Raw genomic sequence first — 72,089 nt, 5'->3', positions numbered from 1 at the left:
GGATACAGAGTAATCAAAAGGTACATGTAGGAACTTATAATTAACCGAGATTTGTCTTTTCCCCTCTCTAGGACTCGAGTAGCATCTTTTCAAATATGGACTCCATTCAGTATCTGGCATAGAGGAGATTACCTTAGTGATGCAACTCTTTGCCTGTAGATACGGGAAAACCATGTTTGGGTATCCTTTCTGTAGCTCATGGATCCGTTTAACCGACTTAGTTTGCGCATTTATGAGTTTGTCTATGTTGGTGATGCCTTGCGTTTGCCAGCGGGTAAAGACGGAGTGTGAAGACCCATTTTGAAAAGAGGGATTCAATACCAATGTTAGATGTGTTGAAAATGAAGAGTGCATTTTACACTTACACCAGGGCCGGCGCTTCCATTAAGGCAAGGGGGCAATTGCCCCCGGGCCCCTGAGTGCTTAGGGGCCCCCCCGCGCCGGCCCACAACTAACTATATTAATTTGTGGGGGCAGCGGCGGACAGTCACACAGAGATGAGCGCTTCCATTGTGCTCATCTCCATAGTCATCTGTATCGCCGTCCTCAGGACAGTGATACAGATGGCTGTGCGGCAGGGGAGGGAGAGGTGTCTCCCTTCCTCTGATAGGCTGCCGGCCTAGTGCCTGCAGCCTATCAGAGGCCGGTGCAGGCGGCGCAATGACGTCTCGCGCTGCCTGAGCTGTACAGCGCGGGACAAAGTCCGGAAGTGGCCTGCATCACATCGCTGCCATGGAGGTAAGTATAAGTGTTATTTTTTTTTTTTACATTTTGTACAATACTGGTGGCTACTGGCACATGTTGATGGGGGGGGGGCTCAGGCTACTGGCACATGTTGATGGGGGGGCTCTGGCTACTGGCACATGATATAGGGGGGGCTCTGGCTACTGGCACATGATATAGGGGGGGGCTCTGGCTACTGGCACATGATATGGGGGGGCTGTGGCTACTGGCACATGATCTAGGGGGGCTGGTGCTACTGGCACATGATATATGGTGGGCTATGGCTACTGGCACATGATATATGGTGGGCTATGGCTACTGGCACATGATAATAGGGGGGCTCTGGCTACTGGCACATGATTGGGGGGCATCTATGGGGGCACTTCTTACTGGCACATTATTGGTGAGCACTATAGGGGCATCTACTGAGGCCACAAAGAACGGTTATTTTATATGGGGGCTCTGTATAGGGGCATTTTATACTGGGACTCATTATGGTGGGTACTATGGGGAAGGGGGAGAGGAGTACTATGGGGTCATCTACGGGGGGCACTAAGAAGGGGTATTTTATACTTGCAAATGATGGTGGACACTGGGAGCATCTACTGGGGCACTATGTATGGGGCATTTTATACTGGCACATTATGGGGGCACTATGGGGACATTAGCTCAACTGGGGGCATTACAAGGGGGTATTTTTTGCACTGTCACATTATAAGGAGAATTATTTCTACTGGGGGGCATTATGGTGGGCTTTATTACACGATATGACCCCCTAGTAGCAGCACCAGCCTCTCCCTGCTCTGCTATCCCTCTGCCCCTTCTCCAAATCCTTATTATGAAATCTTTCTCATTAGGATAAAACACAACATCAGCTCCACCGAGCCCCCGGCCAAGTGTGGAAGTGGCGTCCGAGATGTGTGCTGTCCATGTTCTCAGGTATCAGTTGTCTTTAATGTGTGTATTCCCACCTCAGTGGTTTTCCACGGTCCGTGGTGACACCACGAAAGCACGCCCTATTTTTGACCATGATTGAGGATCCCTCGTGCACATTATAGTCGGTGAAAACCATGGACACAACACCGACGGCATCTGTGGCATCAGTGTCCGTGGAGTACAGAAAACGGACAAATGAACCAAACATCACGGACATCTTCATGGATGTCATCAAGGATGTGGACTTCTGAATGAGGCCTCGTTCTCATACTGCACAGGAGCCACATCTCTTCCTGAGACCATCATCCTGGGACCCAATTCTTATCTTTATAATAAAGCCTCATTCAAATGTCAGTGTTTTCCCATCAGTGACTGTGATCCAAATCCAGGCGTGGAGCCTCCACAGACATAAGGTATAAGGGAAAGAGCCAATCCTGTTCTGTGTTTAGAACCGCACCTGGTTTTGACTCAAAATCACTGATGGAAATCACGGACGTGTGATTGAGGCTTAAGCTTGAGACATGAGAGGTTTCTCGTTGCTCAGAGCCTTGGACCTGGAGACAACCATCACGTATTGTTTTGTGTCAGGATGAAGCTTGACGACGGTCTGAATACTCCTGTCCCAAGCAGAAAGAATGTTGGATTGTAGCTTGCTTCGGCCTTTTTCAGGGATTTTTTTCATAGGAGGGGGATTCTGGGAGTTGTAGTTACAGAACCGCTGGAGTGCCGGAGGTTGCTGGTCCCTGGTATAGGTGATAGCAGTAAACTTTATAATATACTTTATAAAGAAAAGTGCCTCTTTCTACACTTAGATTGAATATATATTAGGAGTTAGGAATAGTAAAATAAAACTTTAGATACGCCTTATGTATGTCATGATTGGGAGGCACATGTCATCGGGAGGTATACCTACGCCGCGGTGGCACAGGAAAAGCGTAGACAAATCCATGCTTTGCATTTCCATCCTTCTCCCATGGAATGCAATGGTATAAAACCTATAGGTCAAGGACAGAAGAGCGTGCTAGGCTACTGTATTATGTATAGAAACATAAAGAAGGACAACCTTGGTCGGAGGAATGCACCTTTGCTCTGTATTTGGCCAATGGTTAGATCAAGCGATATTATGCACTGAAATGTATACGTCCTGATGGACCACAAGGAACGGATGTGAAGAGCCTCCAGGTCTCGGCCAGATACTCCAACAGGTTTATGAAGGCAATCTCCTCCTGCTTTCATCTTCATGACATGTGTGAGGTCCGGGATGAACTGTCCGTGTGGCGGCCACCGTTCGTGCTGACCATGAGTCTACTACACTCACGTGATGCGGTCATGCAGCAGCTGAAGAGGAAGTGACCCATCATATGTATTTAGCCTTCTACACGCTATGAAATGACTGCCAGAAAGCCTGATACGTTCACACCTGCGCGTTTACTTTCCGGTATTGGGATCCGTCATAGGAGCTCATTAGCGGAGGAAAACGCTTCAGTTTTGTCCCCATTCATTGTCAGTGGGGACAAAACTGAACTGAAGGGAACGGCGTGCACCAGAATTAATTCCGTTCCGTTGCGTTCCCGTGACGCACACAAAATCACTGCAAGCAGCTGCGTCATGGGATAGTGATCAAGACGGATATGGCATGAAACACAATGTAAGTCAATGAACACAAAAGAAAACGGCTACATTAGAGATAATACAACCGAATCCGTACATAACCGATGCAGGCGGTTGTATTATCCTAACGGAACCGTTTTTGCTGATCCCTGACGGATCCAACAAAAAAATCTGAGGTTAAAGTATCCTAACCTGACGACAAATACACTTCTGGCTGATCCTGTGGTGGATGCAGGAGCTGCAGGGTACGGGGACCACACAGCAATACAGCATTTAGCTGCTGTAGAACTACAACTACCAGCATCCCGTGCAACCCAGGCACTGAGGGTACAGCTCATAGCCTGTCAGACGTCATCGGGCTCTATGGAAGCTGAAGTAGTGTTAGGTGACTGATAGGAGAGAGTCTATAATAGACGTGAGCACATAACGCAATATAGATCTAACCTCTCCTGTGGTCATTGTCATGAGCCAAGTGTCTGAAGGCTGGGTGCAGCGATGTAGCAGGTGGTAGGCAGGGTGCAGTGATGTAGCAGGGGGCAGGCGTGGTGCAGTGATGTAGCAGGGGGCAGGTTTGGTGCAGCGATGTAGCAGGGGGTAGGCGTGGTGCAGCGATGTAGCAGGGGGCAGGCGTGGTGCAGCGATGTAGCAGGGGGCAGGCGTGGTGCAGTGATGTAGCAGGGGGCAGGCGTGGTGCAGTGATGTAGCAGGGGGCAGGCGTGGTGCAGTGATGTAGCAGGGGGTAGGCGTGGTGCAGTGATGTAGCAGGGGGCAGGCGTGGTGCAGTGATGTAGAAGGGGGCAGGCGTGGTGCAGTGATGTAGCTGGGTGCAGTGGTGTAGCGGGTGGTATGTTGGGTGCAGTGATGTAGCAGGTGGTAGGCTGGGTGCAGTGATGTAGCTGGGTGGAGTGGTATAGAGGGTGGTAGGCTGGGTGCAGTGATGTAGCGGGTGGCAAACTGGGTGCCGCAATGTAGCTGGGTGCATTTGTGTAGCGGGTGGCAAGCTGGGTGCCGTAATGTAGGTGGGTGCAGTGGTGTAGCGGGTGGTAGGTTGGGTGCAGTGATGTAGCAGGTGGTAGGCTATGTGCAGTGATGTAGCTGGGTGCAGTGATGTAACTGGGTGCAGTGATGTAGCAGGTGGCAAGCTGGGTGCAGTGATGTAGCTGGGTGCAGTGGTGTAGCGGGTGGTAGGTTGGGTGCAGTGATGTAGCTGGGTGCAGTGGTGTAGCAGGTGGTAGGTTGGGTGCAGTGATGTAGCTGGGTGCAGTGATGTAGAGGGTGGTAGGCTGGGTGCAGTGATGTAGCAGGGGGCAGGCGTGATGCAGCAGGGGGCAGGCGTGGTGCAGTGATGTAGCATGGGGCAGGCGTGGTGCAGTGATGTAGCAGGGGGCAAGCGTGGTGCAGTGATGTAGCAGGGGGCAGGCGTGCTGCAGTGATGTAGCATGAGGCAGGCGTGGTGCAGTGATGTAGCAGGGGGCAGGCGTGGTGCAGTGATGTAGCAGGGGGCAGGCGAGGTGCAGTGATGTAGCAGGGGGCAGGCGTGGTGCAGTGATGTAGCAGGGGGCAGGTGTGGTGCAGTGATGTAGCAGGTGGTAGGCTGGGTGCAGTGATGTAGCTGGGTGCAGTGATGTAAAGTGTGGTAGGCGTGGTGCAGTGATGTAGCATGGGGCAGGCGTGGTGCAGTGATGTAGCAGGGGCAAGCGTGGTGCCGTGATGTAGCAGGGGGCAGGCGTGCTGCAGTGATGTAGCATGAGGCAGGCGTGGTGCAGTGATGTAGCAGGGGGCAGGCGTGGTGCAGTGATGTAGCAGGGGGCAGGCGTGGTGCAGTGATGTAGCAGGGGGTAGGCGTGGTGCAGCGATGTAGCAGGGGGCAGGCGTGGTGCAGCGATGTAGCAGGGGGCAGGCGTGGTGCAGCGATGTAGCAGGGGGCAGGCGTGGTGCAGCGATGTAGCAGGGGGCAGGCGTGGTGCAGCGATGTAGCAGGGGGCAGGCGTGGTACAGCGATGTAGCAGGGGGCAGGCGTGGTGCAGCGATGTAGCAGGGGGAAGGCGTGGTGCAGCGATGTAGCTGGGGGCAGGCGTGGTGCAGCGATGTAGCAGGGGGCAGGCGTGGTGCAGCGATGTAGCAGGGGGCAGGCGTGGTGCAGCGATGTAGCAGGGGGCAGGCGTGGTGCAGCGATGTAGCAGGGGGCAGGCGTGGTGCAGCGATGTAGCAGGGGGCAGGCGTGGTGCAGCGATGTAGCAGGGGGCAGGCGTGGTGCAGCGATGTAGCAGGGGGCAGGCGTGGTGCAGCGATGTAGCAGGGGGCAGGCGTTGTGCAGCGATGTAGCAGGGGGCAGGCGTTGTGCAGCGATGTAGCAGGGGGCAGGCGTGGTGCAGCGATGTAGCAGGGGGCAGGCGTGGTGCAGCGATGTAGCAGGGGGCAGGCGTGGTGCAGCGATGTAGCAGGGGGCAGGCGTGGTGCAGCGATGTAGCAGGGGGCAAGCGTGGTGCAGCGATGTAGCAGGGGGCAGGCGTGGTGCAGCGATGTAGCAGGGGGCAGGCGTGGTGCAGTGATGTAGCAGGGGGCAGGCGTGGTGCAGCGATGTAGCAGGGGGTAGGCGTGGTGCAGCGATGTAGCAGGGGGAAGGCGTGGTGCAGCGATGTAGCAGGGGGCAGGCGTGGTGCAGCGATGTAGCAGGGGGCAGGCGTGGTGCAGCGATGTAGCAGGGGGCAGGCGTGGTGCAGCGATGTAGCAGGGGGCAGGCGTGGTGCAGCGATGTAGCAGGGGCAGGCGTGGTGCAGTGATGTAGCAGGGGGCAGGCGGGGTGCAGTGATGTAGCAGGGGGCAGGCGTGGTGCAGCGATGTAGCATGGGGCAGGCGTGGTGCAGCGATGTAGCAGACGTGGTGCAGCGATGTAGCAGGGGGCAGGCGTGGTGCAGCGATGTAGCAGGGGGCAGGCGTGGTGCAGCGATGTAGCAGGGGGCAGGCATGGTGCAGCGATGTAGCAGGGGGCAGGCGTGGTGCAGCGATGTAGCAGGGGGCAGGCGTGGTGCAGCGATGTAGCAGGGGGCAGGCGTGGTGCAGTGATGTAGCAGGGGGCAGGCGTGGTGCAGTGATGTAGCATGGGGCAGGCGTGGTGCAGCGATGTAGCAGGGGGCAGGCAGGGTGCAGTGATGTAGCAGGGGGCAGGCGTGGTGCAGTGATGTAGCAGGGGGCAGGCGTGGTGCAGTGATGTAGCAGGGGGCAGGCGTGGTGCAGTGATGTAGCAGGGGGCAGGCGTGGTGCAGTGATGTAGCGGGGGCAGGCATGGTGCAGTGATGTAGCAGGGGGCAGGCGTGGTGCAGTGACTGAGGTCATTAGGACCTGCATTTTGTTTTATAAATTGGAAGTGTCTGCTGATTGGCTGCTGTCCTTCAAGTCAGTTTAGTAGATGAACGTTGACCTCTGATTGGCTGCGTGGAGGTATATGTCATGCATGAGCTGTATCTGGTGACGTATGTTGCAGTTATCTGGGGTTGCATGCTCTCCCGGTTGCACAGCTGCTGCTTCCCCCCAGGTCTGAATACGCCCCAATATAAGCGACTGAACCTCATTTCTGCGTTTACGATACATTCAGAAATCACAAGTTCTGATGTGATTAGAAATTGTAAAAAAGCAGCAAAAAACTGTAAAAGTCAAGTGTGAATATACTCTTATCCATTCTACTCATACGTGTCCTGAGCACGGCACATGCGGGTGTCTGACACTATAGAGTGGTGGTGGGACTACAACTCCCAGCACACTCCGGTAACGGTGGAGGAGACCAGGTGGTGGCCATTGCTTTGATCTCATTGCTTGTTTTGTGCTCTGGTTCTCCTTGTATTGATGTACATGACAGGCGGTCAGGGATGGCGCAGGGGTGCGACCTTCCTCACATGGCCCTGTAGTTAGTCTGTGGAGCTCTGGTCTCTGCCCCCGTCCCTGGATCAGTGTGGCCTTAAGAGCTCACGCACGCGGCCATCGTTTTTTTCCACATCTGGACTTCTTCATTTCAATGGGGCCACAGAAGATGCGGACAGCACACAGTGTTCCTTTTCGCGGCCCTGCAAAAAAGATAGAACGTGTCCTGTTCTTGTCCGTTTAGTGGAGAAGAATAGGCATTACTAAAGGGGGCCGGATGTGCCGATCTGCAAAATGCGGAATGCACACCACACCGCCAGTATCAGTGTTTTGCCCCTGGGGACTGGATTTTCTCCTTCTTGGACCCATTGCCGCTGCTTCTGACAGCCCAGATCCTGAACCAGTGTGTCCTCTACGCTTCCATTCAGACCAGCTGCTCCCAGTGCCTTCATTACCGCTCTGAACTGGAACTGCAATACTGTGGTCCCAGCTAGAAGCGCCCCAGGTCGCCCGACTCCCAGCCGCACACACTTCTGCCTCCACTCCGCACAGTGGTCCAGCTCTTTCCTAGCGTGGCCCAATATCCTACCTCCGCTGGATCTGCTTTGGAGCGTGATATGAAGCATGAAACCTTCTTTCCGGAAACCTGTAGGTCCTAGAACGTTAGCCCTGACATTCTGATGAAGCCTCTGGCTTGTAACTGCAACAGTAAGCGTACATCCACAAGGTATTTTGAGGTCCGCAAAAAAGGGATCTGCAAAATACGTATACTGTCCGCGTTGCATCTGCATTTTTTGCAAACCCATTGACTTCAATGAGTCTGAGGTCCACGTCTGTAGCCAAGTGCAGGACAAGTTCTAACTTTTGCGGATAAATGTCTTCTCTATGTCTGTTCTGCAAAAGATAGAACATGTCCTGTTCTTGGCCGCACATGCAGACCATGGGCCCGTAGAAGTCAACGGTGACATCACAAGGACTCTATCCAAATGTGCACTATTTTTATGGTTGAACGGAACGGAAAAACGGAAATACGAAAACGGAATGCATATGATGTACATTCCGTTTTTTTGAGAAACCATTGAAATGAATGGTTCCGTATACGGAATGCAAAAAATGTTCGTATGAACGAGTCCTAAGGCCTCATTTACACGAGCGTGACGGATTAGATCCGGATGCGTTCAGTGAAACTCTCACCATTTTGCAAGCAAGTTCAGTCAGTTTTGTCTACGATTGCGTTCAGTTGTTTCCGCGCGGGTGCAATGCGTTTTGATGTGTTTTTCACGCGCGTGATAAAAAATGAAGGTTAAGGCCTAGTTCACACTTCAGTGTTTGGTCAGTGATTTCCATCAGTGATTTGTGAGCCAAAACCAGAAGTGGAGCCTCCATAGACATTAGGTAGAAGGGAAAGATCTGCTCCTGTTCTATGTTTAGAGCTGCACCTGGTTTTGGCTCACAAATCACTGATGGAAATCACTGACCAAACACTGAAGTGTGAACGAGGCCTAACAAACAACATCTCTTAGCAACCATCAGTGAAAAACGCATCGCCTCCGCACTTGCAATGCGTTTTTCCCTGAAGCCCCATTCACTACTATGGGACCAGGGTCATGTGATATTTTGCAAAAAATGCCCACACTTGCCCGCACTCATGATGAGTCTGACTTCTTCTAAACCTCCTGCTGTGCGGCTCAGCGGCGCGCCGCCTACCCCATATTCCGGCGCTACTGCTGCCTCCTCCTTCTTTTTCTAACCAAAGAGGAGGAGCAGCAGTGCGCAGGGAGAGGTAACGTGGAGGCGGCATTGGCGGCGTGTTAGGTGTAGACTGTATATAGTGTAGGAAGGAACAAGGGGCCATCATTGACGGCCGGTACGTGTCACCGAAGTTCCTGGCCCCGGTGAGGTAAGAGCCGTTTTTTCCCCCCTGAAGTGTCAGTATTGCAGATTGCGTCTGACACTTCAGCTGGTCAGTATGGCTATCAAGCTGATCCGGGACGGCTCTTACTGGGAGCAGCCAAAGTGCTGGGTGGGTGGCTCCTCCCCACGTTCCAGGCCGGGTCTTGGCAGGCTTATAAGCAGCCAGCACTGCCAGGTGGTGTGGATTACCTCCCTCTGACAGTGGAGAGCTCTGCGCTGAGGGCTGAAGGCCGTGTGTCTGGCGAGCAGCCACCGTACAGCCTGAAAGTGGACTTTCTGAGGCTGAGCATTTGGCCCCGTGTGAACTGACTCCCAGGATACCAGGTGAACAAGCCCCAAGCCTGAAAAGGGACTGTTGTTATGGCCTCATGCACACGACCGTTGTTGTGGTCCGCATCCGAGCTGCATTTTTTGCGGCTCGGCTGCGGACCCATTCACTTTAATGGGGCCGCAAAAGATGTAGACAGCACTCCGTGTGCTGTCCGCATCGTTTGCTCTGTTCCGTGGCCCCACAAAAAAAATATAGCATGTCCTATTTTTGTCCGTTTTGCGGACAAGAATGGGTATTTCTACAATGGGCCGCCCGTTCCGTTCTGCAAATTGCGGAAGGCACCCTGGCGGCTTCGGGTTTTTTTCGGATCGCAAAAAACTGAACTGTTGTGTGCATGAGGCCTTATGAGTGTGAATAAACACTGAAGATTGATTTAAAACCTGGTCCGTTGCTTCCATACTGCGTCCGCTAACCTGCCTACCAGAGCGAATCCCCACAATAGGTGTAGGCTGTATATCTATCTCACAGGGGTTAAATTGTCCGGCATGGCGTAACCTCCATACATTTACTGTACAGTATACATTATAATCCCTGCACCATGCTGTACAATATACAGTATAATCCCTGCACTGCTGTACAATATACAGTATAATCCCTGCACCATGCCGTACAGTATAATCCCTGCACCATGCTGTACAGTATACATTATAATCCCTGCACCATGCTGTTCAATATAACACTTAAACTGTGGGGTTTTGTTGTATATTGTACAGCATGGTGCAGGGATTATACTGTATATTGCACAGCATGGTGCAGGGATTATACTGTATATTGTACAGCATGGTGTAGGGATTATACTGTATATTACACGGCATGGTGCAGGGATTATAATGTATACTGTACAGCAGTGCAGGGGTTATACTGTATATTACACGGCATGGTGCAGGGATTATACTGTATGTTGTACAGCATGATGCAGGGATTATACTGTATGTTGTACAGCATGGTGCAGGGATTATACTGTATATTACACGGCATGGTGCAGGGATTATACTGTATATTACACGGCATTGTGCAGGGGTTACACTAGATGCTCTTTAATGTGACAATTATGTTAGGTTTTCCCATCGCCCACCTTTGATGGCGCTGTGCCCAGCTCTGAGCCGACCCCACTCAGCAGCTGCCAAGGCTTAGAGGGAACACTGCAGGGGAGTGATGTTATTTACATGGGACTGATGTTAGGGCTTAAGGGAGGGGTGTTATTTACATGGGACTGTATATTCGAGGGGCTGGAGGGAGTGATATTTACATGGGACTGTATGTTGGAGGGGCTGAGGGAAGTGATGTTATTTACATAGGACTGTATACTGGAGGGGCTGAAGGGAGGGGAGTGATGTTATTTAGTAGGTATTGACCAATTATCGGTTTTACCGATATTATCGGCCGATATTCAGGATTTTCAAAGTTATCGGTATCTGCATCTATTTTGCCGATAACGAATTGCGCTGCTGTCGGCGCTCTCCGTGTTCCCTCAGCAGCACAGGGGAGAAGGAAGCGGTGTCTTCCCCTGTGCTGCTGCCACCAATGAGAGGAGAAGAGGGGAGGGTCTGTGGCCACGGCGCCACCAATGACCTTAATGCACTCATTCATAAAAAATTTGACAGGAGACGGGAGCTGACCTCAGAATCATATAGCCGCAACCGACCTCTATGACAAGTAGCTGCCATCCGCGGCAGTTAACCCCTGCCGCACCTGAGGGGTTAACTTCCGCGGATCGCAGCTACCGCTCATAGAGGTCGGGTGCGGCTATATAATTCTGCAGCCAGAACCCGCCTCCTGTATATGAATTCATGGGTGAGTTATCTTCATTGGTGGCGCAGTGTGCCCCCCCACCCAAGCCCCCCAGTATTAATCATTGGTGGCAGTGGCCACAGGGTCGCCTCTCCCCTCCTCCTCATTGGTGGCAGTGGCAGCTTCTGATCAGAGCCCCAGCAGTGTAATCCTGGGGCTCTGACACTACTGAAGCCCTGGCTGCCATAGTGAGCTCCCTGCTGCTGTATGTAGTATGCACAGGGCAGCAGAACACAACACAAGTATAAATGAAAAAAGATTTACAAAAAAAATAAAGCTACATGGTAACAATAAACCTGTTCAGCAGATTTGTGTAGGAATTTTTTGTTTTTAAAAAAAATGAAAATGCACAGAATATCGGTATAAATTATTTGCCTGAAAATTCGCAGATTATTGGTATCGGCTCTAAAAAATCAATATCAGTCGATCCCTATTATTTAGGCCAAGTGACAGCATTTTAAGTAGCGTCCATCACACGATCAGGTCCTGCTGCATCCAGTGAGAAGCGAGTGTGGATGAGGTGTGGGTTTTTAGTTTTTTGGCAGTCAAAAGAAAATGCTGTAGGCCACTATGAGGGACATTATTAATGCTGGGGGCCACTATGGGGGACATTATTAATGCTGGGGGCCACTATGGGGGACATTATTAAAGCTGAGGGCCACTATGAGGGACATTATTAAAGCTGAGGGCCACTATGAGGGACATTATTAATGCTGGGGGCCACTATGGGCGACATTATTAATGCTGGGGGCCACTGTGAGAGACTGGGTGTGATGTTTTACATAGGACTATGTGTTGGATGATGCTAAAAGGAGGGAATGATGTTTCTTACATGGGACTGTATGTTGGAGGGGGCAGGAGAGATAATGTGATCTTACTTACATGGGCCTGTCTGTTGGAATGCTTGGGGCATTATAAATTTCTGAGGGCACTGCAGGGGGGGGGACATTATCGGGGTCCTGATTGCTACAGGGGGCTCTATAGGAGGCTTGTACATCGGCCTTTTTACTACTGAGGGGTCTGTAGGGAGCTTTATTACCACTGGAGGAACAATAGGGGACCTTATTTCTACTGGGGGCTCTGTGAGGGCAGTATTAATACAGGAGGGCTCTTCTACTAATGGGGGCATTCTTGGGGAGCATTATTACTGTAGGGGACTGTATTACTAATGAGGGCATTCTAGAAGGGTATTACTATTGGTGGGACTATGAGGAGCACTATTACTATGGTGGGCACTAGTATTTCTTCAGGATATTATTTTGGGGTATTGGGGGGGCACAGCAAGCAGCAGGATAACAGTGTTGGGACTGGAGGATGGAGGATGATAATAAAAATGTGAGGAACCTAAGATGTCTGTGTGTCACACTCTGCAGAGACGAGGCATGGCTGTGAGAAGTTGTCTGGACCAAATGGTGAAGATGATGAGAAGATCAGAGGAGGCATCACCTGGAGGCCCTGGATGTGAGAGGTATATGCTGCTGTATTCTCCTGTATGTTTGATGGTGTCTATACAGCAAGTAAAATGTGTTTAGTGCTAGTGGGGGCTTCGACTGGGGCCATATGCATTGGGGCTTGGGCCCCTGATCTTTTGAGACCCTGGCAACGCCCCTGGTAGGAGACTTATACAATCTAGAAGCTAACATATTACTACTTTCATTCATTGCAGAATGGCGTCTGCTGATCTGAGGGCAGAGCTGGACTGCTCCATCTGCCTGAGCCTCTATACAGATCCTGTATCCCTGAGATGTGGACACAACTTCTGCCGCTCGTGTATTCTGAGTGCGCTGGATGCGCAGGAGGCAGCTGGAGTGTATTCCTGTCCTGACTGCAGAGCAGAATATCCGGAGCGTCCGGCCCTGGAGAAGAACAGGAAGCTGGGGAACATAGTGGAGCGTTTCTTATCTGCCCGGCCTGATATGGAGGAGACCAGGATCTTCTGTACTTACTGTACAAGGTCTCCTGTACCAGCTGTGAAGTCATGTCTGCAGTGTGAGAACTCTCTATGTGACGACCACCTGACAGCCCACAACAAGACAATGGATCATATATTAACAAAACCCACCAGGTCCTTTGGCAACAAAAAATGTTCCCTCCACAAGAAGGTTCTGGAGTTGTACTGCCCGCAGGACGCAGCTTGTGTGTGTGCGTTTTGCTGTCTGGTTGGTGAGCACAGGGGACACCAGGTTGAACTTCTAGATGAGGCGTCTGAGAAGAAGAAGAAACTGGAGAAATATCTGGATGAAGGAAACCTACAAAAAGCAGAAATCCAGGCAAGAGTCCAGAATCTGCAGGATCGTCAGAGGAATATCCAGGAGAAGGCCTCTGATAAGAGGAATAATATCAAGAAGTTATTTATGGACATTAAGAAACAAATGAAAATGGCAGAAAAGAAAGCGCTGAGCGAGATCTCCAGGCAGGAGGAGAAGATTGTGTCCCAGATATCTGATCTGGTCATGAAGCTGGAAATAGAGGAGGACGAGCTGTCCAGGAAGATGCGTCACGTGGAGGAGATGTGTCATGTCACCGACCCAATAAGACTCCTACAAGAAAGTGACATTACAGTATGTGGTCGTGGAGATGAGGACACAGGGGGAGATGGTGGAGAGGGCAGGTCTGAGGATGATCTGGATGAGGTTCTGATCTCACTGACCTTACACCGATCTATGGGGGATATTGTCACCAATGTCACATCAGAGCTCGGGCTCCATGTTCCAGACATATTGCTGGATGAGGACACTGCTAATGAATATGTGAAGATATCAGAAGATCTGAAAACGGCAACAGGAACGGAAGAAGAAGAACATGGCAGACCAAAATCGCCAGGAAGGTTCCTGGATTATCTCCAGGTGTTAAGCAGATGTGGCCTCTCCTCAGGAAGACATTACTGGGAGGTAGAGTGGAACCAAATGGGAAGATGTGACATCGGACTGTCCTATCCCAGTATAGATAAGGATGGAGATCTGTCTGGGGCTGGTGAGAATGATAAATCTTGGTGTCTGACCCTGGAAGATACAGAATACTCAGTGTTACATGATTCAGTCAAAGAAACGCTACATTCAAAGCTAACATGTCCAACACTTGGCGTCTTCTTAGACTATGAGGCCGGGCGTCTGTCCTTCTTTGAGCCGCGTTACCCCATCAGACACTTACACACCTTCACCGCCTCCTTCACTGAACCCCTTCATGTTCTCCTCTGTAACGGCACCGTTTCAGCGGACAAGGGGTTAAAATCCGTTCAGGCGATATGCCCCTTTCCGAGAGACAGGCACAGCTACTGCAGAACACCAACCTCCCGAACTGGATACAAAATAGCAATCCAAACTGGAACCTCCCAAATAGCTGTCAGTCAGACGAACAGGAAAAGCGTATCCGTCAGCTTACACTCCTGGCAATCAGTCTCCAACAGCATACAGGGAATCCCCCCAATAACGAGACAAGGCTCCGTCTTGAGGGTCAAGCAGTGATCTGACGTGCTGGCACACCCAGCCTGGTTTTTATTACAGTTTTTCAAATACAGAACAGATACAACATATCCCCACAATGCATCATGGTTTCCTCCCCTCTGTCCCGGAGACGACCAAAGACAATCCAATTATCTCTCAGGACAAAGGGGAGATCACCAATACACATGTGGAGACAACAGGACAGGAATCACCACCCAAACACACAATGGCACACCCCCACAGCAAACACAGACATTTAACATATCCCCAGATAGCTCAAGTCTGAGTGCATATCATTAGGTGAATGGCACTCAGAATACACGAATACAATAATATTAGCTATCTGGGTGCCCTCACATAACATACAATTTAACCGAACGCATAATAACATAAAATACAATTCTACAGACAGATTTAAGCTGTGCGGCCGGTCTGTTTTCTCCTTTAAAGTTACTATGGGCCATAATCCTGAGGCAAGAGGCTTTTAAACAGCCCTCTCCAAAACCCAGTGGCGAGGTTGGTTTCGCCACACATCTCCCCCCCCCAGGGAAGACTAACCAGATACCTGACCTCACGCCGGTCGGTACCTGAGTTAGTCTGGCAGCCCACCCACAACCCAATACTGGACCTGCTGAATTTCGTAGCCTGTCTCTGTCCAGTAAGTCCACCAAGGTTATGTTGGAAGCTGGTACTCCCGGTCTCTGTGTTGCTCCCTGGCTTGGAGTGGAGGTTGCTTTGTGGGCAGGGATCAGCGGTACTCTGCCCTGGTGCCAGCGTTACCACGGAAGAAGCCTGGTTGGAGTCTGGTTGTTGGAGGGAGAAACCGACTGTCTCCCCTTTGGCTAAACAGCCCTGTTGCTTGGGGACAGGAACAACTGTCCCTACCACCTGTGCTGTAAGTGCAGAGACCACGGTCCCATCTGCACAGTTGTGGGGCTTACTGTCTCCCCCTGGTGCGTTAAGCTGCCGCTGGGGAGAGGGGGTAACGAGCTCCTCTCCCATACATACTTCCAGCCGCTGGGGAATGGAGACTCGGCTCCCAATTTCCAAAAAATCATGCTGCTGCAGGGGGGCAGGAACAACTACCTCTGCCCCCTGTAACTCAGCCTGCCGCTGGGGAGGGAGGACGTTGCTCTCCTCTCCCTGCACTTCACACTGCCTTCCCGGCATATCACTCTGCTGCTGGGGGGCAGGAACAACTACCTCTGCCCCCTGTAACTCAGCCTGCCGCTGGGGAGGGAGGCCGCTGCTCTCCCCTCCCTGCACTTCACACTGCCGCTGGGGAATGGAGACTAGGCTCCCAATTCCCAAAAAATCATGCTGCTGCTGGGGGGCAGGAACAACTACCTCTACCCCCTGTAACTCAGCCTGCCGCTGGGGAGGGAGGCCGCTGCTCTCCCCTCCCTGCACTTCACACTGCCGCTGGGGAATGAAGACTGGGCTCCCAATTCCCTGCAGGACCGGCGGAGAGACCTCGGTCCCATCTCCACCGGCCACCTGGGGTCCTTCCCAGTAACACTCTACAATATCTGCCCAGCTGAATGGGTCTGGATCTGGGTCTGTCACCTTACCGTCCTGCTGAGCCTTCTCAATGGAGTGGAAGAGATCTCGGTAGTCCTGCTCCAGTTCCCACTCCAGGGTTGCTAGGTGAGCCAGGTCTTGCTCTACCTCATGGGGGTCATCCCACTCATGCCTAGCCTCCCTCTCATAGAAAATGTCCTGAAGTCTGGACTGTGCAGGGCTCCCGAAGTCAGGCTCTGCAAAGGACTCCCATAACAAGCCAGGACCATCAAACTCCTCTCCCTCTGGCTTGTCATGCTCAGCTGTCCAGGGTATAAACTGTGCCACATACCACCAAAGCGCCTGGTAGGCATCCTCCAGCCATAGCTCCTGCCATACCCGGTGCTCTAGTTCTATCACCCATTCCTCCAGGGGCTGCTCTCCCAGGAAGGACATCCGCAGGGCCACTTGCTTCTGCAACCGCTGCTCTTCACTGGGGAGACTCTCACCTCGCTGGTATTGTACATTATCCAGGGCCTGGTACCAGATGCCTTTCCTTAATGCATCCCGGCCATCCAGGTCCTCCTCCTCGTATAACACTGCTGGTTCCATCCTGGTGCTTTTAGGGTCACTGTACTGAGACATGCGTTGCCCGTAAATTGTATAATCCACAGAAATGGTGTCTCCTGTAGCTGTCCTTCTGGCTGTAGGAACGATCCCGCTGCTTGCCACCAATGTAACGGCACCGCTTCCGCAGACAAGGGGTTAAAATCCGTTTAGGCGATATGCCCCTTTCCGAGAGACAGGCACAGCTACTGCAGAACACCAACCTCCCGAACTGGATACAAAATAGCAATCCAAACTGGAACCTCCCAAATAGCTGTCAGTCAGACGAACAGGAAAAGCGTATCCGTCAGCTTACACTCCTGGCAATCAGTCTCCAACAGCATACAGGGAATCCCCCCAATAACGAGACAAGGCTCCGTCTTGAGGGTCAAGCAGTGATCTGACGTGCTGGCACACCCAGCCTGGTTTTTATTACAGTTTTTCAAATACAGAACAGATACAACATATCCCCACAATGCATCATGGTTTCCTCCCCTCTGTCCCGGAGACGACCAAAGACAATCCAATTATCTCTCAGGACAAAGGGGAGATCACCAATACACATGTGGAGACAACAGGACAGGAATCACCACCCAAACACACAATGGCACACCCCCACAGCAAACACAGACATTTAACATATCCCCAGATAGCTCAAGTCTGAGTGCATATCATTAGGTGAATGGCACTCAGAATACACGAATACAATAATATTAGCTATCTGGGTGCCCTCACATAACATACAATTTAACCGAACGCATAATAACATAAAATACAATTCTACAGACAGATTTAAGCTGTGCGGCCGGTCTGTTTTCTCCTTTAAAGTTACTATGGGCCATAATCCTGAGGCAAGAGGCTTTTAAACAGCCCTCTCCAAAACCCAGTGGCGAGGTTGGTTTCGCCACACATCTCCCCCCCCCAGGGAAGACTAACCAGATACCTGACCTCACGCCGGTCGGTACCTGAGTTAGTCTGGCAGCCCACCCACAACCCAATACTGGACCTGCTGAATTTCGTAGCCTGTCTCTGTCCAGTAAGTCCACCAAGGTTATGTTGGAAGCTGGTACTCCCGGTCTCTGTGTTGCTCCCTGGCTTGGAGTGGAGGTTGCTTTGTGGGCAGGGATCAGCGGTACTCTGCCCTGGTGCCAGCGTTACCACGGAAGAAGCCTGGTTGGAGTCTGGTTGTTGGAGGGAGAAACCAACTGTCTCCCCTTTGGCTAAACAGCCCTGTTGCTTGGGGACAGGAACAACTGTCCCTACCACCTGTGCTGTAAGTGCAGAGACCACGGTCCCATCTGCACAGTTGTGGGGCTTACTGTCTCCCCCTGGTGCGTTAAGCTGCCGCTGGGGAGAGGGGGTAACGAGCTCCTCTCCCATACATACTTCCAGCCGCTGGGGAATGGAGACTCGGCTCCCAATTTCCAAAAAATCATGCTGCTGCAGGGGGGCAGGAACAACTACCTCTGCCCCCTGTAACTCAGCCTGCCGCTGGGGAGGGAGGACGTTGCTCTCCTCTCCCTGCACTTCACACTGCCTTCCCGGCATATCACTCTGCTGCTGGGGGGCAGGAACAACTACCTCTGCCCCCTGTAACTCAGCCTGCCGCTGGGGAGGGAGGCCGCTGCTCTCCCCTCCCTGCACTTCACACTGCCGCTGGGGAATGGAGACTAGGCTCCCAATTCCCAAAAAATCATGCTGCTGCTGGGGGGCAGGAACAACTACCTCTACCCCCTGTAACTCAGCCTGCCGCTGGGGAGGGAGGCCGCTGCTCTCCCCTCCCTGCACTTCACACTGCCGCTGGGGAATGAAGACTGGGCTCCCAATTCCCTGCAGGACCGGCGGAGAGACCTCGGTCCCATCTCCACCGGCCACCTGGGGTCCTTCCCAGTAACACTCTACAATATCTGCCCAGCTGAATGGGTCTGGATCTGGGTCTGTCACCTTACCGTCCTGCTGAGCCTTCTCAATGGAGTGGAAGAGATCTCGGTAGTCCTGCTCCAGTTCCCACTCCAGGGTTGCTAGGTGAGCCAGGTCTTGCTCTACCTCATGGGGGTCATCCCACTCATGCCTAGCCTCCCTCTCATAGAAAATGTCCTGAAGTCTGGACTGTGCAGGGCTCCCGAAGTCAGGCTCTGCAAAGGACTCCCATAACAAGCCAGGACCATCAAACTCCTCTCCCTCTGGCTTGTCATGCTCAGCTGTCCAGGGTATAAACTGTGCCACATACCACCAAAGCGCCTGGTAGGCATCCTCCAGCCATAGCTCCTGCCATACCCGGTGCTCTAGTTCTATCACCCATTCCTCCAGGGGCTGCTCTCCCAGGAAGGACATCCGCAGGGCCACTTGCTTCTGCAACCGCTGCTCTTCACTGGGGAGACTCTCACCTCGCTGGTATTGTACATTATCCAGGGCCTGGTACCAGATGCCTTTCCTTAATGCATCCCGGCCATCCAGGTCCTCCTCCTCGTATAACACTGCTGGTTCCATCCTGGTGCTTTTAGGGTCACTGTACTGAGACATGCGTTGCCCGTAAATTGTATAATCCACAGAAATGGTGTCTCCTGTAGCTGTCCTTCTGGCTGTAGGAACGATCCCGCTGCTTGCCACCAATGTAACGGCACCGCTTCCGCAGACAAGGGGTTAAAATCCGTTTAGGCGATATGCCCCTTTCCGAGAGACAGGCACAGCTACTGCAGAACACCAACCTCCCGAACTGGATACAAAATAGCAATCCAAACTGGAACCTCCCAAATAGCTGTCAGTCAGACGAACAGGAAAAGCGTATCCGTCAGCTTACACTCCTGGCAATCAGTCTCCAACAGCATACAGGGAATCCCCCCAATAACGAGACAAGGCTCCGTCTTGAGGGTCAAGCAGTGATCTGACGTGCTGGCACACCCAGCCTGATTTTTATTACAGTTTTTCAAATACAGAACAGATACAACATATCCCCACAATGCATCATGGTTTCCTCCCCTCTGTCCCGGAGACGACCGAAGACAATCCAATTATCTCTCAGGACAAAGGGGAGATCACCAATACACATGTGGAGACAACAGGACAGGAATCACCACCCAAACACACAATGGCACACCCCCACAGCAAACACAGACATTTAACATATCCCCAGATAGCTCAAGTCTGAGTGCATATCATTAGGTGAATGGCACTCAGAATACACGAATACAATAATATTAGCTATCTGGGTGCCCTCACATAACATACAATTTAACCGAACGCATAATAACATAAAATACAATTCTACAGACAGATTTAAGCTGTGCGGCCGGTCTGTTTTCTCCTTTAAAGTTACTATGGGCCATAATCCTGAGGCAAGAGGCTTTTAAACAGCCCTCTCCAAAACCCAGTGGCGAGGTTGGTTTCGCCACATCCTCTATGTAGAGGAGGAAGCCTCTGTTACGATATTAAGCTGAGGTCAATAAAGTCTATGTTACTATTTTGGAATATCTATGGCAGCTTTAGGTGACCAAGTCGGGAAATGTTACATGGTTGTGGGCCATCAGGCTCCTGTAGTCGGCTCTTCTTCATTATCTCAAGTTAATCTGTTTCCAGGGTTGTAGAGTGACGCTTACCTCTGACTGTGTAGGATGATGGGAATTGTAGTATATTCGTTGTGGATATTCAAGTCCCTTTTGATGACAAAATAATAAATATTTGTCATTATTGTGTCACCTCATGTTCCTGGTTTATGTCTCAGGTTATTTTGGACTTGGGCCTGTGTATACGAGGAGCTCAGGAGAAGCCTTCACTTGGCGACTGACAATACAGCAAGTTGTTAATGTACAAAAGACGAGCATTTATATAGAACCGTAATCGGGTTGTATACCATTATTTTGATCACTTTGCTTGTATTTACATCTTTCTCTCATCTTTCCTTATATCGACTAACAAATCCTGTTTACACAAGGCGAACATGTCGGCAATTGATAATTTGAGAGCAGTTTCTCGGTACCGTGCAGTTGATGTTTTCAGTAGCCAATATTTGTGAATTGTTCCTTGATATTATGATGATAATTACCCAGGTAGAAGACCCTCAGCACAATATCAGTTAGCTGCTTCTAAAGGGCTCATATGCTACGACCAGCGGGGTTACTCTCATTGTGTTAGCTTCTCCTGTAGTTTGTTTGGGGCAGTTGCTAGGCAGTGGTGTCGCAGCGGATCCATTACTGTGGGTCAGCTGACCAGTCTAACGCAGGACTTTGTGTTAGGGAAGGAGCTTCTGATTGGATAGCATTTCTTTAAATATTTCTGGCCTCTTCTGTGAACTTGCCGGTGGTAGCTTATAGAGTAACAAAACCTTTTTACAACTTTCTTTTGAACTGGTCAAAAATTATTTTAGTAATATACTTTATTCATCAGTTATGCTGTTTGCCTTTTTAAATAAGGTCCCAAAGTCATGGATTTTATCATCATTCTCTGACTTGTATGGATATAACAGGGGGTTGCAGCGAACACTGCGCAGGGCGGAGATCGCTGCTCCTGCCTGTGCTCCCCTCAAGCTTGGCTTAATTCTGGCACCGCACATCGGTACCCTGTGCCCTGTACAGGTGTGCTATGCCAGGATTTAGCTGAGTGGCCCCGGTTCCTGTCTGAGCCCCCTCCGCTCAAGGCTCTCTTATAGCACATTTATACTCCTGTACCGATGTGTTATAGAGAGCCTTGAGCTGAGTGCAAGTCCCATTGAATGGAAAGCGCACTGCGCATGCGCAGCCGCCCACCATCCATTTGTATGTGAGTGCTGAAAACAGCCTGTTTCCGTAACCATTGTAGAAGTGAATAGAAGTGGCAGCGCTTGCAAGGTTCCTCCACCATCACTTTGCGGGCTCCGTTCTAAGGATAAGTGAGGGTCCTAGATGTCTCTTTACCATTCTCCTTCGGTTCTTGTCATCTGTTGCTCAGTTTCTACTTCTGTTACACCAGTGTTGATGCTTCATTAAATGATTCCCGCAACCGCCTTGTAGTCGTATTATTCTATATACAATACCGGCAGCAGGATCATCTCATGTCACAGTCAATATTGTAATATCCCAGAGTTATGTTACTACACTCTGTTACCCCGCTACAACATGTTAAGTGTAATTATATTGTCATTTTATGTATTTTCTAAGCCTGTTTTTTATATATATATACACACACACAGTACAGACCAAAAGTTTGGACAGACCTTCTCATTCAAAGAGTTTTCTTTATTCTCATGACTATGACAATTGTAGATTCACACTGAAGGCATCAAAACTATGAATTAACACATGTGGAATTATATACATAACAAAAAAGTGTGAAACAACTGAAAATATGTCATATTCTAGGTTCTTCAAAGTAGCCACCTTTTGCTTTGATTACTGCTTTGCACACTCTTGGCATTCTCTTGATGAGCTTCAAGAGGTAGTCACCTGAAATGGTCTTCCAACAGTCTTGAAGGAGTTCCCAGAGATGCTTAGCACTTGTTGGCCCTATTGCCTTCACTCTGCGGTCCAGCTCACCCCAAACCATCTCGATTGGGTTCAGGTCCGGTGACTGTGGAGGCCAGGTCATCTGGCGCAGCACCCCATCACTCTCCTTCATGGTCAAATAGCCCTTACACAGCCTGGAGGTGTTTGGGGTCATTGTCCTGTTGAAAAATAAATGATGGTCCAACTAAACGCAAACTGGATGGAATAGCATGCCGCTGCAAGATGCTGTGGTAGCCATGCTGGTTCAGTATGCCTTTAATTTTGAATAAATCCCCAACAGTGTCACCAGCAAAGCACCCCCCACACCATCATACCTCCTCCTCCATGCTTCACGGTGGGAACCAGGCATGTAGAGTCCATCCGTGTGGTCTAATGTCCATTCCTTGTGTTCTTTAGCCCAAACAAGTCTCTTCTGCTTGTTGCCTGTCCTTAGCAGTGGTTCCCTAGCAGATATTCTACCATGAAGGCCTGATTCACACAGTCTCCTCTTAACAGTTCTAGAGATGTGTCTGCTGCTAGAACTCTGTGTGGCATTGACCTGGTCTATAATCTGAGCTGCTGTTAACCTGCGATTTCTGAGGCTGGTGACTCGGATGAACTTATCCTCCGCAGCAGAGGTGACTCTTGGTCTTGCTTTATTGGGGCGGTCCGCTTCAGTAGGACTATCAGCTGTGTATTCACCTGACTTCTCCACAACGCAACTGATGGTCCCAACCCCATTTATAAGGCAAGAAATCCCACTTATTAAACCTGACAGGGCACACCTGTGAAGTGAAAACCATTTCAGGTGACTACCTCTTGAAGCTCATCAAGAGAATGCCAAGAATGTGCAAAGCAGTAATCAAAGCAAAAGGTGGCTACTTTGAAGAACCTAGAATATGACATATTTTCAGTTGTTTCACACGTTTTTGTTATGTATATAATTCCACATGTGTTAATTCATAGTTTTGATGCCTTCAGTGTGAACCTACAATTTTCATAGTCCTGAAAATAAAGAAAATTCTTTGAATGAGAAGGTGTGTCCAAACTTTTGGTCTGTAATTTCCATGTGCACCAGCAGGTGGCAGCAATGTGTTCAGCAGGACCTTAGCCAGTTTAGTATATCTAGGCTGGAATAGTTCATTCCAGTTTAGTTCCCCCCTCTGTGAGCAGAAGTGGGCCGGTCCCATGTCCTGTCTCCTGGGGAGGAGAAGGAAGTCTAGTTAGTGTACCAGCCACCCTGGCTAGGAGAAGGTTGTGTTAGTTGGAGCTCCCAGCAAATAGGGATCCCTGTCTCTGTTGAGACTAGAGGACATTCCCAGCCTGAGCCTTCAGCCTCAGCTAGTTGACAAGCAAGCAGCACCTCCAGAACGGACCATTCCCTGCGAGCAGTACTGTGAGTAACATATGCAGAGTCCAGGAGAAGCCAAATTCCTCCTCAGCTAGTCAGGCCTATACCAAGCAGAAGATAGATACCTGCCAGATTCTCCATGCACACAGGATAGGAGCAGAAGAGATATTGATCCCTGCCATACATTGCCTATACCTGCTGGGACCCAAGACTATTGCTGTAACTCGTATGGATTTATGCTGCATTAAGTAAAGACAAGTTGGATCATATTACCAGTCTGCATCTCATTTAGTGCTACCAAAGTTCCTCAATTACTCCTACTAGCAACACTCAATTTATTGCAAGTGAGCCAGGATCCAGGCGTCCAGCCGTACCAAGGTAGGAGACACCGTTGACACTACCATATCTGCTATACAGAGACATTATCCCCCTCTGGCATTCCTCACGTGGTACGTGAGTTATTACATCTTAAAGGGCCCTGAGACTATAACCTGCGCACATTGCAATTAGCGTCACAAACAAAAACTATTAATTATTATCTACACCTGACCCAGTCAGTGCATGTCATTGTGCCATTGTGCATTAGTCCCAATCCGGCTTACTGCATTTTTTGGCGTCACTGGAACAAGATCGGATTGAATTGTGTGCCTATCCCTGTCCAACAGAACCGGATCCAATTCTGTGCTAAAACTGACTTAATTGCATGTTTCACAGTATTGCAAGGGCTGCAGATTGTGCAAAAAACTCTGAAAATTGACTTTATTACTTTCATTGCTGGACTAGAAAACGCTGCATTGTGTGCGTCAGCACTGCAAGGGTTAATCGGCCATGTTTTCCTCATGGCGCAGCATCTCTATGACCTTCAAGAGCGAGAAGATATCGAATACACGCCTCTTCAAGAAGTTATTGTAACCGCACCCAAGAGATGGGAAGAGACAGGAACGCCCTCTCAAGAGCGCGAAGATGTCTAATACGCCCCCCAGAAGCGGGAAAACTAGAGACTGCCCACCATGAACTTTTTATTGTGAACCAAGGGGATAAAGACTCCTCCCTCTGGGCTACACCCTTATCGCTGGCAGTCTGTTGGATCGAGGAGGCAGTAAAGATGGCGTTTCCCCAGCCCAGGTGGAATCAGATGGCTGTTGGTGGAGAGCCAGTCTATGAAGAGCACCCGCCGGAGATCCGAGTCTCGCAACTCGTGAGCAAGAGCGGACCTTCCGTCTTTGCTACAAGCCCGGAGGCAGTGGATCCCTCCGTGGCCAAAGAGCCCGTGCCACTTACCTTGGTCAGCGCCCCTGATGTTCCGGAGAAGGCCGCTGTCGATATCCCGGTCCCTGCGAAGGAAAACCAGAACTTAATCGAGTTCCCAGAGGCTGTAGATCCCTCCGCTCCGTCAAGTGCCAGTGCGGAAGGCAAAGTACCAGTGAAGATGGGCGCCGATGTCGAACCTGCTCCCGCGGAGGATGCCGCTGCGCAAGCCACTGTTCAGCTTGCACCACAGACGGAGATGGGACCTTGTGATGACTACCAGGAGGCACCGGAACCGGCCGCGACAACAGGTAGGAGCTGCCGCTATCCCTGAGGCCCCGGCCCGGTCCGCATGTGCCCTTGCACCGCGTCCCGCGGCTCCCGAAATTACTACCAGGCCTAGGCCTGCTCCGCCAAAGACCCTTACTGGTGCGGTGGAGGCGGCTGGTGTTTCCACTCCGCCGCCCAGCTCCACTCCCGTTAAGCCGGGGAGCCTGAATCCTGAGGTACCCCGTGAAATCACTGCTTTTGCCCAGACGGCCTGGGAGTATAAATCAGCTGTCGAGGAATGGGTGAAGCAGGTGGTGGATGACCCTCAGCCAGGAGACCCCAGACTGACCAGGCGGACCGGAACCGTCCTATAGTTCTCTGTAGAGAGGGGGGTTGGTTTCCTCCAGGATACTCATTCTGGATCGGAGGTTTTCATGGGCCGGCGCTCTGTAAAACGGCACTACCTGCCGCAGGCCCGTCATAACCTGTATGTGGGGGACCAGGTGGAGTACACCCCCATGCGCTCCGTACAGGGCCCCTTTGCTACTGGCGTAACCCTGTTGCACAAGCCGCTCACCGCTGCCGTCACCCCAGAGATCTGGCAGGAGGAACCAGGCTCTGCGGGCAAGACCAGATGCTTGCAAGAGACTCCTGATGGCAGGCTACGTTTTAGGGAGCAACCCCAGCCAGAGCCTGCTCCACTTATACCTGACCTAGCCGCGCCACCAATCCTACGGGTAGGCCAGATCAATAATTCTGTGCTAACCTTTAACCCCAAAGTGCAGCCATACCTTCTGCCTTGGAAGCAGCCCCAGGCACCTACTGCTTACTTGCCTGAGCCCCTTCAGCCAGAGGTTCTGAGCTCCTCTGTATCGGCCAGGGATCACGGATTACAACAGGTTACTGCAGCGTTCTCTAGGCTGTCAGCACAGCCATCCTCAGCAGCCACCACCAGAGGGCAGTGGCGCACTACCACAGCCGCTACCATGAGCTACCAGAGGCAGGAGCGCCCCCTGATGCGCTTTAGTAGCTCAAGTAGTGACGAGGACCTGGATGCCCTCCTCTAAAGTGTGTCCTTTCTAAATAAAAATGACATTTGGGAGCCACGGCGTGGACAGATTCCTGACGGGTGAGGACCTGTTGGCCTTGTGTGTTCTAACGTTTTCTGTTTCGGTTGCCTGGTTAGTCCTCACCCTGATGGTCATACATAGTAAGGACGCCCCCCATCAGCATTTAACCCCCCTCATGTCCAAGTTAACCGCTTTATCCCCTTTTTCAGGTTACTTGATAGCCTGCTGGTCTTATATGACATTTTAACCCTTTGGATTACAATGGACTTTTATCAGTTTCCAGAGGATTCTACAACTTTAAGCACTTCCAGGAAACAGGACTCAAGTTATTGTTGAGCCTCATTCTGTATTAGGAATTGCACTACTTTTATAAAAAAAATGTTTTATTGCAACATAAAAGCTTGCACCCAAAGAAAAGACTCAAATGATACCTGAGCTCTTTGTGATTCCTGTTTAATATTTTTGCACTATTGTACCAGTTTACCTGTTATGCAACGTGTAAGATAACCTGCCCATTGTGTGTATTCTCCTTCCAGGTGCCGCAATGTGAATTTATGCACGGTTTATGATGATTGCACTTGACAAAAATGTAGCAACTTACTAAGTATGCCAAAGGCCTCATGCACACAACAGTATTTTTTTTTACGGTCCGCAAAACGGGGTTCCGTTGTTCTGTGATCTGTGTCCGTTTTTTTCTTCCGTGTGTCTTCCTTGATTTTTTTTGAGGATCACCAGACCAGAAAAGTGAAAAAAAAAATCTAAGTCAAGGTTGCCTTGAAAATGATAGGAAAAAAACGGACACGGATCACGGACGCGGATGACAATCTTGTGTGCCTCCGTGTTTTTTCACGGACCCATTGACTTGAACCGTTGTCCGTCCAAAAAATAGGACAGGTCATATTTTTTTGATGGACAGGAAACACGGATCACGGACACGGATGACCAACGGTGCATTTTCTGAGTTTTCAACGGACCCATTGAAAGTCGCGGAAAACGGAACAGCGGACACGGATGCACACAACGGTCGTGTGCATGAGGCCTTAATTTAACAGCTCTTGTTCTCTTTCCTCTTTGTACAGACTGTCTTCATAGGAACGTTGTAAACTAATGGCCTACACCCGGTGATGTATACCCATAGGTACCCAGGGTAGGACCAAGTGGTAAGTCCAGACAGATCCAGTGACTTCACAGGTACCCCCGCTGCTTCGGGAATCGTTAGAAGCCCTAGACTGCTCCTTCCCGCTTGTTAAATGTTCAGGATTGTTCCCATCCTGAGGTGTCTCGTTTCCAGGAGAGCGACTGGATTAATATACCCTCCTCCTGTGACATTGCCAGAAGATACGGAGACGATAAATACCTCCCCTTCTGAGCCTTTTGCCTAAGGTATGGTACCTCAAGCCTTAGGGCCATATTTAGCTTCCCCTCAGTCATCATAGTGATCGTGCTACAAGCCAAATTTCTCAGGCTATGGTGCAGGGAAGGGAATACAGGATAAAGCCATCCTTTCATTTGCGGGCATTTCATTACACAATGGTGGGATTACGGAGTAAAGACACCCCCATGCTTTCTTTGGTGTTTTAGGGCCAGAACATACAAAGTCAGTCAGTGATGTTTGCTTTGTGCAGTATTTAGGTTACCTGGTTATACCAAGAGAAGGAAACTGTGTGTTGGACACCTTACTCTAGCGGGCAGGAACCTGGGAAAAGCCGTTCCGTGTTTTGTCTATGTATGTCATTATATGTAATTCATGCAGCACTTTGTATTTATTGGGAACCCAGAGCTGATTCTTTCTCGCCCTCCTACACATAAGCCGAGGGCCGCTTAACTTAAAATAAAGGGGAATGTAACATCCCGGAGTTCTGTTACAAAACTCTTTTTCCCAGCTACCACATGTTAAGTGTAATTATATTGTCATTATATGCATTTTCTAAGCTTGTTATATACATTTGCTGTAGTTTTCCATGTACACCAGCAGGTGGCAGCAGTATGTAGCAGGACCTTAGCCAGTTTAGTATTGCTAGACTGGAATAGTTCATTCCAGTTTAGTCCCTCCCTCTGTGAGCAGATGTGGGCCGGTCCCATGCCCTGTCTCATGGGGAGGAGAGGAAGTTAGGTAATGTACCAGCCACCCCTGCTAGGGGAAGGTTGTGTTGGTAGGAGCTCCCAGTTATAGGGATCCCAACCTAGGATCAAGCCTCGGCTGAGGCCAAAGATCACTCTTCCCAGTCTGAGCCCTTCAGCCTCGACTGTGGACAAGCAAGCAACAACCTCCAGAACTACAGATCTCCAGAACGAACCATTCTCTGCGAGCAGTACTGTGAGTAACTTATCCAGAGACCAGGAGAAGCCAAATTCCTCCTCAGCTAGTCAGGTCCACACCAAGCAGAAGATAGACAGAGCAGAAGATAGATACCTGCCAGATTCTCCAGGCATATGATAGGAAGCAGAAGAGATATTGATCCCTGCCACATATTGCCAATACCAGCTGGGACCTAAAGACTATTGCTGTAACTCTTATGGATTTATGCTGCAGTCAGTAAAGACAAGTTGGATTATATCACCAGTCTGGATCTCATTCCTTACTACTAAAGTTCCTCAGTTACTCCTACTAGCAACACTAAATTTTATTGCAAGTGAGCCAGGATCCAGGCGTCCAGCCGTACCAAGCTAGGAGACACCGTTGACACTGCATAGAGACATTATCCCCCTCTAGCGTTTCTCACCTGGTACGTGAGTTGCAACACCTTAAAGGGCCCTGAGACTATAACCTGTGCATATTGCAATTGGTGTCACGAACAAAAACTATTAATTATTATCTACACCTGACCCAGTCAGTGCATGTCATTGCGCCAGTGTGCATTAGTCCCAATCCGGCTTACTGCACACACTTTCTTGGCTGTTCTGGGAGGAGGATTCTGGGAGTTGTAGTTACAGAACCGCTGGAGTGCCGGAGGTTGCTGGTCCCTGGTATAGGTGATAGCAGTAAACTTTATAATATACTTTATAAAGAAAAGAGCCTCTTTCTACACTTAGATTGAATATATATTAGGAGTATGTCATGATTGGGAGGCACATGTCATCGGGAGGTATACCTACGCCGCGGTGATCATGGGAGCACAGGAAAAGCGTAAACAAATCCATGCTTTGCATTTCCATCCTTCTCCCATGGAATGCAATGGTATAAAACCTATAGGTCAAGGACAGAAGAGCGTGCTAGGCTACTGTATTATGTATAGAAACATAAAGAAGGACAACCTTGGTCGGAGGAATGCACCTTTGCTCTGTATTTGGCCAATGGTTAGATCAAGCGATGTTATGCACTGAAATGTATACGTCCTGATGGACCACAAGGAACGGATGTGAAGAGCCTCCAGGTCTCAGCCAGATACTCCAACAGGTTTATGAAGGCAATCTCCTCCTGCTTTCATCTTCATGACATGTGTGAGGTCCGGGATAAACTGTCCTTGTGGCGGCCACCGTTCGTGCTGACCATGAGTCTCCTACACTCACGTGATGCGGTCATGCAGCAGCTGAAGAGGAAGTGACCCATCATACGTATTTAGCCTTCTACACGCTATGAAATGACTGCCAGAAAGCCTGATACGTTCACACCTGCGCTTTTACTTTCCGGTATTGAGATCCGTCATAGGAGCTCATTAGCGGAGGAAAACGCTTCAGTTTTGTCCCCATTTATTGTCAGTAGGGACAAAACTGAACTGAAGGGAACGGCGCGCACCAGAATTAATTCCGTTCCGTTGCGTCCCCGTGACGCACACAAAATCACTGCAAGCAGCTGCGTCATGGGATAGTGATCAAGACGGATCTGGCATGAAACACAATGTAAGTCAATGAACACAAAAGAAAACGTCTATATTAGAGATAATAACTGATAGGAGAGAGTCTATAATAGACGTGAGCCCATAACACAATATAGATCTAACCTCTCCTGTGGTCATTGTCATGAGCCAAGTGTCTGAAGGCTGGGTGCAGTGATGTAGCGGGTGGTAGGCTGGGTGCCGTAATGTAGCTGGGTGCAGTGATGTAGCGGATCATAGGTTGGGTGCAGTGATGTAGCTGGGTGCAATGATGTAGCGGATGGTAGGCTGGGTGCAGTGATGTAGCAGGTGGCAAGCTGGGTGCAGTGATGTAGCTGGGTGCAGTGGTGTAGCGGGTGGTAGGCTGGGTGCAATGATGTAGCAGGTGGCAAGCTGGGTGCCGTAATGTAGCTGGGTGCAGTGGTGTAGCGGGTGGTATGTTGGGTGCAGTGATGTAGCAGGTGGTAGGCTGGGTGCAGTGATGTAGCTGGGTGGAGTGGTGTAGAGGGTGGTAGGCTGGGTGCAGTGATGTAGCGGGTGGCAAACTGGGTGCCGCAATGTAGCTGGGTGCATTTGTGTAGCGGGTGGCAAGCTGGGTGCCGTAATGTAGGTGGGTGCAGTGGTGTAGCGGGTGGTAGGCTGGGTGCAGTGATGTAGCAGGTGGTAGGCTATGTGCAGTGATGTAGCTGGGTGCAGTGATGTAGCTGGGTGCAGTGATGTAGCAGGTGGCAAGCTGGGTGCAGTGATGTAGCTGGGTGCAGTGGTGTAGCGGGTGGTAGGTTGGGTGCAGTGATGTAGCTGGGTGCAGTGGTGTAGCAGGTGGTAGGTTGGGTGCAGTGATGTAGCTGGGTGCAGTGATGTAGAGGGTGGTAGGCTGGGTGCAGTGATGTAGCAGTGGGCAGGCGTGGTGCAGTGATGCAGCAGGGGGCAGGCGTGGTGCAGTGATGCAGCAGGGGGCAGGCGTGGTGCAGTGATGTAGCATGGGGCAGGCGTGGTGCAGTGATGTAGCATGGGGCAGGCGTGGTGCAGTGATGTAGCAGGGGCAAGCGTGGTGCAGTGATGTAGCAGGGGGCAGGCGTGCTGCAGTGATGTAGCATGGGGCAGGCGTGGTGCAGTGATGTAGCAGGGGGCAGGCGTGGTGCAGTGATGCAGCAGGGGGCAGGCGTGGTGCAGTGATGTAGCAGGGGGCAGGCGTGGTGCAGTGATGTAGCAGGGGGCAGGCGTGGTGCAGTGATGTAGCAGGGGGCAGGTGTGGTGCAGTGATGTAGCAGGTGGTAGGCTGGGTGCAGTGATGTAGAGGGTGGTAGGCGTGGTGCAGTGATGTAGCAGGGGGCAGGCGTGGTGCAGCAGGGGGCAGGCGTGGTGCAGTGATGCAGAAGGGGGCAGGCGTGGTGCAGTGATGTAGCAGGGGGCAGGCGAGGTGCAGTGATGTAGCAGGGGGCAGGCGAGGTGCAGTGATGTAGCAGGGGGCAGGCGTGGTGCGGTGATGTAGCAGGGGGCAGGCGAGGTGCAGTGATGTAGCAGGTGGCAAGCTGGGTGCCGTAATGTAGCTGGGTGCAGTGGTGTAGCGGGTGGTATGTTGGGTGCAGTGATGTAGCAGGTGGTAGGCTGGGTGCAGTGATGTAGCTGGGTGGAGTGGTGTAGAGGGTGGTAGGCTGGGTGCAGTGATGTAGCGGGTGGCAAACTGGGTGCCGCAATGTAGCTGGGTGCATTTGTGTAGCGGGTGGCAAGCTGGGTGCCGTAATGTAGGTGGGTGCAGTGGTGTAGCGGGTGGTAGGTTGGGTGCAGTGATGTAGCAGGTGGTAGGCTATGTGCAGTGATGTAGCTGGGTGCAGTGATGTAGCTGGGTGCAGTGGTGTAGCGGGTGGTAGGTTGGGTGCAGTGATGTAGCTGGGTGCAGTGGTGTAGCAGGTGGTAGGTTGGGTGCAGTGATGTAGCTGGGTGCAGTGATGTAGAGGGTGGTAGGCTGGGTGCAGTGATGTAGCAGGGGCAGGCGTGTTGCAGTGATGCAGCAGGGGGCAGGCGTGGTGCAGTGATGTAGCATGGGGCAGGCGTGGTGCAGTGATGTAGCAGGGGCAAGCGTGGTGCAGTGATGTAGCAGGGGACAGGCGTGCTGCAGTGATGTAGCAGGGGCAAGCGTGGTGCAGTGATGTAGTAGGGGGCAGGCGTGGTGCAGTGATGTAGCAGGGGGCAGGCGTGGTTCAGTGATGTAGCAGGGGGCAGGTGTGGTGCAGTGATGTAGCAGGTGGTAGGCTGGGTGCAGTGATGTAGCAGGGGGCAGGCGTGGTGCAGTGATGCAGAAGGGGGCAGGCGTGGTGCAGTGATGTAGCAGGGGGCAGGTGAGGTGCAGTGATGTAGCAGGGGGCAGGCGTGGTGCAGTGATGTAGAAGGGGGCAGGTGTGGTGCAGTGATGTAGCAGGTGGTAGGCTGGGTGCAGTGATGTAGCAGGTGGCAAGCTGGATGCAGTGATGTATCTGGGTGCAGTGATGTAGCAGGTGGTAGGCTGGGTGCAGTGATGTAGAGGGTGGTAGGCGTGGTGCAGTGATGTAGCAGGGGGCAGGCGTGGTGCAGTGATGCAGCAGGGGGCAGGCGTGGTGCAGTGATGTAGCAGGGGGCAGGCGTGGTGCAGTGATGTAGCAGGGGGCAGGCGTGGTGCAGTGATGTAGCAGGGGGCAGGCGTGGTGCAGTGATGTAGCAGGGGGCAGGCGTGGTGAAGTGATGTAGCAGGGGGCAGGCCTGGTGCAGTGATGTAGCAGGGGGCAGGCATGGCGCAGTGATGTAGCAGGGGGCAGGCGTGGTGCAGAGATGTAGCAGGGGGCAGGCGTGGTGCAGTGATGCAGAAGGGGGCAGGCGTGGTGCAGTGATGTAGCAGGTGGTAGGCTGGGTGCAGTGATGTAGCTGGGTGCAGTGATGTAGAGGGTGGCAGGCGTGGTGCAGTGATGTAGCAGGGGGCAGGCGTGGTGCAGTGATGCAGAAGGGGGCAGGCGTGGTGCAGTGATGTAGCAGGGGGCAGGCGAGGTGCAGTGATGTAGCAGGGGACAGGCGTGGTGCAGTGATGTAGAAGGGGGCAGGTGTGGTGCAGTGATGTAGCAGGTGGTAGGCTGGGTGCAGTGATGTAGCAGGTGGCAAGCTGGATGCAGTGATGTATCTGGGTGCAGTGATGTAGCAGGTGGTAGGCTGGGTGCAGTGATGTAGAGGGTGGTAGGCGTGGTGCAGTGATGTAGCAGGGGGCAGGCGTGGTGCAGTGATGCAGCAGGGGGCAGGCGTGGTGCAGTGATGTAGCAGGGGGCAGGCGTGGTGCAGTGATGTAGCAGGGGGCAGGCGTGGTGCAGTGATGTAGCAGGGGGCAGGCGTGGTGCAGTGATGTAGCAGGGGGCAGGCGTGGTGCAGTGATGTAGCAGGGGGCAGGCGTGGTGAAGTGATGTAGCAGGGGGCAGGCGTGGTGCAGTGATGTAGCAGGGGGCAGGCATGGCGCAGTGATGTAGCAGGGGGCAGGCGTGGCGCAGTGATGTAGCAAGGGGCAGGCGTGGTGCAGTGATGTAGCAGGGGGCAGGCGTGGTGCAGCGATGTAGCAGGAGGCAGGCGTGGTGCAGCGATGTAGCAGGGGGCAGGCGTGGTGCAGCGATGTAGCAGGGGGCAGGCGTGGTGCAGCGATGTAGCAGGGGGCAGGCGTGGTGCAGCGATGTAGCAGGGGGCAGGCGTGGTGCAGCGATGTAGCAGGGGGCAGGCGTGGTGCAGCGATGTAGCAGGGGGCAGGCGTGGTGCAGCGATGTAGCAGGGGGCAGGCGTGGTGCAGCGATGTAGCAGGGGGCAGGCGTGGTGCAGCGATGCAGCAGGGGGCAGGCGTGGTGCAGCGATGCAGCAGGGGGGCAGGCGTGGTGCAGTGATGTAGCAGGGGGCAGGCGTGGTGCAGTGATGTAGCAGGGGGTAGGCGTGGTGCAGCGATGTAGCAGGAGGCAGGCGTGGTGCAGCGATGTAGCAGGGGGCAGGCGTGGTGCAGCGATGTAGCAGGGGGCAGGCGTGGTGCATCGATGTAGCAGGGGGCAGGTGTGGTGCAGTGATGTAGCAGGGGGCAGGCGTGGTGCAGCGATGTAGCAGGGGGCAGGCGTGGTGCAGTGATGTAGCAAGGGGTAGGCGTGGTGCAGCGATGTAGCAGGGGGCAGGCATGGTGCAGCGATGTAGCAGGGGGCAGGCGTGGTGCAGCGATGTAGCAGGGGGCAGGCGTGGTGCAGCGATGTAGCAGGGGGCAGGCGTGGTGCAGTGATGTAGCAGGGGGCAGGCGTGGTGCAGCGATGTAGCAGGGGGCAGGCGTGGTGCAGTGATGTAGCAGGGGGCAGGCGTGGTGCAGTGACTGGAGGTTATTAGGACCTGCATTTTGTTTTATAAATTGGAAGTGTCTGCTGATTGGCTGCTGTCCTTCAAGTCAGTTTAGTAGATGAACGTTGACCTCTGATTGGCTGCGTGGAGGTATATGTCATGCATGAGCGGTATCTGGTGACGTATGTTGCAGTTATCTGGGGTTGCATGCTCTCCCGGTTGCACAGCTGCTGCTTCCCCCCAGGTCTGAATACGCCCCAATATAAGCGACTGAACCTCATTTCTGCGTTTACGATACATTCACAAATCACAAGTTCTGATGTGATCGGAAATTGTAAAAAAGCAGCAACAAACCGTAAAAGTCAAGTGTGAATATACTCTTATCCATTCTACTCATACGTGTCCTGAGCACGGCACATGCGGGTGTCTGACACTATAGAGTGGTGGTGGGACTACAACTCCCAGCACACTCCGGTAACGGTGGAGGAGACCAGGTGGTGGCTATTGCTTTGATCTCATTGCTTGTTTTGTGCTCTGGTTCTCCTTGTATTGATGTACATGACAGGCGGTCAGGGATGGCGCAGGGGTGCGGCCTTCCTCTTATGGCCCTGTAGTTAGTCTGTGGAGCTCTGCTCTCTGCCCCCGTCCCTGGATCAGTGTGGCCTTAAGAGCTCACGCACGCGGCCATAGTTTTTTTCCACATCTGGACCCATTCATTTCAATGGGGCCACAGAAGATGCGGACAGCACAGTGTTCCGTTTCGCGCCCCTGCAAAAAAGATAGAACGTGTCCTGTTCTTGTCCGTTTCGTGGAGAAGAATAGGCATTTCTAAAGGGGGCCGGATGTGCCGATCTGCAAAATGCGGAATGCACTCCGCCAGTATCAGTGTTTTGCGGATCCATAATTTGCGGACCCCAAAAAAATGCAACAGCCATATGCATGATCCCTTGATGATGGCACGTGGTAAACTCCACCGAATGCCACCACCGCAGCCACAACCCAGGCACCAGGATGTAAGATTGGAATGGAGCGGCGGACACGATTTGCCCTGGGGACTTGATTTGCTCCTTCTTGGACCCGTTGCCGCTGCTTCTGACAGCCCAGATCCTGAACCAGTGTGTCCTCTACGCTTCCATTCAGACCAGCTGCTCCCAGTGCCTTCATTACCGCTCTGAACTGGAACTGCAATACTGTGGTCCCAGCTAGAAGCGCCCCAGGTCGCCCGACTCCCAGCCGCACATACTTCTACCTCCACTCCGCACAGTGGTCCAGCTCTTTCCTAGCGTGGCCCAATATCCTACCTCCGCTGGATCTGCTTTGGAGCGTGATATGAAGCATGGAACCTTCTTCCCGGAAACCTGTAGGTCCTAGAACTTTAGCCCTGACATTGTGATGAAGCCTCTGGCTTGTAACTGCAACAGTAAGCGTACATCCACAAGGTTCTATGTATTTTGAGGTCCGCAACAAAGGCATCTGCAAAATCCGTATACTGTCCGCGTTGCATCTGCATTTTTTGCAAACCCATTGACTTCAATGAGTCTGAGGTCCACGTCTGTAGCCAAGTGCAGGACAAGTTCTAACTTTTGCGGATAAATGTCTTCTGTGTGTCTGTTCTGCAAAATATAGAACATGTCCTGTTCTTGGCCGCACATGCAGACCATGGGCCCGTAGAAGTCAATGGTGACATCACAAGGACTCTATCCCTATTTGCACTATTTTTATGGTTAAACGGAACGGAAAAACGGAAATACGAAAACGGAATGCATATGGTGTACATTCCGTTTTTTTGAGAAACCATTGAAATGAATGGTTCCGTATACGGAATGCAAAAAATGTTCGTATGAACGAGTCCTAAGGCCTCTTTCACACGAGCGTGACGGATTAGATCCGGATGCGTTCAGTAAAACTCGCACCTTTTTGCAAGCAAGTTCAGCCAGTGTTGTCTATGATTGCGTTCAGTTGTTTCCGCGCGGGTGCAATGCGTTTTGATGTGTTTTTCACGCGCGTGATAAAAAAATGAAGGTTAACAAACAACATCTCTTAGCAACCATGTGAAAAACGCATCGCCTCCGCAATGCGTTTTTCACTGAAGCCCCATTCACTACTATGGGGCCGGGGCAGCGTGAAAAACGCAGAATATAGAACATGCTGAGTTTTTCAGAACTGATGCGTCGAAAAAAAAATCTCGTGTGCACAGACCCATTGAAATGAATGGGCCCGGATTCAGTGCGGGGGCCATGTGTTCAGGTCACGCATTGCACCGGCGTGGAAAACTCGCTTGTGTGAAAGGGGCCTAAGTAATATTGGTTTCGGGGTCAGACAACCCCCTCAATGAATCCCTATAATGCACTTTGTCCTACGCCATCCGCCATTCTAGATGAGATATGAATAAGCACATAGAGGGTATATGTGATGCCGTGAGCGGAGCCTTATATAGGAAGCAGCACCAGGGGCCGACTGGCCATAGACCCGACAGGGAGATTACCCAGGGGGCCGCCCAAGCCCTCCGCCTCAATTACTGCTAGAAGACGTCCCAACCACATCCTAACAGTGACACAATTATTTTGGCAAATGATGGCCAATGGGATAGAGAAGGCGCTCATAGGGTAAGCAAATTCAAACAAACAAATTTCTAATGAAAGAAATGGTTTGCTCACCTACTGCGGTTGCATCAATTGGATGCAACTGCAATGGAGATCAAGTATAGATAAGGGATGGTTGGTGCAGCCAAGATCCGTCCTAACACCTTGGGCAGGGGCCACCCTGCCACTAGGGTAATGGAAATGAAGAGAAGTACGCTACACCTTAAGTGGAGCGTGTGGACTGCTGAGGGCGCACGAGACAACTCTCCTAACCTTCCCGGCTCAGACTTGATAAAGGGGACTTTACCCCGAAACGCGTTGTCTTACGAATAAATGGAATACTGCCGAAATTCAAACACGGTCCTTGTTTGGTTGTCTCGTGCGCCCCCAGCAGTCCACACGCTCCACTTAAGGTGTAGCGTACTTCTCTTCACAATTATTTTGGGGAATCGCAATGACTCCTCGCCCCCGAGTGCCCAGGACACGTTGCTCTTTTTGCTCGGCGGATGCAGCTGCGGCCGTACGGGCATCAGAAGCAAAGCAGGTTCTGGGGAGTGAGGTAAGTACATTGTGCGTGAAGGGCCCGGGAATGTGGGGAAGGGGGGCATTTCAGGGGTCGCATGACCCCTTTAAACTGTAGCTTTAGCAGCATGTTAACAGAAGGAAAAAATAAATCTCTAAGGGCCGCCTGTCTTTTCTGCCACCCTAGGTAGTGGCCCACAAGAGCCTAATGTGTGGTAGGAGACATGGGCGTCACTAGGTTAAAACATTTGGGGCCTGGACCCCGGAACTACTGCCTGACTACTGACCAGGAGGCTGCAGAAGCTGAAGGACCTGTGGTGACATCACAGTCATGTGATCTGTGCTACAGGCAGAGCTCCGAGGAGGACAAGGACCTGCGATGATGTCACTGCCATGTGATCAGAGAGGGAAGGGGCGGAGCTCAGCTATGAAGAGGAGAACTAATAGGGAAGACCTTGTGATAACTTCTCTGAAAGGAGGGAAGGTAAGAGAGCCAGAGGAATGCTGGGAGTTGTAGTTCTCCTCTCTTACACCACCTCTGTATGTTAGGGCTGAAGGGAGAGGTGTTATTTACATGGGACTGTATGATGGAGGGGAGTGATGTTTTCTTACATGGGACTGTAGGAGGGGCTGAAGGCAGGGGAGTGATGCTATTTACATGGGACTGTATGTTGGAGGGGCTGAAGGAAGGGAGTGATGTTATTTACATGGGACTGTATATTGGAGGGGCTGAAGGGAGGGGAGTGATGCTATTTACATGGGACTGCATGTTGGATGGGCTGAAGGCATGGGAGTGATGATATTTACATGGGACTGTATATTAGAGGGGCTGAAGGCAGGGAAGCAGTGTTCCCCCTAAGCTGCGCGGGTGAGCGACTGCGCAGCAATTATTGTGCCCCCGCTCACAAGTTTAATAAGTCCGCTCAGCGGCCGCTCACCCGCTCACCCTGCTTGCAAAAAATGCCCGCACTCATGATGAGTCTGACTTCTTCAAAACCTCCTGCTGTGCGGCTCAGCGGCGCGCCGCCTACCCCATATTCCGGCGCTACTGCTGCCTGCTCCTTCTTTTTCTGACCAAAGAGGAGGAGCAGCAGTGCGCAGGGAGAGGTAACGTGGAGGCGGCGTTGGCGGCGTGTTAGGTGTAGACTGTATATAGTGTAGGAAGGAACAAGGGGCCATCATTGACGGTCGGTACGTGTCACCGAGGTTCCTGGCCCCGGTGAGGTAAGAGCCGTTTTTTTTCCCTGAAGTGTCAGTATTGCAGATTGCTGTCTGACACTTCAGCTGGTTAGTATGGCTATCAAGCTGATCCGGGACGGCTCTTACTGGGAGCAGCCAAAGTGCTGGGTGGGTGGCTGCTCCCCACGCTCCAGGCCGGGTCTTGGCAGGCTTATAAGCAGCCAGCACTGCCAGGTGGTGTGGATTACCTCCCTCTGACAGTGGAGATCTCTGCGCTGAGGGCTGAAGGCCGTGTGTCTGGCGAGCAGCCGCCGTACAGCCTCAAAGTGGACTTTCTGAGGCTGAGCATTCAGCCAGGTGTGAACTGACTCCCAGGATACCAGGTGAACAAGCCCCAAGCCTGAAAAGGGACTGTTCTGTTATGGCCTCATGCACACGACCGTTGTTGTGGTCCGCATCCGAGCCTCTCAGGTGCGGACCCATTCACTTTACCCCCTTAAGGACAGCGGGCTTCCTGTCACAACGCAGGGGGGGAGTCCCGTGACCCCCCCCCCCCCCATATTGGTAATCGCCGCAAACCGCAGGTCAATTCAGACCTGCGGTTTGCGGCTTTTACCTTATCCGGCAGTGCCATCGGGTCCTCATGCGGCTGTAGGGGAGACCCGATTGCATGGAAGGCAGCGCGATGTCTAAGGAAGGCATCGCGCTGCCTTCCGGTGAAGAGCCTGTGAGATCCAGCCCCCTGAATCTCACAGGCCGGAAGCTGTATGAGTAATACACACAGTATTACTCATACAGCCAATGCATTCCAATACAGAAGTATTGGAATGCATTGTATAGGATTAGACCCCCCAAAGTTCAAGTCCCAAAGTGGGACAAAAATTAAAGTGAGAAAAAAAGTAGAAAAAATAAAGTTTTCCCCCAAAAATTAAAGTTTCAATTAAAAATAAACAAAAACGTCATTTTCCCCAAATAAAGTAAAAAAAAAAAGGTAAAAAATAGGGGGGAAAAAAATGTATACATATTTGGTATCGCCGTGTCCGTATCGACCGGCTCTATAAACATATCACATGACCTAACCCCTCATGAACACCGTAAAAAATAAAAACTGTGCTAAATTCACAATTTTTTTGTCACCTTACATCACAAAAAGTACAACAGCAAGCGACCAAAAAGGCGTTTGCCCACCAAAATAGTACCAATCTAACCGTCACCTCATCCTGCAAAAAATGAGCCCCTACCTGAGACAATCGCCTAAAAAATAAAAAAAACTATGGCTCAGAATATGGAGACACTAAAACATAATTTTTTTGTTTTAAAAAAAGCTGTTATTGTGTAAAACTTACATAAATAAAAAAAAAGTATACATATTAGGTATCGCCGCGTTCGTATCGACCGGCTCTATAAAAATATCACATGACCTAACCCCTCAGATGGGGCTGTTCACATAAGCGGTGATTTTCACTCATCACTTGCGCGTTGCGTGAAAATCGCAGCATGCTCCTCTTTGTGCGTTTTTCACGTAACGCAGGCCCCATAGAAATGAATGGGGTTGCGTGAAAATCGCAAGCATCCGCAAGCAAGTGCGGATGTGGTGCGATTTTCACGCACGGTTGCTAGGAGACGATCGGGATGGAGACCCGATCATTATTTTACTATGCATTCTGTATTCAGAATGCTATTATTTTCCCTTATAAACAGGTTATAAGGGAAAATAATACAATCTACAGAACACCGATCCTAAGACCTAACTTCTGTGAAGAAGTTCGGGTTCGGGTACCAAACAGGCGCAATTTTTCTCACGCGAGTGCAAAACGCATTACAATGTTTTGCACTCGCGTGAAAAAATCGCACATTTTCCCGCAACGCCCGTCTGAAAGAGGCCTAAGCCTTGTAAAAATTAAATATAATTCCCAAAATGATCCAAACATAAAGTAGACATATGGGGAATGTAAAGTAATAACTATTTTTGGAGGGATTACTATGTATTATAGAAGTAGAGAAATTGAAACTTGAAAATTTCCTCTATACTGCGTCCGCTAACCTGCCTACCAGAGCGAATCCCCACAATAGGTGTAGGCTGTATATCTATCTCACAGGGGTTATATTGTCCGGCATGGCGTAACCTCCATACATTTACTGTACAATATACAGTATAATCTCTGCACCATGCTGTACAGTATACATTATAATCCCTGCACCATGCTGTACAATATACAGTATAATCCCTGCACCATGCTGTACAGTATACATTATAATCCCTGCACCATGCCGTACAGTATAATCCCTGCACCATGCTGTACAGTATACAATATAACACCTAAACTGTGGGGTTTTGTTGTATATTGTACGGCATGGTGCAGGGATTATACTGTATATTACACAGCATTGTGCAGGGGTTATACTGTATATTGTACAGCATGGTGCAGGGATTATACTGTATATTGTACAGCAGTGCAGGGGTTATACTGTATATTGTACAGCATGGTGCAGGGATTATACTGTATATTGTACAGCATGGTGCAGGGATTATACTGTATATTGTACAGCATGGTGCAGGGATTATACTGTATATTGTACAGCATGGTTTCAGGGATTATACTGTATATTGCACAGCATGATGCAGGGATTATACTGTATGTTGTACAGCATGGTGCAGGGATTATACTGTATATTGTACAGCATGGTGCAGGGATTATACTGTATATTGTACATCAGTGCAGGGGTTATACTGTATATTGCACAGCATGGTGCAGGGATTATACTGTATATTGCACAGCATGGTTTCAGGGATTATACTGTATATTGCACAGCATGGTGCAGGGATTATACTGTATATTGCACAGCATGGTGCAAGGATTATACTGTATGTTGTACAGCATGATGCAGGGATTATACTGTATGTTGTACAGCATGGTGCAGGGATTATACTGTATATTGTACAGCATGGTGCAGGGATTATACTGTATATTGTACAGCATGGTGCAGGGATTATACTGTATATTGTACAGCATGGTGCAGGGATTATACTGTATATTGTACAGCATGGTGCAGGGATTATACTGTATATTACACAGCATTGTGCAGGGATTATACTGTATGTTGCACAGCATGGTGCAGGGATTATACTGTATATTGTACAGCATGGTGCAGGGATTATACTGTATATTACACAGCATTGTGCAGGGATTATACTGTATATTGTACAGCAGTGCAGGGGTTATACTGTATATTGTACAGCATGGTGCAGGGGTTATACTGTATATTGTACAGCATGGTGCAGGGATTATACTGTATATTGTACATCAGTGCAGGGGTTATACTGTATATTGCACAGCATGGTGCAGGGATTATACTGTATATTGCACAGCATGGTTTCAGGGATTATACTGTATATTGCACAGCATGGTGCAGGGATTATACTGTATATTGCACAGCATTGTGCAGGGATTATACTGTATGTTGTACAGCATGATGCAGGGATTATACTGTATGTTGTACAGCATGGTGCAGGGATTATACTGTATATTGTACAGCATGGTGCAGGGATTATACTGTATATTGTACAGCATGGTGCAGGGATTATACTGTATATTGTACAGCATGGTGCAGGGATTATACTGTATGTTGTACAGCATGGTGCAGGGATTATACTGTATATTGTACAGCATTGTGCAGGGGTTACACTAGATGCTCTTTAATGTGACAATTATGTTAGGTTTTCCTATCGCCCACCTTTTGATGGCGCTGTGCCCAGCTCTGAGCCGACCCCGCTCAGCAGCTGCCAAGGCTTAGAGGGAACACTGCAGGGGAGTGATGTTATTTACATGGGACTGTATGTTAGGGCTTAAGGGAGGGGTGTTATTTACATGGGACTGTATATTAGAGGGGCTGGAGGGAGTGATCTTTACATGGGACTGTATGTTGGATGGGTTGAGGGAAGTGGTTATTTACATGGGACTGTATACTAGAGGGGCTGAAGGCAGGCGAGTGATGTTATTTACATGGGACTGTATGTTGGGAGGGATGTTATTTACATGGAACTGTATGTTGGAGGGGCTGAAGGGAGGGGAGTGATGTTATTTACATGGGACTGTATGTTTGGGCTGAAGAGAGGGGTGTTATTTACATGGGACTGTATATTAGAGGGGCTGAAAGGAGGGAGTGGTGTTATTTACATGGGACTGTATATTGCAGGGGCTGAATGGAGGAGAGTAATGCTGTTTACCTGGGACTGTATGTTGGAGGGGCTGAAGGCAGGCAAGTGATGTTAGTTGCATGGGACTGTATGTTGGAGGAGCTGAAGGCAGGCGAGTGATGTTAGTTACATGGGACTGTACAGGTCCTTCTCAAAAAATTAGCATATTGTGATAAAGTTCATTATTTTCTGTAATGTACTGATAAACATTAGACTTTCATATATTTTAGATTCATTACACACCAACTGAAGTAGTTCAAGCCTTTTATTGTTTTAATATTGATGATTTTGGCATACAGCTCATGAAAACCCAAAATTCCTATCTCAAAAAATTAGCATATTTCATCCGACCAATAAAAGAAAAGTGTTTTTAATACAAAAAAAGTCAACCTTCAAATAATTATGTTCAGTTATGCACTCAATACTTGGTCGGGAATCCTTTTGCAGAAATGACGGCTTCAATGCGGCGTGGCATGGAGGCCATCAGCCTGTGGCACTGCTGAGGTGTTATGGAGGCCCAGGAGGCTTCAGTGCGGCGTGGCATGGAGGCAATCAGCCTGTGGCACTGCTGAGGTGTTATGGAGGCCCAGGATGCTTCAATGCGGCGTGGCATGGAGGCAATCAGCCTGTGGCACTGCTGAGGTGTTATGGAGGCCCAGGATGCTTCAATGCGGCGTGGCATGGAGGCAATCAGCCTGTGGCACTGCTGAGGTGTTATGGAGGCCCAGGATGCTTCGATAGCGGCCTTAAGCTCACCCAGAGTGTTGGGTCTTGCGTCTCTCAACTTTCTCTTCCCAATATCCCACAGATTCTCTATGGGGTTCAGGTCAGGAGAGATGGCAGGCCAATTGAGCACAGTAATACCATGGTCAGTAAACCATTTACCAGTGGTTTTGGCACTGTGAGCAGGTGCCAGGTCGTGCTGGAAAATGAAATCTTCATCTCCATAAAGCTTTTCAGCAGATGGAAGCATGAAGTGCTCCAAAATCTCCTGATGGCTAGCTGCATTGACCCTGCCCTTGATAAAACACAGTGGACCAACACCAGCAGCTGACATGGCACCCCAGACCATCACTGACTGTGGGTACTTGACACTGGACTTCAGGAATTTTGGCATTTCCCTCTCCCCAGTCTTCCTCCAGACTCTGGCACCTTGATTTCCGAATGACATGCAACAGTCCAGTGCTGCTTCTCTGTAGCCCAGGTCAGGCGCTTCTGCCGCTGTTTCTGGTTCAAAAGTGGCTTGACCTGGTGTCACAACCAGACAGCTGAGAAGCTCTGACAGAGGCCTTTCAGAACCTCCTCCTTGAGTTTCTGTGTTGTGGTATTCAGCTCCTCCTCTCATCAGCCTCTCTCAAGCTGTCATGTGTTGGACTAATTGCTTCCCTTTAAATTCTTACCCAGAAGGCTTTTCTGAGCGGCTTATACTTCTTCCTGGAGTGTGTGTGCACGCTGATCTGTCCTCCTGTTTGCTTCAAAGCTAAGTGTACCTTTATCTGTTAATATCTGTTTGCTGGATCCCAGGTGACCCTGACTCCCTCCGTATCTTGTGTAGGGAGCCGGTGGTCGTGTCCCCTCACTATTGTAGGGTGCTCAGGGCTTTATAGTCAAGGTTCGTGGATATGCAAACCTCCACCATTCGGATCTTTGCATAGGCTGAGCAGCCAGGGAAACTGCCAGGTCTTCTGCAGGGGTCTCCCTTGGTTCCTTAGTTTTTGGATCCAGCGAGTTGTTTATACATGTTGCTTTGCCTTATTTGCTGTACACCGTCCGTGACATTATAAGCCGCCGTAACCGTCTCAAGCATGGATCCGGTTTCACTTTTGGCTGAACGCCTTCAGGGTCTTTCATTGGAGGTAGCTGATCTCCGCAGGACTTTTTCTCAGCTTCAAGTGACCGGTTCAGCTGGCGTTCATGGAGTTTCCTCTGAGCCTAAGATCTCGCTCCCGGATACGTTCTCCGGGGGTAGTGAGAATTTTGTGTGTTTTAGAGAGGCTTGCAAACTCCATTTTCGCCTTCTTCCCCATTCTTCTGGTGATGGGGAACGGAGGGTGGGGATCATTATATCGCTGCTCAGGGGTAACGCTCAGTCCTGGGCCTTTTCGCTGCCGGAGGGGGCACGGCCCCTCCGTTCAGTGGATGAATTCTTTTTAGCCCTGGGTCAGATATATGATGATCCGGATCGTATTGCTCTGGCGGAGTCTAGACTACGTCTCCTATGCCAGGGTAAACAATCCGCAGAAATATACTGCTCAGAATTTCGGAGATGGGCAGTTGATACTGGTTGGAATGATGCTGCACTCCGAAGTCAATTTTGCCATGGTCTTTCAGAGGGATTGAAAGATGCATTCGCCTTTCATGAAAGGCCTATTTCTTTGGACTCTGCTATGTCTCAGGCCGTTCGTATTGACAGGCATCTTAGAGAGAGAGGAGAGATCTCTCCTTCCTGTCATACTCGGTCCCAGGACTGTGCAGCGGTTCCATTCTCTGCGCAGGGGTCTCAGTCGCTGTCAGCCCCTTCTGAGCAGGAGCCCATGCAGCTGGGGTTGATTGCTTCTGACAATAGAAGATTCAGCCCGCATGGGAGGGTTTTTTTTTGTTGTGGAGGTATTAATCATTTGGCAAATATTTGTCCCTCTAGGAGATTCAGGCAGTTCTCTGGGTATAATAAAGAAACAAAGAGGAAAAAATCTTTGAAGAATGTTCCGTCTGTTACTATTGGCAGGGTTGAGGCGGAGATTGAAGGTTTTCCGTTTGCTTGTAGTTCCCGTTTTGTCCTGCCGGCTAGGGTGGCGCTAGAGAGCAAGAACATTTTTTGTGAGATTTTTGTGGATAGTGGAGCAGCGGTCAATCTCATTGATAATCACTTTGCGATAACTCATGGTTTCCAGGTGTGCGCTTTGAGAAACGATATTCCTGTGTTTGCTATCGATTCCGCTCCACTTTCTCAGAAGTCATTAAAGGGCATAGTTCACAATATCCGTTTAATTGTGAGTGATGCTCATGTTGAGGATGTGTCATGTTTCGTCCTTAGCGGTTTGCCGACTCCTCTAGTGTTGGGGCTACCCTGGCTCACTAAACATAACCCCACCATTGATTGGCAAGCGAGGCAAATACAGACGTGGACAAAATTGTTGGTACCCTTTGGTCAATGAAAGAAAAAGTCACAATGGTCACAGAAATAACTTTAATCTGACAAAAGTAATAATAAATTAAAATTCTATAAATGTTAACCAATGAAAGTCAGACATTGTTTTTCAACCATGCTTCAACAGAATTATGTAAAAAAATAAACTCATGAAACAGGCATGGACAAAAATGATGGTACCCCTAGAAAACACAGAACATAATGTGACCAAAGGGACATGTTAATTCAAGGTGTGTCCACTAATTAGCATCACAGGTGTCTACAACCTTGTAATCAGCCATTGGGCCTATATATATGGCTCCAGGTAATCACTGTGTTGTTTGGTGATATGGTGTGTACCACACTCGACATGGACCAGAGGAAGCAAAGGAAAGAGCTGTCTCAAGAGATCAGAAAGAAAATTATAGACAAGCATGTTAAAGGTAAAGGCTATAAGACCATCTCCAAGCAACTAGATGTTCCTGTGAGTACAGTTGCACATATTATTCATAAGTTTAAGATCCATGGGACTGTAGCCAACCTCCCTGGACGTGGCCGCAGGAGGAAAATTGATGACAAATCTAAGAGACGGATAATCCGAATGGTAACAAAAGAGCCTAGAAAGACTTCTAAAGAGATTCAAGGTGAACTTCATGCTCAAGGAACATCAGTGTCAGATCGCACCATCCGTCGTTGTTTGAGCCAAAGTGGACTACATGGGAGACGACCAAGGAGGACACCATTGTTGAAAACGAATCATAAAAAAGCAAGACTGGAATATGCCAAACTACATGTTGACAAGCCACAAAGCTTCTGGGAGAATGTCCTGTGGACAGATGAGACAAAAATCGAAGTTTTTGCCAAGGCACATCAGCTGTATGTTCACAGACGAAAAAATGAAGCATATCAAGAAAAGAACACTGTCCCTACTGTGAAACATGGAGGAGGCTCTGTTATGTTCTGGGGCTGCTTTGCTGCGTCTGGCACAGGGTGTCTTGAATCTGTGCAGGGTACAATGAAATCTCAAGACTATCAAGGAATTCTAGAGAGAAATGTACTAGCCAGTGTCAGAAAGCTTGGTCTCAGTCGCAGGTCATGGGTCTTGCAACAGGACAATGACCCAAAACACACCGCTAAAAACACCCAAGAATGGCTAAGAGGAAAAAATTGGACTATTCTAAAGTGGCCTTCTATGAGCCCTGACCTCAATCCTATTGAGCATCTTTGGAAGGAGCTGAAACATGCAGTCTGGAAAAGGCACCCTTCAAACCGGACACAACTGGAGCAGTTTGCTCATGAGGAGTGGGCCAAAATACCTGCTGAGAGGTGCAGATGTCTCATTGACAGTTACAGGAAGCGTTTGATTGCAGTGATTGCCTCAAAAGGTTGCGCAACAAAATATTAAGTTAGGGGTACCATCATTTTTGTCCATGCCTGTTTCATGAGTTTATTTTTTTACATAATTCTGTTGAAGCATGGTTGAAAAACAATGTCTGACTTTCATTGGTTAACATTTATAGAATTTTAATTTATTATTACTTTTGTCAGATTAAAGTTATTTCTGTGACCATTGTGACTTTTTCTTTCATTGACCAAAGGGTACCAACAATTTTGTCCACGTCTGTAAATGGTTGGAGTGACTTTTGCAGAGAGAATTGCCTCATGACATCTGTTTCTGAGGTTGCTACTAAGACTGTACCATCTTTTCTCTCTGAATTTTCGGATGTCTTCTCTGAGAGTGGAGTTCAGGATTTGCCCCCGCACAGGGAGTACGATTGCCCTATTAATCTCATCCCAGACGCCAAGCTGCCTAAATCTCGTTTATACAATCTTTCCCAACCTGAGAGGATCGCTATGCGTGCTTATATCTCTGAGAGTCTGAGAAAGGGACACATACGACCCTCAAAGTCACCTGTTGCCGCTGGTTTTTTCTTTGTTAAGAAAAAAGATGGTTCTTTAAGACCTTGTCTGGATTTCAGGGAGCTGAACAGTATCACTATTCGTGACCCTTATCCGCTTCCTCTGATCCCGGACCTATTTAACCAGGTTGTTGGGGCTAAAGTATTTTCCAAATTAGATTTAAGAGGGGCATACAACCTGGTCAGGGTCAGAGAAGGGGACGAATGGAAGACGGCCTTCAATACCCCTGAGGGCCATTTTGAGAATTTGGTTATGCCTTTTGGTTTGATGAATGCCCCAGCCGTTTTTCAGCATTTCGTGAACAGCATTTTTTATCATTTGATGGGAAAATTTGTATTGGTGTATTTGGATGACATTTTGATTTTTTCTCCCGATTTCAAAACTCATAAGGAACATTTACGTCAGGTCTTGCTCATCCTGCGGGAGAATAAATTATATGCGAAACTGGAAAAATGTGTGTTTGCGGTTCCAGAAATTCAATTTCTGGGGTTTCTTCTCTCCGCTTCTGGTTTTCGCATGGACCCCGAGAAGGTCCGCGCTGTGCTTGAGTGGGAGCTTCCTGAGAATCAAAAGGCGCTGATGCGTTTTTTGGGCTTTGCCAATTATTACAGGAAGTTCATTTTGAATTATTCTTCTATTGTTAAACCACTCACTGATATGACCAGAAAGGGGGTAGATTTTTCTTCTTGGTCAGTAGAGGCGCGTAAGGCTTTTTCTGATATCAAGGAGAGTTTTGCTTCCGCTCCCATCTTGGTGCAACCTGATGTTTCGTTACCCTTCATAGTTGAGGTTGATGCTTCTGAGGTGGGTGTGGGGGCGGTCTTGTCTCAGGGTTCCTCTCCTGCCAATTGGCGACCGTGTGCCTTTTTCTCAAGAAAACTCTCCTCCGCAGAGAGAAATTACGATGTGGGAGATAGGGAATTGTTGGCCATCAAGTTGGCTTTTGAGGAATGGCGCCATTGGCTAGAGGGAGCCAGACACCCTATTACCGTATTTACTGACCATAAAAATCTGGCCTACTTGGAGTCAGCCAAGCGTCTGAACCCGAGACAGGCCAGATGGTCATTGTTCTTTTCTAGGTTTAATTTTGTTGTCACGTTCCGCCCTGGAGTTAAGAATGTGAAGGCAGATGCCCTGTCACGTTGTTTTCCGGGAGGCGGGAATTTTGAAGACCCGGGTCCCATTTTGGCTGAAGGTGTGGTGGTCTCTGCTCTTTTTCCTGAATTGGAGGCAGAGGTGCAGGCAGCCCAGTCAGAGGCTCCTGATCTTTGTCCTCCTGGGAGGTTGTTTGTGCCTCTCGCTTTAAGACACAAGATTTTTAAAGAACACCACGATACGGTCCTTGCTGGGCACCCGGGGGTAAGAGCCACACTGGATCTCATCGCTCGGAGATTCTGGTGGCCTGCACTTCGTAAGTCGGTTGAGGGTTTTGTGGCAGCCTGCGAGACTTGCGCTCGTGCCAAAGTCCCTCATTCACGGCCATCAGGTCCTCTCCTTCCCTTACCCATTCCTTCCCGTCCTTGGACACATCTGTCCATGGACTTTATCACGGACCTGCCTCGTTCCTCGGGGAAGACTGTGATTCTGGTGGTGGTGGACCGTTTTAGCAAAATGGTGCATTTCATCCCTTTTCCTGGTTTGCCCAATGCTAAGACGCTGGCGCAGGCATTTGTTGATCACATTGTCAAATTGCATGGTATTCCTTCAGACATAGTCTCTGATAGGGGCACGCAGTTTGTTTCCAGATTCTGGAAGGCTTTCTGTTCTCGCTTGGGGGTTCGGTTGTCATTCTCTTCTGCTTTCCACCCGCAGTCGAATGGCCAGACAGAGCGCGTCAATCAGAATCTGGAGACATATCTGCGTTGTTTTGTGGCGGAGAATCAAGAGGATTGGTGTTCTTTTTTGTCCCTTGCTGAGTTTGCTTTAAATAACCGTCGTCAGGAGTCCTCTGATAAGTCACCATTTTTTGGTGCATATGGGTTTCATCCACAGTTTGGGACTTTCTCGGGAGAGGGGTCTTCTGGTTTACCTGATGAGGACAGATTCTCCTCGTCTTTGTCATCTATTTGGCAAAAGATTCAAGATAATCTAAAGAGCATGAGTGAGAGATATAAGCGTGTGGCTGATAAGAGACGTGTGCTTGGTCCGGACCTGAATGTTGGTGATCTGGTGTGGTTGTCTACCAAGAATATCAAATTGAAGGTTCCCTCCTGGAAGTTGGGTCCTAGGTTTATTGGGCCTTACAAAATCCTGTCTGTCATCAATCCTGTTGCATACCGTCTTGATCTTCCTCAGACTTGGAAGATCCATAATGTTTTTCATAAGTCCTTATTGAAACCTTATGTTCAACCCATTGTACCCTCGCCTTTGCCTCCTCCTCCGATTATGGTTGATGGGAATCTTGAATTTCAGGTATCTAGGATTGTGGATTCTCGTCTTGTCCGCGGTTCTCTTCAGTACCTTGTTCAGTGGGAGGGGTATGGTCCTGAGGAGAGGATGTGGGTCCCAGTGACGGACATTAAGGCCTCTCGTCTCATCAGGGCTTTCCATAGGTCCCATCCTGAGAAGGTGGGTTCTGAGTGTCCGGAGTCCACTCGTAGAGGGGGGGGTACTGTCACAACCAGACAGCTGAGAAGCTCTGACAGAGGCCTTTCAGAACCTCCTCCTTGAGTTTCTGTGTTGTGGTATTCAGCTCCTCCTCTCATCAGCCTCTCTCAAGCTGTCATGTGTTGGACTAATTGCTTCCCTTTAAATTCTTACCCAGAAGGCTTTTCTGAGCGGCTTATACTTCTTCCTGGAGTGTGTGTGCACGCTGATCTGTCCTCCTGTTTGCTTCAAAGCTAAGTGTACCTTTATCTGTTAATATCTGTTTGCTGGATCCCAGGTGACCCTGACTCCCTCCGTATCTTGTGTAGGGAGCCGGTGGTCGTGTCCCCTCACTATTGTAGGGTGCTCAGGGCTTTATAGTCAAGGTTCGTGGATATGCAAACCTCCACCATTCGGATCTTTGCATAGGCTGAGCAGCCAGGGAAACTGCCAGGTCTTCTGCAGGGGTCTCCCTTGGTTCCTTAGTTTTTGGATCCAGCGAGTTGTTTATACATGTTGCTTTGCCTTATTTGCTGTACACCGTCCGTGACACCTGGGGAATGCGGCACCTGTAGCCCATTTCCTGCACACGCCTGTACACGGTGGCTCTGGATGTTTCTACTCCAGACTCAGTCCACTGCTTCCGCAGGTTCCTCAAGGTCTGGAATCGGTCCTTCTCCACAATCTTCCTCAGGGTCCGGTCACCTCTCCTCGTTGTGCAGTGTTTTCTGCCACACTTTTTCCTTCCCACAGACTTCCCACTGAGGTGCCTTGATACAGCACTCTGGGAACAGCCTATTCGTTCAGAAATTTCTTTCTGTGTCTTACCCTCTTGCTTGATGGTGTCAATGATGGCCTTCTGGACAGCAGTCAGGTCGGCAGTCTTACCCATGATTGCGGTTTGGAGTAATGAACCAGGCTGGGAGTTTTTAAAAGCCTCAGGAATCTTTTGCAGGTATTTAGAGTTAATTAGTTGATTCAGATGATTAGGTTAATAGCTCGTTTAGAGAACCTTTTCATGATATGCTAATTTTTTGAGATAGGAATTTTGGGTTTTCATGAGCTGTATGCCAAAATCATCAATATTAAAACAATAAAAGGCTTGAACTACTTCAGTTGTGTGTAATGAATCTAAAATATATGAAAGTCTAATGTTTATCAGCACATTACAGAAAATAATGAACTTTATCACAATATGCTAATTTTTTGAGAAGGACCTGTATATTGGAGGGGCTGAAGGGAGGGGAGTGATGTTATTTACATGGGACTGTATGTTGGAGGGGCTGAAGGGAGGCGAGTGATGTTATTTAGTAGGGATCGACCAATTATCGGTTTTACCGATATTATCGGCCGATATTCAGGATTTTCAAAGTTATCGGTATCTGCATCTATTTTGCTGATAACGAATCGCGGTGCTCTCAGCGCTCTCCGTGTTCCCTCAGCAGCACGGGGGAGAAGGAAGCAGTGTCTCCCTCCTGTGCTGCTGCCACCAATGAGAGGAGAAAGGAGGGGAGGGGCTGTGGCCACGGCGCCACCAATGATGTTAACTCATTCATTCAAATTTGACAGGAGGCGGGAGCTGGCCTCAGAATTATATAGCCGCACCCGACCTCTATGACAAGTAGCTGCCATCCGCGGCAGTTAACCCCTGCCGCACCTGAGGGGTTAACTGCCGCGGATCGCAGCTACCGCTCATAGAGGTCGGGTGCGGCTATATAATTCTGCAGCCAGAACCCACCTCCTCTATATGAATTACCGTAATGGGCGAGTTATCTTCATTGGTGGCACAGTGTGCCACAGGGTCCCCCCCTCCTCATTGGTGGCAGTGGCAGCTTCTGATCAGAGCCCCAGCAGGGTAATCCTGGAGCTCCGATTGGTTACCATGGCAACCAGGACGCTACTGAAGCCCTGACTGCCATGGTAAGCTCCCTGCTGCCGTGTGCACTATGCACAGAGCAGCAGGGAGAGTGTGAGATCTATCAGGGTGAATAGGACAAGGGTTCTGGCCCCTAAGGGGCCTAAAAGTTAGTAGAAAAAAAACACAAACGCCAAAATATTAAGTATAAATGAAAAAGAAAGATTTACCCCCAAAAAGCTACATGTTAACAATAAACCTGTTCAGCAGATTTGTGTAGGAATTTTTTGTTTTTGTTATTTCAGAATATCGGTATAAATTATTGGCCTGAAAGTCCGCAGATTATTGGTATCGGCTCTAAAAAATCAATATCGGTCGATCCCTATTATTTAGGCCAAGTGACAGCATTTTAAGTAGCGTCCATCACACGATCAGGTCCTGCTGCATCCAGTGAGAAGCGAGTGTGGATGAGGTGTGGGTCTTTTTAGTTTAGTTTTTTGGCAGTCAAAAGAAAATGCTGGGGGCCACTATGAGGGACATTATTAATGCTTGGGGCCACTGTGAGGGACATTATTAATGCTGGGGGCCACTATGAGGGACATTATTAATGCTGGGGGCCACTATGGGGGACATTATTAATGCTGGGGTCCACTATGAGGAACATTATTAATGCTGGGGGCCACTATGAGGGACATTATTAATGCTGGGGGCCACTGTGAGGTACATTATTAATGCTGGGGGCTACTGTGAGGGACATTATTAATGATGGGGGCTACTATGGGGGACATCATTAATGCTGGGGGCCACTGTGAGGGACATTATTAGTGCTGGGGGCCACTGTGAGGGACATTATTAATGCTGGGGGCCACTGTGAGGGACATTATTAATGCTGGGGGCTACTATGGGGGACATCATTAATGCTGGGGGCCACTGTGAGGGACAGGGTGTGATGTATTTTACATAGGACTGTGTGTTGGATGATGCTAAAGAGAGGGAATGATGTTTCTTACATGGGACTGTATGTTGGAGGGGGCAGGAGAGATGATATGATCTTATTTACATGGGCCTGTCTGTTGGAATGGCTGGGGCATTATTATTTCTGAGGGCACTGCAGGGGGGGCATTATAAATACAGGGGCCATTATCGGGGTCCTGATTGCTACAGGGGGCTCTGTAGGAGGCTTATACATCGGCCTTTTTACTACTGAGGGGTCTGTAGGGAGCTTTATTACCACTGGGGGGACAATAGGGGGACCTTATTTCTACTGGGGGCTCTGTGAGGGCATTATTAATACAGGAGGGCTCTTCTACTAATGGGGGCATTCTTGGGGAGCAGTATTACTGTTGGGGACACTGTAGGGGGCTGTATTACTAATGAGGGCATTCTAGAAGGGAATTACTATTGGTGGGACTATGAGGAGCACTATTACTATGGGGGGCACTAGTATTTCTTCAGGATATTATTTTGGGGTATTGGGGGGCACAGCGAGCAGCAGGATAACAGTGTTGGGACTCGAGAATGATGATAGAAATGTGAGGAACCTAAGATGTCTGTGTGTCACACTCTGCAGAGACGAGGCATGGCTTTGAGAAGTTGTCCGGACCGAATGGTGAAGATGAGGCGAATATCTACATCAGAGGAGGCATCACCTGGAGGCTCTGGATGTGAGAGGTATGTGCTGCTGTATTCTCCTGTATGTTTGATGGTGTCTATGCAGCAAGTAAAATGTGTTTGGTGCTAGTGGGGGCATCGACTGGGGCCATATGCATTGGGGCTTGGGCCCCCGATCTTTTGAGACCCTAGCAACGCCCCTGGTAGGAGACTTATACAATCTAGAAGCTAACATATTACTACTTTCATTCATTGCAGAATGGCGTCTGCTGACCTGAGGGCCGAGCTGGACTGCTCCATCTGCCTGAGCCTCTATACAGATCCCATATCCCTGAGATGTGGACACAACTTCTGCCGCTTCTGTATTGTGAGTGCGCTGGATGCGCAGGAGGCAGCTGGAGTGTATTCCTGTCCTGACTGCAGAGCAGAATATCCAGAGCGTCCAGCCCTGGAGAAGAACAGGAAGCTGGGGAACATAGTGGAGCGTTTCTTATCTGCTCAGCTTGATATGGAGGAGACCGGGATCTTCTGTACTTACTGTATAAGGTCTCCTGTACTGGCTGTGAAGTCATGTCTGCAGTGTGAGAACTCTCTATGTGATGACCACCTAACAGCCCACAACAAGTCAGTGGATCATATATTAACAGAACCCACCAGATCCTTTGGCTACCAAAAATGTTCCCTCCACAAGAAGGTTCTGGAGTATTACTGCCCGCAGGACGCGGTTTGTCTGTGTGTGTCCTGCTGTCTGGTCGGCGAGCACAGGGGACACCAGGTGGAACTTCTAGATGAGGCGTCTGAGAAGAAGAAGAAGAAACTGGAGAAATATCTGGAGGAACTAAACCCACAAAAAGCAAAAATGCAGACGAAACTTCAGAATCTGCAGGATCGTCAGAGGAATATCCAGGAGAAAGCCTCTGATAAGAGGAAGAACGTCAGGAAGTTATTTATGGACATTAAGGAGAAACTGGAAATGGCAGAAAAGAAAGCGCTGAGCGAGATCTCCAGGCAGGAGGAGAAGATGGTGTCACAGATATCTGATCTGATCAAGAAGCTGGAAATAGAGGAGGACGAGCTGTCCAGGAAGATGCGTCACGTGGAGGAGATGTGTCATGTCACCGACCCAATAAGACTCCTACAAGAAAGTGACATTACAGTATGTGGTCGTGGAGATGATGAGGACACAGGGGGAGATGGTGGAGAGGGCAGGTCTGAGGATGATCTGGATGAGGTTCTGATCTCACTGACCTTACACCGATCTATGAGGGATATTGTCACCAATGTCACATCAGAGCTCGGGCTCCATGTTCCAGACATATTGCTGGATGAGGACACTGCTAATATATACGTGGAAATTTCAGAAGATCTGAAAACGGCAACAGTAACTGAAGAAGAAGAACATGGCAGACCAAAATCACCAGGAAGGTTCCTGAATTATGCCCAGGTGTTAAGCAGATGTGGCCTCTCCTCAGGAAGACATTACTGGGAGTTAGAGTGGAACCAAATAGGAAGATGTGACATCGGACTGTCCTATCCCAGTATAGAAAGGGATGGAGATCTGTCTGGGGCTGGTGAGAATGATAAATCTTGGTGTCTGACCCTGGAAGATACAGAATACTCAGTGTTACATAATTCAGTCAAAGAAACGCTACATTCAAAGCTAACATGTCCAACACTTGGAGTCTTCTTAGACTATGAGGCCGGGCGTCTGTCCTTCTATCGGCTGTGTGACCCCATCAGACACTTACACACCTTCACCGCCTCCTTCACTGAACCCCTTCATGTTCTCCTCTATGTGGAGGATGAAGCCTCTGTTACGATATTAGGCTGAGGTCATATCTATGGCAGCTTTAGGTGACCAAGTCAGGAAATGTTACATGGTTGTGGGCCATCAGGCTCCTGTAGACGGCTCTTCTTCGTTATCTCAAGTTAATCTGTTTCCAGGGTTGTAGAGTGACACTTAACTCTGACTGTGTAGGATGATGAGAATTGTAGTATATTCGTTGTCGATATTCAAGTCCCTTTTGAAGACAAAATAATAAATATTTGATGTCATTATTGTGTCACCTCATGTTCCTGGTTTATGTTTAAGGTTATTTTGGACTTGGGCCTGTGTATACGAGGAGCTCAGGAGAAGCCTTCACTTGACGACTGACAATACAGCAAGTTGTTAATGTTCAAAAGACGAGCATTTATATAGAACCGTAATCGGGTTGTATATTATTATTTTGATCACTTTGCTTGTATTTACATCTTTTTCTCATCTCGCCTTATATCGACTAACAAATCCTGTTTACACAAGGCGAACATGTCGGCAATTGATAATTTGAGAGCAGTTTCTCGGTACCGCGCAGTTGATGTTTTCAGTAGCCAATATTTGTGAATTGTTCCTTGATATTATGATGATAATTACCCAGGTAGAAGACCCTCAGCACAATATCAGTTAGCTGCTTCTAAAGGGCTCATATGCTACGACCAGCGGGTTTACTCCCATTGTGTTAGCTTCTCCTGTAGTTTGTTTGGGGCAGTTGCTAGGCAGTGGTGTCGCAGCGGATCCATTACTGTGGGTCAGCTGACCAGTCTAACGCAGGACTTTGTGTTAGGGAAGGAGCTTCTGATTGGATAGCATTTCTTTAAATATTTCTGGCCTCTTCTGTGAACTTGCCGGTGGTAGCTTATAGAGTAACAAAACCTTTTTACAACTTTCTTTTGAACTGTTAATGTATTTTAGTAATATACTTTATTAATCAGTTATGCTGTTTGCCTATTTAAATAAGGTCCCAAAGTCATGGATTTTATCATCATTCTCTGACTTGTATGGATATAACAGGGGGCCGCAGCGAACACTGCGCAGGACGGAGATCGCTGCTCCTGCCTGTGCTCCCCTCAAGCTTGGCTTAATTCTGGCACCGCACATCGGTACCCTGTGCCCTGTACAGGTGTGCTATGCCAGGATTTAGCTGAGTGGCCCCGGTTCCTGCCTGAGCCCGCTCCGCTCAAGGCTCTCTTATAGCACATTTCTACTCCTGTACCGATGTGTTATAGAGAGCCTTGAGCTGAGTGCAAGTCCCATTGAATTGAATGGAAAGCGCACCGCGCATGCGCAGCCGCCCACCATCCATTTGTATGTGAGTGCTGAATATAGCCTGTTTCCGTAACCATTATAGAAGTGAATAGAAGTGGCAGCGCTTGCAAGGTTCCCCCTCCATCACTTTGCGGGCTCCATTCTAAGGATAAGTGAGGGTCCTAGATGTCTCGTCACCATTCTCCTTCGGTTCTTGTCATCTGTTGCTCAGTTTCTACTTCTGTTACACCAGTGTTGATGCTTCATTAAATGATTCCCGCAACCGCCTTGTAGTCGTATTATTCTATATACAATACCGGCAGCAGGATCATCTCATGTCACAGTCGATATCACGGCGGTATATTTTTCCATTTTGAGCATAAATGCACGGATTACGTTTATTGCACATTATGGTGCTGTGAATGGGTTAAGATGCCGCCATCCCCCTCTACTGCAGCGGTTCATTGATGGCTCTAATCACACGCACACAGGCCCCTTATCTCTGCACCGGGTCGTGTCGTGTATTACTGGGATGGCAGCGACATAATAGAAGACCAGCGGCTATAAATCCAGGTGCTCACCCTCTGAGAGGTCATACATGATGAGGCGAAGGAGAGAGGAGAGCGAGATGGCGACCAGACCGGTGAAGAAGGAGAGCATGAAGTGGCAGCGGTGGGAGGTGAGCCGCGCCATGGGGGGTTAACTGTACAACTTTAGATTATTATTTTTGGATAAATCAGAATCTGCGTCCGGCTCCGTTTTCTATCGCCTCCTTTCAGTACTTGGTGTTAGTCAGATGCTGGTGTAGATCCTGACCCCCGAGGGCTGACCTAAGTGCCAGCTACTCAAATGTTCTATATTCAGCGTTTTTCACGCAACGCAGGCCCCATATAAGTGAATGGGGTTGCGTGAAAATCGCAAGCAAGTGCGGATGCGGTGCGATTTTTCACGCATGGTTGCTAGGAGACGATTCGGACCCGATCATTATTATTTTCCCTTATAACTTGGTTATAAGGGAAAATAATAGCATTCTCAATACAGACTGCTAAGTGAAATAGCGCTGGAGGGGTTAAAAAATAAATAAATAATAATATAACTATCCTTAATCCACTTGCTCGCGCAGCCGGCTTCTCTTCTGTATTCATCTTTGCTGTGTGCAGGAAAAGGACCTGTGGTGACGTCACTCCGGTCATCACATGATCCATCACCATGGTAAAAGATTATGTGACGGACCATGTGATGACCTGAGTGACGTCATCAAAGGTCCTTTTCCTGCACACAGCAAAGAAGAAGACAGAAGAGAAGCCGGCTGCGCGACTAAGGGGATTAAAGTGAGTTATATTATTATTATTATTTTTAACCCCTCCAGCGCTATTGTACTATGCATTCTGTATTCAGAATTCTATTATTTTCCTTTATAACCATGTTATATAGGAAAATAATACAATCTACAGAACACCGATCCCAAACCCGAACTTCTGTGAAGAAGTTCGGGTTTGGGTACCAAACATGCCGATTTTTCTCACGCGACTGCAAAACGCATTACAATGTTTTGCACTCGCGTGGAAAAATCGTGCATGTTACCGCAACGCCCGTGTGAAACCAGCCTTAGAAAAACAATAACACACTAGTTACGCCACACGGTCAATGTTGCAAATTTAAAGTGCAAAAAGCAATGGCAAAACTGCTATTTAACCCTTTCGCTGGGGCGATGTGCAAACATGGCGCACGTGCAGCGGGCGTCATGGCCGGCAAGTCTCTGCTGTTTAAAACAGCAGAGGCCTGCGGCTAATTACCGCAATCAGCAATAATGCCGATCGCGGTAGTTAAAGGCATTAGATGCTGTGATCAAGTGAGATCACTAGCTAAAGTTGTATATACCTCCCTAACACGTGTTGGGACTTCCCATACTCTTTATTTACAATTGGTCAATAGACCATTATTGTCCCTTGATTAACACGTGTTACTGAATGTAAAATTTAACATTTATTGATTATTTTTAAAACATTTAGAACATCTTAGTTTAAAAATGTCAGCTCTGCCTGCCTTATGTATTTTGTATTCATTCAATGTCTAATTGTTAGGTGTATCCCCTAGGGGGCGCTCTTCCCTATTGGTTATTTGGGTCTCTATTTCATTATCATCTGCGCTCAGTTAGCGCACATTGTTGCTTTCACAGTGCGCTATTCACTAGCGATTTTGTCCCCTCTTGTGGATACACTCCTTACAACTATATCAACCAGACCTATGTTGGCCAGGCATCCGCTGTTTAAAAAAACACCCTAATAGCGCTTTCTGCTCCCCGACATATTTCGCCAACAGCTTTGGCGTCTTCTTCAGGGGTATGAGCAGTGAATAGTGTGTTGGGGGCGGAGCCAACCTTTTAAAACCTCCCTCCATGTGTCATAGTTCTGAGAACCAATCCGTACCTCTGTTGCTCTAAACTAATTCTACTGACCTATCATTGTGTGTCTAACAGTTGAGGCTCGATGTTAACTCCTCCCACTGTCTCATCATCCAATAGGCATTGGCCTGCGCTGCTTCTATTGCGCTGATACTTAGTACCTGCGGCCGGCACTGCCATTCTCTGCGCATGTCTGGGCACTCAGCCCGTAAGCCTAGTTGATCTTATATTTCTGCATTTTCCCGATATCAATGACTTCAAATTGGATTTTAAAAATCCCCGATAGTTCAAAATAATAAAATATAATTTATAGGTTCATATATGAACCTTGAATTCACCACAAAAAAAGTTAAGTATATAAAAGTTTAAATTGCCCCCCTTTCCGTATAATTCAAAAATAAATACCTAAATAACAATAAATATCAACATCCTGGGTATAACCGCGAAAACCGCTGAAAACGCCCATACTATGAAAAAAATAAATAAATACAATGCGGCGAATGTCTTAACGGAAAAAAGTGTCAAAATGGCCAATTTGCTATTTTTTTCATTGCTTCTCTTACCCAAAAAATAAATGAAAATGTGATCAAAAAGTCAACGCACACTGCAAAATGGTATCAATAAAAACTGGATTGTCCCGCAAAAAATGAGCCCCTAAACATCTCAGTAGACAGAAGTATAAAAAAGTTATGGGGGTCAGAATACGGGGATATAAAAACAAATATATTTTTTTTTCAAAAGTTTAAATTTATTTTAACACTATTTAGACATAAAAAACCTATACATATTGGGTATCGTAATCGTACTGACCCAGAGAATGAAGGGCATGGGTCAGTTACGTTACGAAACGCCGTGGGAACAAAACCCATAAATCGATGGAGAAATTAACTTTCTTTTTTTTTTACTGCTTTCCACTACATTTTATGCCGCAATTAATGGTGGCATTTAAAAGTATAACTTTTCCCGCAAAAAATAAGCCCTCCTACAGCTATGTGAACGGAAATATAAAAAGATAGGGAGGAAAAATGAAAACGAAAAAACCTCCGGGGGTTAAAGGGTTAAAAAAAAATATTATTAATATATATTTATTTTATCTACAGTATGGAAACCCTACAAACAGCTCCCCGTATCTCAGCTTCCTGGACCTCTGTGAGGTGGTCTATGTGACAGCGCTGCCCCCTCCTCCAGGAGCTGCACGCCGCCTGCGCCTATAGACATGTGTATTACAGTTGGCGGGTACATGAGGTGCAGTTAATGCCCCTTTACCCAGTCCCAGTGTCCCCAGATGATACTGGTAGAAGAATTGGAAAATCCGGGTGTGGAGAACATTAGAGCGAAGTCCTGAGATAAAAAGTTGCAGATTAACAGAATCTGCACCAAGTGCTGCCTAAGGGAGTTATCTGACAGGAGGCTGACTCAGCACTGACCTCTGACATCACTGCACCATCAGAGTATACCAGTCACCTATGACATCACTGCACCATCAGAGTATACCAGTCACCTATGACATCACTGCACCATCAGAGTATACCAGTCACATGACATCACTGCACCATCAGAGTATACCCGTCACCTATGACATCACTGCACCATCAGAGTATACCAGTCACATGACATCACTGCACCATCAGAGTATACCAGTCACCTATGACATCACTGCCCCATCAGAGTATACCAGTCACCTATGACATCACTGCACCATCAGAGTATACCAGTCACATGACATCACTGCACCATCAGAGTATACCAGCCACCTATGACATCACTGCACCATCAGAGTATACCAGTCACCTATGACATCACTGCACCATCAGAGTATACCAGCCACCTATGACATCACTGCACCATCAGAGTATACCAGTCACCTATGACATCACTGCACCATCAGAGTATACCAGTCACCTATGACATCACTGCACCATCAGAGTATACCAGTCACCTATGACATCACTGCACCATCAGAGTATACCAGCCACCTATGACATCACTGCACCATCAGAGTATACCAGTCACCTATGACATCACTGCACCATCAGAGTATACCAGTCACCTATGACATCACTGCACCATCAGAGTATACCAGTCACCTATGACATCACTGCACCATCAGAGTATACCAGCCACCTATGACATCACTGCCCATCAGAGTATACCAGTCACCTATGACATCACTGCACCATCAGAGTATACCAGTCACCTATGACATCACTGCACCATCAGAGTATACCAGCCACCTATGACATCACTGCACCATCAGAGTATACCAGTCACCTATGACATCACTGCACCATCAGAGTATACCAGTCACCTATGACATCACTGCACCATCAGAGTATACCAGTCACCTATGACATCACTGCACCATCAGAGTATACCAGCCACCTATGACATCACTGCACCATCAGAGTATACCAGTCACCTATGACATCACTGCACCATCAGAGTATACCAGCCACCTATGACATCACTGCACCATCAGAGTATACCAGTCACCTATGACATCACTGCACCATCAGAGTATACCAGCCACCTATGACATCACTGCACCATCAGAGTATACCAGTCACCTATGACATCACTGCATCATCAGAGTATACCAGTCACCTGTGACATCACTGCACCATCAGATTATACCAGTCACATGACATCACTGCACCATCAGAGTATACCAGTCACCTATGACATCACTGCACAATCAGAGTATACCAGTCACCTATGACATCACTGCACCATCAGAGTATACCAGTCACCTATGACATCACCGCACCATCAGAGTATACCAGTCACATGACATCACTGCACCATCAGAGTATACCAGTCACATGACATCACTGCACCATCAGAGTATACCAGCCACCCATGACATCACTGCACCATCAGAGTATACCAGTCACCTAGGACATCACTGCACCATCAGATTATACCAGTCACCTATGACATCACTGCACCATCAGAGTATACCAGTCACCTATGACATCACTGCCCCATCAGAGTATACCAGTCACCTATGACATCACCGCACCATCAGAGTATACCAGTCACCTATGACATCACTGCACCATCAGATTATACCAGTCACCTATGACATCACTGCCCCATCAGAGTATACCAGTCACATGACATCACTGCACCATCAGAGTATACCAGTCACATGACATCACTGCACCATCAGAGTATACCAGTCACATGACATCACTGCACCATCAGAGTATACCAGTCACCTATGACATCACTGTACCACCAAGTCTACATCAGAGCAGCCACCTATGACATCACTGCACCATCAGAGTATACCAGTCACCTATGACATCACTGTACCACCAAGTCTACATCAGAGCAGTCACCTATGACATCACTGCCCCATCATGTTATGCCAAACCAAAGAAAAAGATAAGGCAAAGTCCAGAGCTCTGCACCATCAGAGTATAGCAGTCACCTATGACATCACTGCACCATCAGAGTATACCAGCCACCTATGACATCACTGCACCATCAGAGTATACCAGTCACCTATGACATCACTGCACCATCAGAGTATACCAGTCACCTGTGACATCACTGCACCATCAGATTATACCAGTCACATGACATCACTGCACCATCAGAGTATACCAGTCACCTATGACATCACTGCACAATCAGAGTATACCAGTCACCTATGACATCACTGCACCATCAGAGTATACCAGTCACCTATGACATCACCGCACCATCAGAGTATACCAGTCACATGACATCACTGCACCATCAGAGTATACCAGTCACATGACATCACTGCACCATCAGAGTATACCAGCCACCCATGACATCACTGCACCATCAGAGTATACCAGTCACCTAGGACATCACTGCACCATCAGATTATACCAGTCACATGACATCACTGCACCATCAGAGTATACCAGTCACATGACATCACTGCACCATCAGAGTATACCAGTCACCTATGACATCACTGTACCACCAAGTCTACATCAGAGCAGCCACCTATGACATCACTGCACCATCAGAGTATACCAGTCACCTATGACATCACTGTACCACCAAGTCTACATCAGAGCAGTCACCTATGACATCACTGCCCCATCATGTTATGCCAAACCAAAGAAAAAGATAAGGCAAAGTCCAGAGCTCTGTCTTCAAAAATATTTGTTAAAAATTAAATAAAATCACCACGTATAACGCGTTTTGGAGGCGGTTATTTGAAGTTATCTGGTGAAGGGGGCAGACTGCCTCCGAAACGTGTTATAAATGGCAATTTTATTTAATTTTTAATAAATGTCAGTTTGGAAGACAGAGCTCTGGACCTTGCCTTCTTTTTTTCTTTGGATTGATCTTCTGTCTTCTGCGTGGAGCGTCGGGCGAGGTGGCAGCGGCTCCGGTGGCGCACTCATCAGGCCTAATTACTGAGTTGTGCCGGTTTTTGGTGAGTGTATTTCTATCCGGCGTAGCGGCCCGTCTAGGACTGTTACACTATGGAGCGCCCTGTGTTTTAGTATCACGTTATACCAGTCGCCCATGACATCACTACAACATGTCGGAGCGAACTAATGATGGTTGTGTCAAATTATTGACTTGCACAATTTTTTTAAATTATTTTTTTTTGGGGGGGGAGGTGGCAGATTACTATTTACATATCTGTACAGGTTAATCATCTTCCAGGCCCTTTATCAGTTTAGTCACTCTGCTCTGTACTATTTCCAGCTCCGGGGCATCCTTTCTATGGACTGGTGCCCAGATCTGAACCACGTGTTCCCGGTGAAGCGGCAGCAACGCTTTGTATAGTGGCAATGTTACATCCCTGCCCCGCGAGTCCATACCTCGTTTAATAAAAGACAAAATTATGTTGGCCTTAGAGGCAGCTGACTGGCATTGTGCGGTTATTTAGTCTATGATCTACTAATACACCCAGATCCTTCCAACCAGTGACTCTCCCAGTGTTACTCCTCAAGGACATATGCTGCATGCAGATTATTTGCCCCGAGGTGCAGAACTTTACATTTATCTATATTGAACCTCATTTGCCAAGTTTATGCCCAAACAGTAAGTTTGTCCAAGTCAGCTTGTAACTAATTAACATCTTCCATAGACCAGACCATACTACGAAGTTTGGCGTCATCTGCAAAAACAGAAACAGCACTACTACTCTCATCCTCTGTCATTAATGGATAAGTTAAATAATAGTGGACCCAGCACCGAACCTTGGGGTACACCGCTTATAACCGGGGACCATTCGGAGTAGGAATCATTGCCCACAACTCTTTGGATACGATCGTGAAGCCACTTTTCAATCCAATTACAAATTATATTTTCTAAACCAATAGACCTCAATTTACCCATTAGTCGTCCATGTGAGACAGAAACATAAGCCTTTGCAAAATCCAAAAATACAATATCCACAGTCTGCCCTCTGTCCAGGATTCTACTTACCTCACTACATCCACAGCCGCCCCCCTGTCCAGGATTCTACTTACCTCACTACATCCACAGCCGCCCCTCTGTCCAGGCTACTACTTACCTCACTACATCCACAGCTGCCCCTCTGTCCAGGCTTCTACTTGCCTCACTACACCCACAGCCGCCCCTCTGTCCAGGCTTCTACTCACCTCACTACATCCACAGCCGCCCCTCTGTCCAGGCTTCTACTTACCTCACTACATCCACAGCCGCCCCTCTGTCCAGGCTTCTACTCACCTCACTACATCCACAGCCGCCCCCCTGTCCAGGATTCTACTTACCTCACTACATCCACAGCCGCCCCTCTGTCCAGGCTTCTACTTACCTCACTACATCCACAGCCGCCCCTCTGTCCAGGCTACTACTTGCCTCACTACATCCACAGCCGCCCCTCTGTCCAGGCTACTACTTACCTCACTACATCCACAGCTGCCCCTCTGTCCAGGCTACTACTTGCCTCACTACATCCACAGCCGCCCTCTGTCCAGGCTTCTACTCACCTCACTACATCCACAGCCGCCCCTCTGTCCAGGCTTCTACTCACCTCACTACATCCACAGCCGCCCCTCTGTCCAGGCTTCTACTCACCTCACTACATCCACAGCCGCCCCTCTGTCCAGGCTTCTACTTACCTCACTACATCCACAGCCGCCCCTCTGTCCAGGCTTCTACTTACCTCACTACATCCACAGCTGCCCCTCTGTCCAGGCTTCTACTCCCCTCACTACACCCACAGCCGCCCCTCTGCCCAGGCTTCTACTTGCCTCACTACATCCACAGCCGCCCTCTGTCCAGGCTTCTACTCACCTCACTACATCCACAGCCGCCCCTCTGTCCAGGCTTCTACTTACCTCACTACATCCACAGCCGCCCCTCTGTCCAGGCTACTACTTGCCTCACTACATCCACAGCCGCCCTCTGTCCAGGCTTCTACTCACCTCACTACATCCACAGCCGCCCCTCTGTCAAGGCTTCTACTTACCTCACTACATCCACAGCCGCCCCTCTGTCCAGGCTACTACTTGCCTCACTACATCCACAGCCGCCCTCTGTCCAGGCTTCTACTAACCTCACTACATCCACAGCCGCCCCTCTGTCCACGCTTCTACTCACCTCACTACATCCACAGCCGCCCCTCTGTCCAGGCTTCTACTAACCTCACTACATCCACAGCTGCCCCTCTGTCCAGGCTTCTACTAACCTCACTACATCCACAGCTGCCCCTCTGTCCAGGCTTCTACTTACCTCACTACATCCACAGCTGCCCCTCTGTCCAGGCTTCTACTTACCTCACTACATCCACAGCCGCCCCTCTGTCCAGGATTCTACTCCCCTCGGTTAGCATGACATCTTATGTTCTTAGGAAAACCATAGTAAACAGAGTATGGTGGCTCTCTGTCGCCTGTAACTATGAATGGGTGCTGCTAAGCCTAATGACTCACCCGGTCACAAATGGAAATAAATATAATATGTAGAGAGGCTGAGCACTCTCCCGATGGACCACACAGAAACTATTCAAAGATTATTAAATTTATTACACCAATATATAGATCTAAAATTCAACGAAATTGCAATGAAACTAAATATATAATAAAAAATACTCTATAAAAATACACTATAAAGTGTGATAAAAAGTTATACGGATTAAGAGCATAAATGGTTAAGTGGCGTTGGCTTACAAAAGCATAATATATCTGACTTTGAGGTATGTCCTGGTTATACAGAAAAATCGATAGTGATTTGCAGGTAATTCGATGTATAAATATTCGACGGTCAGAAGATAAGTAGTCAACTGTATGGTGATATTTTCGAATAAATATTCGGATAAATGTCCAGACTGGAATTAAATATGTGCTTGCGATAATTAATGTTCAGTCAATATCCCCTGTGTGGCAATTTAAAAGAAACACTTACTCTTGCAGACAGCCGTCTGACTATAGCACACGGTGGCGTCCCACGTGGCTAATGGAGTTGGATTCGGCGGTGTCTGTTACTTGCAGTTCAGCAGGAGCAGTGTAAGCGATATGGCCCTCCGTGTAGAGATTCTTTGTTGAAGAAATTCTGATTGTAGCTCTACTTCATGGGACTAAATGTTCGCTTTATGCCATAAAGTTCCTCAGGGTAAAAGGATCGATTCAGATTGTTGAAATCAGGACGTCCATCAGCTGATGTGCGGGTCTTTTGAAACCAGACGCGTTTCGGGGTCTTTTCCTAACCCCTTCCGCACCGGCTGCATAGGTCGTATGTCCGCCCCTGTCAGTGCCCCCCAAACAGAGTGACAACTTAACAGCACCTCTCAACAGAGCCAAACAAATCAGTGCCCCCCAACAGAGCCAAAGAACAAATCGGAGCCTCCTAACAGAACCAAGCAACACATCAGTACCTCCCATAACACAGAAAGACATAAACCTCCCACATAACCAGCCACATCACTACCGCAATAAGAGAAACAGCAGTGTTCTTAATAACCATGACAGATACATCAGTGCCCCCCCCTTATTATTATTATAGATTTCACAAATGACGATTCCCCTACCAGTAACAATGATCTGTCACAATATGGTATTTATGTGCACTTCCCCTTTAAGTGACATAGGTTGGCAGTGCCCACCCTCCGTGACGTCAGCTAGCCCTAGGAAGTTATCTGCAACTCACACCATGTCACACAAGCACTCCGCACTCTGAAGTCCTGAATAAGTTTAAAGGTGGGTGATCTGAAACACAGCGAGACCATTCCGTGTGTATCGCCTGCAGCCGAGACCAACTATATTACCTCTGCTATGCCGTATAGTACATGTAAGACTGAATGCAGCAGAGCTGAGCCGCACACCGCACATCACAGAGCAGATCATCAATGTCAGCAACTCAAGGGTGAAATATAGTTACATAGTTAATACGGTTGAAGTAAGTCCATCAAGTTCAACCAAGGGATCGGTGGGGACGCGAATCCGAGAAGGAAGTGAGACTCAGATTTCTACACGGGGGGAGGAGGTGGCGGATTACTAGTGTGGACGTAAGATAGCGGTGAGGTCGTGCAGGAATGTTCAGTATATAAACAGTTACACAGTTACATAGTTGTTAAGGTTGGGAAAAGACAAAAGTCCATCAGGTCCGGCCTGTTATCCTGCTATATTGATCCACGGAACAAATCCCTGGATCAATGTACATCTTCCTTTTAATAAGGTGTTGGGTCAAAGGGACAGGGTGAGTAGAAGAGGATTTCTATACATTGTCAGAAGCCTCAATGAAAAAAGTCATCTGAACCTTCCCTGAAGCATCTCCTGTATTTGCTGTGACCGACTCCAGCGGCTCCTCCAGAGATTCACCGCTCTTACTGTAAAGAATGCTTCTCACCTCTTATGACTGAATTTGTTTTTTCTCAAGGCGTAGGGAGTGGTCTCTTGTTTTTTGGATGGTCCGTTTATATATCTGTACAGGTTAATCATCTTCCAGGCCCTTTATCAGTTTAGTCACTCTGCTCTGTACTATTTCCAGCTCCGGGGCATCCTTTCTATGGACTGGTGCCCAGAACTGAACCACGTGTTCCCGGTGAAGCGGCAGCAACGCTTTGTATAGGGGCAATGTTACATCCCTGCCCTGCGAGTCCATACCTCGTTTAATAAAAGACAAAAGTCTGCCTTAGAGGCAGCTGACTGGCATTGTGCGGTTATTTAGTCTATGCTCTACTAATACACCCAGATCCTTCTCAACCAGTGACTCTCCCAGTGTTACTCCTCAAGGACATATGCTGCATGCAGATTATTAACCCCCAGGTGCTGAACTTTACATTTATCTATATTGAACCTCATTTGCCAATTTTATGCCCAAACAGTAAGTTTGTCCAAGTCAGCTTGTAACGTATTAACCTCTTCCATAGACCGGACCGTACTACAAAGCTTGGCGTCATCTGCAAAAACAGAAACAGCTCTACTACTACTCCCATCCTCTGTCATTAATGGATAAGTTAAATAATAGTGGACCCAGCACCGAACCTTGGGGTACACCGCTTATAACCGGGGACCATTCGGAGTAGGAATCATTGCCCACAACTCTTTGGATACGATCGTGAAGCAAATTTTCAATCCAATTACAAATTATATTTTCTAAACCAATAGACCTCAATTTACCCATTAGTCGTCCGTGTGGGACAGAAACATAAGCCTTTGCAAAGTCCAAAAACACTACATCCACAGCCGCCCCTATTATTTCCTGGTGAAAACCTAGCCCCCTTTTTGAAGATGGGCACCACATTAGTGGCAAGTTGTAAATTTTTCCCCCCGTTTACGAGCCGTTTTTTGTGTTTCGTATACAGTCCGTATACGGAACCATTCATTTCAATGGGTCCGCAAAAAAAAAACCTGAATGTACTCCGTATGCATTCCGTTTCCGTATTTCCGTTTTTCTGTTCCGTTGAAAGATAGAACATGTCCTATTATTGCCCGCAAATCACGTTCAGTGGCTCCATTCAAATCAATGGGTCCTCAAAAAAACGGAACACATACTGAAATGCATCCTTATGTTTTCCGTATCCATTCCGCTTTTGCAGAACCATCTATTGAAAATTTTGTGCCCAGCCCAATCTTTTCTATGTAATAATCACTGTATACTGTATATGCCATACGAAAAAATGGAACAGAAACGTAAACACGTCGGAAACAAAAAAACTGAACAACGGATCCGTGAAAAATGGACCGCAAAACACTGAAAAAGCCATACGGTCGTGTAAAAGAGGCCTAACAGAGCAAAACCACACATCAGTGCCCCCCAACAGAGCCAAACCACGCATCAGTGCCCCCTAACAGAGCAAAACCACGCATCAGTATCAGGGTGGACACAGACAGCAGAGGGCCTCTGTGCAAAGAATGTGCCTGCCCGCCCCCCCCCAAGCCAAATTTGCAACCTAACCTATTCCGTCCAAACATTACTTATAGCAATACAAAACATACAGGGTAAGGCTACTTTCACACCTGCGGCACTACGCTCCGGCCTCCTGATGCGGCAGAAAATGCAAGGAATCGGCCAGACACAAACCACAACATGCGGTCCCGCTGATTTTCTGCATTTTTGCCAGATTGTGGCCGGATCTCCGCCGTACCCCATTATAGTCAATGGGGTCAGCGGGCATTCTGTCTGCATGCAGCAGTACTGGATCCAGTGAAGGCAGCCTAATACAGCGCCACATACCTCTTACATCCAGCCTAATACAGCACCACATACCTCTTACATCCAGCCTAATACAGCGCCACATACCTCTTACATCCAGCCTAATACAGCACCACATACCTCTTCCATCCAGGGACGTCTCCTTTGATGTAGATGTTCTCTGTCCTCATCTTCTCCTCTCAGTCCAGACCGCCATGATGATTTCTTTCAGCCATCTCTTCTCTCTGCAGAGTTTGACAATGGAAGCGCTCATCTCCCCCTGCCGCAAGTAAAAAGGGGCCCCCTCCCGCACTGGGCCCCTGTCCAGCCGAACCAGCTGCACAGGTCGTATGTCCGCCCCTGTCAGTGGCCCCCAAACAGAGCTAGACAACTTAACAGCACCCCACAACAGAGCCAAATAAATCAGTGCCCCCCAACAGAGCCAAACTACACATTGCTGCTCCTGAACAGAACCACACAATACATCAGTGCCCCCCATAACACAGAAAGACATAAACCTCCCACATAACCAGCCATCACTACCGCAATAAGAGAAACATCAGTGTTCTTACTAACCATGACAGATACATCAGTGCCCCCCCCTTATTATTATTATATATTTCACAAATGACGATTCCCCTACCAGTAACAATGATCTGTCACAATATGGTATTTATGTGCACTTCCCCTTTAAGTGACATAGGTTGACAGTGGCCACCCTCCGTGACGTCAGCTAGCCCTAGGAAGTTATTTGCAACTCACACCATGTCACACAAGCACTCCGCACTCTCAAGTCCTGAAGAAGTTTAAAGGTGGGTGATCTGAAACACAGCGAGACCATTCCGTGTGTATCGTCTGCAGCCGAGACCAACTATATTACCTCTGCTATGCCGTATAGTACATGTAAGACTGAATGCAGCAGAGCTGAGCCGCACACCGCACATCACAGAGCAGATCATAAATGTCAGCAACTCAAGGGCGAAATATAGTTACATAGTTAATACGGTTGAAGTAAGTCCATCAAGTTCAACCAAGGGATCGGTCGGACGCGAATCCGAGAAGGAAGTGAGACTCAGATTTCTACACGTTTCCATAAGCATTAATGTTGTTTACTTCTTAAGAATTTATCTAAACCCTTTGTAAAGCCGCCCCCTGTTCCTGCTGTGACCACGTCCGGAGGACGTCTATTCCACACATTCACAGCTCTTACAGTGAAGAAGTTTTGCCGCTTCTGGAGGCGGCGCCCCCTCGTCTTCTGAGCGCATTTTACATGGAACTGTTTTTCTCAGTTTTTTTTGTACGGCCCATTTATATACTTGTACAGGTTAATCATGTCCCCCCTTAGACGTCTCTTCTCAAGACTAAATACAGGTCATTCCATAGGTCTATAATTACCTCTGGAGGACCTAGACCCTCTTCTGAATATGGGCACCACATTTACCTTGCGCCAATCGCTTGGCACTGTACCAGTCCCTAGAGAATGTTTAACAATTATAAACAGGGGCACAGCAATGACTGAACTGAGCTCTTTAAGAACTCTTGGGTGTAATCCATCTGGACCCGGAGCATTTACCCTATTTACCTTCTCTTGGACCAGACCATATCTACAGTTAGCCAATTGAGTATATTACTGGATGCACTAACAGCCCCAGCACCACAGATATCTGCTCCTTTCACTTCTTTTGTATACACAGAGCTAAACATTTTTTAGTAACTCTGCCTTTTCATAATCTTTAATGACTACCCCCCCCTTTACCATTATTTAGGGGACCTACCTGCCCAGACCTTTGTTTTTTTAGCATTTATATATTTAAAGGGTTTCTGTCACCTGAAAAATAGGTATTAAGCTGGCTGATATTAGCGATGTGCTGTCAGCTGTACATAACTATATTAGCGCCATCTCACTGCCCGCTGCCGTTATTGAGAAAAACAAACTTTTATAATATGCTAATTAGCCTCTAGGTGCAGGGGGGCGTGGCCCCTGCTCCTAGAGGCTCCGTTCTCCCACCTCTGGCCACGCCCTGCTACACTAGATTGACAGGGGCAGGCATCGGGGGGTCTCCTACCTCCGTCCCTGTCTGCAGTGTAAATCTCGCGCCTGCGCTGCCCCGTTCAGTATACGGCGCAGGCGCAGTGAGTGAAGGGCGCTCGCCGGCTGCCAGCTTCCTCACTGCGCCTGCACCGAATACTGAACGGCACAAG

General features: G+C 48.9%; 2 protein-coding genes across 2 annotated transcripts; both read left to right on the top strand.

Annotated features, from left to right (window-relative positions):
- The first annotated feature begins 12,831 nt into the window (after positions 1 to 12,831).
- On the top strand, positions 12,832 to 24,491 carry LOC122945537 (E3 ubiquitin/ISG15 ligase TRIM25-like). Its single transcript, XM_044304600.1, has 2 exons — positions 12,832 to 14,137; positions 24,235 to 24,491. Exons 1-2 carry the CDS (start codon positions 12,832 to 12,834, stop codon positions 24,489 to 24,491), a joined length of 1,563 nt encoding a protein of 520 aa, XP_044160535.1.
- A 29,588-nt stretch (positions 24,492 to 54,079) lies between these two features.
- On the top strand, positions 54,080 to 55,651 carry LOC122945536 (E3 ubiquitin/ISG15 ligase TRIM25-like). The gene has a single exon (XM_044304599.1). The coding sequence runs from the start codon at positions 54,080 to 54,082 to the stop codon at positions 55,649 to 55,651; it is 1,572 nt and encodes a 523-aa protein (XP_044160534.1).
- Positions 55,652 to 72,089: the final 16,438 nt, after the last annotated feature.

This window comes from Bufo gargarizans, chromosome 8 (genome assembly GCF_014858855.1).
Source record: "Bufo gargarizans isolate SCDJY-AF-19 chromosome 8, ASM1485885v1, whole genome shotgun sequence".
NCBI lineage: Eukaryota > Metazoa > Chordata > Amphibia > Anura > Bufonidae > Bufo > Bufo gargarizans.
The sequence above is the reverse complement of the archived record's forward strand: the minus strand, read 5'-3'. Positions and strand labels throughout refer to the sequence as shown.

Coding starts and splice junctions, on each gene's coding strand:
- LOC122945536 (XM_044304599.1), top strand. CDS start 54,080: ATGGCGTCTGCTGACCTGAGGGCCGAGCTGGACTGCTCCATCTGCCTG.
- LOC122945537 (XM_044304600.1), top strand. CDS start 12,832: ATGGCGTCTGCTGATCTGAGGGCAGAGCTGGACTGCTCCATCTGCCTG. Junction 14,138..24,234: donor TGGAGATCTGTCTGGGGCTG/GTGAGAATGATA, acceptor CATGTTTCACAG/TATTGCAAGGGCTGCAGATT.